We start from the raw sequence: 72,089 nt of genomic DNA on the forward strand, positions 1-72,089 counted from the left end.
ACTGAGGCAGTTATTTGTCCACTTGATAACATCAGAGAAATCTATCATATCCTTGGGATTTGTATCCAAGATATAAAACAGATAGCAACTGCTTACTTCTATGAACATGACCTGAGCATAAACAACACATCCAGAAGGAAATTTAAAAGTACTGCCAACAATTACATGATTTTCATCAAGAAACTGGAGACCACAGGAATACCGGATGTATTTTTCTTGCTGTCACCAATCCATTGAAGACAAGGAATGCAGAAGAGAAATATTAAAATTTAATTAATTAATTATTCAGATTAAATTTTCGATGTAAATAGCTAGCTAAAAAAGAAGGTGCCATCTGAATTGAGATTTGGGCTTCTGATCTACAGTTTAAAATGCCAAGATGACATTCCATTTCCAGCCAAAAATGGAGTATACCTAACAGAGAATGACAAATATATATTTTCTAGTAACCATGAAAAATGTCCTCAAAAAAACTTTAAAGTAAAATAGGTAGGGGAGAGAGAAGTCAGTCCACGTATAGCCCCCAAATAAGATGCCGCAGAAAATAGAGAAAAGGAGTAATAGTTGGGACACCAGAGGTTCACAGGAAACAAATCCAAGGGGCCAGCAATAAAATGAACAATTTCAAATGCCTATACACAAACACTTAACATGTGTGCAATAAACAAGAGATAATAGGGATCCTATCAGAATTCTTAGATATGACTGAGACTTGATTGGATAAATCCCATGACTAGATGATGACTCTGGATGGATAAACCTTATTCACAAGTAAAGACAGAATAAATAAGAGGGATTGTGGAATAACATCATACAGGAGCCTTAAAAGTCTTAGTGAAGTTTTAAGCATTAATAGTTTAAATTTTAATACCCTAAAACTTCAGTAACAATTATGGGATGTCAAACTGTCATATTGAAACAGCAAAAAATTCAGGAACTGGAGAGAAAAGCATGGCAGAGAATGTTTGGGTGAAAGTCAAAGAAGAGATAACAGAAGTGATTTGTTTTTTGATTTTACTAGAGACCACCTGGACAGAAAGAAAAAAGAGATGAGGAATTTGATAAAAACAACACAAACCTGTACAAAAGCATGATTAAGTAGTAATGGGAGGCACAGTTTCTTTTTCTACCAAAGGCAGAGCAGTAATAATTTTTTGACTTAAAGCAGGGATAATTTCAACTTTTAAAAGTTGAAGGATCCAAGAAGGAGAAATTATCTTTTAGATCTGCTTCTCACCAAATGGTTCCTGGAATAGAAATGATGGAGATCTTAGGGAGAAGTGACCTCTTCTTCCTAGAGGTTGTATGAAAGGAGAGGAAATCAGGTCATCATATGGCATAAACCCTCAATTTTGAAAAAGTAGATTTAAAAGAGAACAGAGGAAGATCACAAAGGGAAAAAATGCTTCAGGGGAAGAGACCCAGGAGGTCTGGGGAGATGTTCAAGAATGGAATTCTGAAGGGGGAAAAAAAGGAAAACAATTCAAAGAAGAAAAATGGGATTTATCTGAAAAGACCCTTTGAATGCCCAGGGAGTTCACCAACTGACTTAGATTTTAAAAAGTAATGTGCAGGAGGTGGAAATGAGGCTGAGTAAAAGAAGATGGATATGACTGTGGTATATACAGCCCTTTAAAAAGTGGTGTCAGGCATACTAAAGCTCAGAAGAACTGAGGTTAAGAAGAGAAGCCAAGGAAAACAAACTCTTTTGTTTGTTTGTTGTAGCTACATGAGAGAAACACAGTGGTGTCCTCATACCTGCTCATACTCTAGAAGCAATTGTTAAATTCTCAGAGTGAGCATTTACATCTCAGAAATCATAAAATGCTATGAAACTGGATCTGATTTATTGCTTGTTAATTGTATAGATTTAAGATGCTATAGAAAAGGTTGATTATGTCTAATTCAACTACAAAGTGTGTCCTACACATCTGTGTGTGATTTTGTGTGTGTGTGTGTGTGTGTATTGAATTTTCTGGGGGACCAGTTCTTAAACATTTACCAGTTCATCCCTGGAACAGAGAATTCAAGAAGGAGTAGGACCTGTTCTTGACATAGAAGGGATGAAGAAAGACTGACAACAAAGAGAAAGCAAAGTTGGCTCACTTTTACTTTGTTTTTTGCTTGTTTTGGTCTTTCCACTGGAAATGACACAACCCAAATATTGACTGAGCAGAGAATAGTAAGAAGATCATAACTGGGTATCCGGGTATTGCCCTTGAGGAATGCAAGCTGACTGACTCAGACAAACTACTTCTGTGATCCGCAAATATCAGGAATGTGTGATTGGTGAGCTACTCTATGTCATAAGGCAAGACCATGGAAAACATACCTCAAGACTGGAATGTAAAAATGACCCTATTTTCAAAAAATGGGAAGAGATCTGAGTCTTCAAACTAGAGACCAATAACAAAGATCAACCAACAAGATTGACTTCAATTCCTGGGAATTCTAGGAATCATGATTAAAGGGGTGGTTGGTTGGTGAATTTCTAGAATGGCAAGCTTGGTTTCAGCAAGCAACAGTCTTGCCAAACTAACCTCATTTCCTTTTTTGTACAGGATTATTAAACTAAAAGATGAAGGAAAAGCTAAAGATATAGTTTACCTGGATGTAGCCAAGCTTTTGATAAAATATCTCATACTATTCTTTTGGAGAAGTTAGGGAGATAGAGCTTAAATGATAACACCATAAAATAGATTCAAACCTATAGAATGTATCCAGACTCAAGCAGTAATTGTTAATGCTTCAATATCATTGTGTCAGGAGGTGTCTGGGAGAATGTCCCAAGATTCTGCTCTTGACCCTGTCCTGTTCCATATTTTTATCAGTAGTTTGAATAAAGCCACAAACAGTATATTTATCAGATTTTCAGTTGACTCAAAGCTAAAAGGGATTAAATAAGAGGGTGATATGTTGGATGTAAGAGTTTGGATCCAAAAAGATTTCAAAGGGCTAGACTAGAATGACAAATATTATTACAAGATGAGATATAAGGATAAATGTGAAATTTTCGAATTAAATTTAAAATAAATGCACAAATAAAAGTGCTAGTGAGAAGTAAGACCCCTGAGGATGGGCAATATGTGATCTTTCATCATTAGACCTTACAGTGTGGTTCTTTGCACATAGTAGGTGCTTAATGTTCACTTAATGGAATTAATGGTAATAATTAACAATGTTTCATTTAAGGGGAAAGGAAAGATCTTGGGTTTTATTAAATTGCCCACTCAGTAGGATTCTATGTTATGTTATATGGTAGCCACGAACTAAACTCTAAAGTGATACTAAGTTCCACTAAAGAAGGCAAAGGGTTTAGAACAAGAGAAGTCAGAATCTTGCCCAGTTACTCCCTATCACATTTGAAGTGTTTCCCATCTGAAGAGTCAATTTTCAGAATGGACACTGACAAGCCAGGAAATGTTTAGGAGAGTGATCAGAAAGGTGAGGTGACTAGAAATCCACACCTGTGTACTCTTATTTTTCGAACTTGGAGAAGAGAAGGACAGGATAGCTTTCTTCTGAGAATTAAGGGCTGATTTTGTGACTTGGATTCAGAAGAAAGAAGATAGAGAATGATGTGGGTGAAGAAAGATTTATTTATAGACAAAGTCTAATGGGATGAGTGGTACATAGTGAGCTCCCCATGGGGAACCATGGATGTCCTCAAACCAAGACAGGACAGCCAGTAGTTTCGTTCTATCTTGTAGAAGGAATCCTGGCTCAAGTATATGCTAGACTAGATGCCTATAGATCCTTTAATTTTTATGGGCCTAGGAAAGTCAGAAGAATTCAGCAGGGAGCTGAGTGTGAATGCTACCATTGTGTTTTAGCTCCTCCCTAATTTTTTACTATGTGGCCTGGTTATCTCAGCAAAATTTGTCATAATCCCAGTTTCTCTCTTTTTGAGGAACTGACAAAAAGCCACAAGTTGCCCCTTGACCCCAGGCTTGCATTCATCCTACCAGTCCTTGGAGGAAAATTAAGTTCCTAACTCTTAAAGAACCAATAAAAAATGAGTGGGACCATTCGTCGCCCACTGGAGACAGTTGCAAGTTCCTTGGTTATGAGGGCTGCTGCTTCTTTCCTAAAACAAAATAGCCTCCCTTTGCCTTCCCACATCTTGGAGGTCCCTTGGGCCTCTCGGTATGTGTTCCTTCCCCTTCCCCCAAGGACAGTTTTGGTTCAGAAAGGAATGAGGCTTTGCCTAACTCTCTCTCTCTCTCTCTCTCTCTCTCTCTCTCTCTCTCTCTCTTTCTCTCTCTCTCTCTTTTATTTTTCCTTCCTGCAATGCGTTGACCTTGCTCTCCTTCTGTATCTGGGTCCATTCGTTCATTGCAGGACCAGCTCCTGTCCATTATTAATTGGCGCCTTAATTGAAGCCACCCCAGCAGTTTCCATGAGGTTAGTCCAGAGCTGACTTCTCCAGAGCAGGCTGTCTGGTTTTAATCAAAACCAAATGAAAGTCCACGCTCCCAGCTCGGAGCCGCTCCTTCCTTCAGAGGAAGTCATTTGGAGGAGGCACAAGCAAGCCGGAGGAGAAAGATAGATGAGCCCGTCCCCAAAAGGGGTTCTGGGCACCAACGGGGGGCAGCTGCTGGGGCAGAAATTGGACCAGGCCCTCCCTGAAGCCCCCAGGACAGTCCAGTCATCAGGACTTCATTTGTCAACAAAATCTACCTACACTCAGGATGATGGGATCGCCTCCTTTTCCTCAGATGAAGGGGTGCGATTCAAATGGCCCCCCCACCGAAGGTAAGATCAAGCTGTACTTCCAGATCCTTTTGTCCTACTTGTACAGGCAGCCTTATTTCCTGGGGGGCATTGGTGCCAGAAGGGGTACTACATTTACACAGAAGAGAGGATTTGTTTGGGAATCTGGTTTGAAAGGGCTCATCCTCCTCTCTTCACTTCCAGGATTCCCTGTGGAGTCCCAAAGAGAAAAAGAATGTTGGGAGAGGTGGGAGAATGGGGGTGGGGGCTCTGTTTGGGGCAGTTAGAATGGCCTTACTGTAAGCAGCTTAAGATGGAAAATATTTGGGAAGGCCAGAACTCTAGAGAATGTTTTCTAGTCTTGACAGATTAACACCAGTGCTTTGAGTACAGAGGGAAAATTCTCCAAATGCCCAGCCTGGTCCACTTCTTTTTGGCAAGTCCTTACTGCCTCTCTAGCCTCTATCTTCATTCTTTTTCGCTCTTCCATCTCAGGTCTTGCTCTGCCTGTCTCCCCCTCTCTCCTTTCATCATGCAGTCTTTTCCTTTCTGTCTTCATTCTTTCTCTCTATCCCTTTCTCCCACTCTCTATCATGTAGTCCTCTCTCTCTCTCTCTCTCTCTCTCCCCCTCTCCCCTGGCAGGAAATACTTTCCAGGCAATCTGGGGCCTGCTTGTGGAGGCCCCTCTCACAAAGCATCAGTCTGAATTTAGCAGACACGAGTTCCTGCCGGGGAAAGCAGCTCAGCAGTCTGGGCTTTGGCTCCGGCTCCCTCCGGCTGCCTGAGGAGATTTTATTCAGTTTCAGTTCAAGGCAGAGCCAAGAACCAAGGACTGAAAGCCGGACTTTGGGTGTGGGAGAAACTCCTAGGGATGTCCAGCTTAGAGCTTCAGGGAGCTTCGGTGCTGGTGGTGGCCCGTCCTTCATTATTCCCTCAATGGGTAAGACGCTTTGGGGACATAAATGGCAGCATCTTGTATTGGCCAGTGGTTCCTAGGCTCAGATGTAGAATGGGTATGGTGGCTGATGGGGAACTATAAAGCATAGTTGATGAGCAAAATAGCAGGTTTAAAATAAAAGTCTGTGTGGGGGTTTGATTTACTTTCTCCCTAAAAAGAAAAAGAAAAACAAACAAAACAGGAAGGCATATTCACTCAGTCCGTTCCCCCCACCACTTCTTTATAAACAGATTGTCAATTCACTTTTTCCTCAGATTCAATATCAAAAAACACATAGAGATACAATTTGCACTTGAATGGGATGAGAAGGTTTATTTTTTACTTCCCTTGTCAATAGGGAGGGCAAATTGTAGTCACAGGGATGTTTCTAATATTAGGTCTCCGGTGGATGCACACACACACACACACACACACACACACACACACCCCTATAAAAAATCTGAAGTCAGGAGGTTTCTCCCCAGGCTGCCCCTTTTAGACTCAGGTACAGAGATTCAACTTCAAGGGGAAATCCTAAAAATGTAAATTACATGCATGAAATTTCAGAACTGATTTCCTGTCCTGTCTGGCCACCTTTACAATGGAAGGAGAAGTCAAGATTGGCAAAGAATCCTGAATTCCCTGAATTCACTGTTTAGGTCACATGCAGCAGGAGCATTTCAGAAAATCAGTAAAGTTATATCTATAGACTTCAGGATGCCGCTTTGAGCCTAGGGAGAGCCACCCCCAACCCTGCTTTTGTGTATTCACAAAATAGAGAGTGTGAATGACTGTATTTTGTATGGTTAGGTAAAACTCAGCCTCCAGGAATGAGTGATTTATGTCTGTCCCCATATGTCTGTCCTTGCAATGAGAGATTTCTGTAAACTTGGTCCGAAGCCTGGATAAGACAAATTAGGCTGGCTTATGTCTGAACAAGTGATCTCCTCGATGCCCTGGGGTCTCAATACCTTCCTCCAAACATTCAGTGAGGTCTGTGTTTCCCCATTCTTTCTTCTGCCCTTTTCCTTTTATCTGGCTAGAGTCAGTCTGTACTTCATTTAATCTGACCCAGATTTTTGTCCTTTGCTTCATTTCATAAAGATCTTGAAGGATTTCTCTGTGCTCCTTCCATGTGTTGGTCTTCACATTATATTTCTTACAGCCTTACTTTCACAATAGTATTATTTGATTGCATTAATGCCCATTAAAGGTGCTGGGGCCACTTTGGTTATCTGTTTGTATTTTTAGTTTTGACAACACTTTTCAGGATATGCTCCTTACAGTAGAATGACTGGGCCAAACTGTTCCTTGCCAGATTGCTTTCTGAAATGATTCTTACAGTTTATTTTATGATTGTGCCCACAGCGAATGATTGAATCCCATTTTGAAATGGTGCCACAAGGCTTTTAAAGTGGCATTTCCTTGATAAATAGTGAGGATTATTCAAAATAATTTGAAATTTGATTTGAAAATGGTCTATTTGCCTCCTCTAGCCACATATCCAGTGGAGGCAGGGGGATGTTGTAATGACAGTGGTCTGCATTCTGCTTCTATTATGGAGACCACAATCTATCCTCACAAGTTGCTCTTAAGTCTCTGGTCCATGTTGTTCTATACCGTTTGGTCTGTCAGAAAACACTGTTGAGGTACCTGCTGTGTGTATTAGATCATGTTACCGAGATAAAAATGAAATAGTCCCTTCTTTGGGGTAGGGATAAGAACCCTATAGGCCCATATGATTAAATACAAATTACAGGCAGAATAAGTAAAAACAAGTAATTGGAGTTGAGGGTGAGCTGGAACAGCAAGGGGACAGGGCAAGGTCAGGAAAAGCTTGGTAAAAGAGATGACCCTTGGGTTGAATTGTGATTAACAGAACTAGAGATTCCAAGAGGAAGGGATATAAATTGTGGGGCACCTGTTCCACCATCAGCTAGGGCAGGGGTACCTTTCCATGGACTCCATTACTCCTGAAAAGGAGGGAGTATCCATGGCTAAATGGCTCTCCTCCCAATCCCTGAACAAAACATCCCTTCTCTGGCCAATATTGCCCAATCATGTCTTACACCCCGGGAGAATGAAAAGGCTTTGAAGGCAGAGCACAGTTCACTTTACTTTACCAGTACTCAGAAGAGGCGCTTAATAAATGCTTGTAGAGGGGGGAAAGGACATAGAGGAATCCCACCCAGCATAACAGGAGCCATCAATTGGACCAGCAGCTCCAATTATGATGTTTGATCAGGCAACTCTTTTGGTATAGATTTTTTTTATTTCCATATAAATGTATGGTAATACATGTTACCATACAAATCATAGTGGACATTATAAAACTTGCATAAAAATAGGCTTTTAAAAGGTGAGATAAAGATAAAACAATATTTTATGCTGGTGGTGATAGGGAACCACTGTAGTTTACTGAGGAAGAGAATGATATGGTCAGACTTCTGCTGTGGGAAGAAGCTTCGGAGGCTGAAGGGAAGATGGGCTACTTGTGGGGAGAGACCTGGGGCAGGCAGCCTCCTCCCTCCCAGCATCCATTGTGATCATCCAGGTGTGAGAAGATGAGGGCTTACATCAGACTTGGGGCAGTATCAGAGAAGAAAAGAGGATGTATTAGAGAGATATCTTGACAACAGCCTGGATATGGGGGTGAGTGAGAGTGAGGAATCCAGGAGGAATTTCTAAGTTTGCAAGAAGTCCTGGTTTTGCAAGCCTGAGTGACTGAAAGAATGTGGGAAAGAGTAAGAAATCTAAGTCGTTATTAAGCTCCTATTATATGCCCAACCCTGTGCTGAATTCTTGAGGAGCTCACAGTCTAAAGAAGCAGATAACAGGTAGACAAAGGAAAGAAGACAAGCATTTATTAAGCACTTACTAAGTACCAGGCACTGTGTAAAGACTTTATAAATATTCTCTTATTTGAGCCTCACAAGAATCGTGGGAAGTAGATGCTGTTATTATTCCCATTTTACTGATGAAGAGACTGAGACAGACGGAGATGAAGTGAGTTGACTGGCACCACAGCTAGAAGGCTCTAAGGTTATATTTGAACTTGATTCTTTCTCTTCAGATCCAGCCCTCTTTTTATTAAACATCTATGTATACTTTACAAATAGTATTTTGTTTGATTTACATATGAACAAGATAGACCAAATAAATTGGAGGTGATTTCTGAGGGGGGAAAATTATATCATGGGCTCTGAAATGTAGTTCATAGCCCAGCCATACCTATTCCTCCTGTGACTCATTCTGTCTCATCCAAAATACAAAGGGATGGAGTTCTTCCTCATGAGCACAGCGCCCATCCTCCAAGGGACACCTGCATAAGCCACAAGATGATCTGGTAGACAGAAGGTGGGAATGCTAGAAGGGGAAAGGCAGGTTCCCCAGGACATCGGTAGCTGTTCCTGCTCTTAGGACCTGGTGAGCTTCTAACTACTCTAAGATTCCGACCCTCGGTTCCAGTGGAGCCTGGTTGGAAGGATGCTGAGGTACATAAAGGAAGGAGTGCAGGGAGATAAGGGTAATAAGGGTGATTCTATTGATAATGAGCCCGATGATTGGCTATTAGGGAGAGATCTAGATTCTTCCCACCCTCTGATTTCTTGATCTCACATACACACACGTGTGTACATGCACGCATACACACACAGACCCTTTGGGGTCAAGGGATGGTTCAGCAGATGGTCCTCGTCTCTCCTCCAGAGACCATTTCTCTCTGTCTCTTCACAATCTGTGGGCTGAACAGCAGTAGCCCTCACTATATGATGAGTCCATCTTTTTCCCCAGGCATTCATCTCCCTGACAATGAACTTTACCCCCAGGATAATTCTTCATTCACAATCTGCTGGAACCAGCTCTTAGTCGTTATGCACATCTCCAACCTCTTAGGAGATCCTCAACTTTAGTTTTTCTGAGACATTTTAATTGACTCACATACAACCCTATATCAGTAGAAAAATACTGCTGTTAAAGAGGTTGGGCCCTTCTTTCCAAGGAGAAGTTTAGGGTCTATAAATGATGCTTCCTAAGAGAAATCCCGTCTTTTCTCTTCCTCCTCTCCAACTCTGAGCCCAGCTTACTGGCAATTTTCTGTATCTGTGCAAGGGAATATCTTGATGAGCCAGCTACTAGATGAGTCTGCTCACCTGCTTATCACAATCTCTACAACAGTCATTCTTCATCCACTTTGGTTTTCCTATGTAAATAGGTCAAATTCTTTTGAGTGGTTACAGACCTCATCCAGGAAGCTCTGAAATGTTCCAGGTCTCTAAGCAATCAATCACCATAATGTCGGAAGGTTCTCTCTAGATATTGCAATGGACAGCCTCCAGGAAAGTGATGAACACTTTTGGCAAGCTTATGTGTGTGTTTCAGGGGATTGTTGAACAAACTGTTCTCTGTTGTCACATATATGCCTTTGAGTTACTATTGAATCTAAAATCTAAAATCAGGGAGAAAAAAACAAAACCTACATGTTGGGGTCTTGTGTTCCCGAGACCTTGTAAACAATTGTGGGCCTAAAGGATGTCATTAGAGAAATGTCTTTTCCCTTCCCAAACTTTTGTCACAATGCCCTCAGTTTAGATGGAGGAGACTCTGAAATGATTATTCCCATAAAAATAATTTCCATTACAGAAAGTAGATATATGGACCCTGAGTTAATGGTATATTATTAATAATTTTTATTTTATTTTATTTTTGTAAGGGTCAAGATGGTTTCCAAGCCTTTGGCCTCTTACCCTCTCAAATGCCTTGAGAAACAATTTCTCCACCCTTCTGAAATTTCATCTCCTCCAGCACAGATAAACTTTGTATATGCTTGGATTAATCTAGCTACACTTACCCACTTTATTTCCTGTTCTGTTCTATACCAAAGCTGCTAAAGGTTGCAATCCTATATGGGCTCTTGTAACTGAATGTGGGGGTTGTGAAACTATGATTTATTATCAGTAACTGTTTGATTTGTATACATATTTTATATACTTAAGTACCCGGGGTTGCATAAAAAATCTCTCAGGCAAAAGGGGGTCACAAATGGAAAAATGTTTAAAAAGCACTGTACTATACCACTTCTTCCTAATGAAGTCCATTCAGGACCAGGACCTTCAACACCAGATTCAGTAGCTCCCCTGTCCTTGATGGTAGCAAAAGTCCAAAAAGATTCCAAAAATTCAAGTTCTTAACTGTTTGTTATTATACTCATCCCAGTTTTATCTTTCCATGTCCTCAGGATGAATATACTTAGTTCAGTCAAGCTTTCTGTAAACTTGTTTCTCCCACTGCTGTTTTTGACCATTTTATAAAGTGATACTACTCCTAATCTTTCAGCCTTTCTCCTCCTCCCTCAGACTTTACAAATGGTTTCTATTCTAAAATATCACTCTCCTTGGTAAGTTTAGTAGGTGTTAGCTAGATGAATTTGTTTTGGGGTATTTGGTCTCCTCAGTGCTAAATTGATTTACATAGAAATCATTTTCCCATATAAATGGTTTACTTTTCAACGTAAACGTTTATACTTCCTAAGAAAATAGTGATAATCTGTGTTGATGTCCCACAGTCTCCGTTATTTAGGAAAGAGAAAGTCTTAAGAACTTTTAAAAATAGGTCATATTTGAGTTGCTTTCTTTCATATAATGAGATCTTATTTTTATTATTTTTTAAAATCTGTTACTAGGTCTTACTGTTATTGGCTCTTAGCTCTCAGAAGTCAATGGTGTATACATAGCTGAGTTAGAAATTATATCCATAATTGTAAAGAATCACATCTGATCTCAAAACTCTTCTTGTAAAAACATATGGTACCCAAACCTGAACCCAATCTCCAGGAATAGTCTGATCAGCATAGAGTAAACAGAAGCCATCACCTCTCAATTCCTAGATACCCTGCCGCTTAATGCAGCCCAAGATTGATTTAATTAACTGCTTCAGTTATAGTATTACCCCGTTGATTTGCCATCCACTAATTTTCCCAAATTATTTTCAGACAAATTAGAAATTATGTCTCACTTATCATAGGGAAGCTCATATTTCCAATCCAAATCTAAGATTATATATTATTTGATTAAATTGTCAATCAATTATCAGCATTCATCAAGTATCTATTCTGTGCCAAAGCTCAGGTTCTACTGCTACAGAGTACAGGCTCTGTGCTAAGTGCTAAGAATAAAAAGGAAGGCAAAAATGCTCCCTGACTCAAAGAACTCCTCATATAGTAAGGAGACAGCGTGCAAACAGCTCTGTACAAACAAGTTATATACAGAATAAATTGGAGGTAATTTTAACATTAAGGAGTACTGAGAACGACTTCTGACAGAATGTGGGACTTCAGCTGAAAGGAATAGGAAGTCGGGGAAATAAGGAGGCAGAGGTGAGAAAGGAGAGTGTTTCCAAAATGAAAGACATCCAAAGAAAATCCTCAGCCTCCGGAGTTAGAATGTCAGGAGGCCAGTGGCATTGAATCAAAGAGTACATGTAGGGGAATATGGAGTAAGAAGACTGGAAAAGTAGAAGGGGGTGAAGTTAAGCAAGGCTTGGAACATCAAATTATCTATGCATGTGTTTTGAAAATAAAAAGTTTTAATAATCATAAAAAAGAAAGAAGGAAAGTTTGGAGAAGAGCTTAACAAATCAGATAGGAAATAGTGGGAACTGCAATAAGACCTAATTGAGATGACAATAACATATGTTTATGATGGGCTCAAGGCAGAGACTCATGATTTCCTTCAGCTTGGAGTCATCTGCTTAAAATAAAGGGACAAGAAATTCAAGGACAGAATGGAACGTGATTCCGGAAGCAATAGGGAATCATGGGAATTTGTTGAGTAGAAGAGGGTGACTTGGTTCAAGCTGTACATTGGGAAAATCATTTGGGGGGCTAAACAGAAGATGAACTGGAATGGGAAGAGACTGGAGGCAGGAGATGACTTTTCAGATGTTGTGATCAATTGCTGATTTTAAGACAGAGAGAATCAGAGACAGAAAGAGAGGAGGGAAAAGGAGAGGGGAAGAGGAAAGAGAGAGATTCGGAGACCATTGGTATTTGGGGAAAGGGAACAGTATTAGTTGAACAAAGAGATCAGAAGCCAGATTGCAAAGACATAAAGAATGAAAGAAAAGAAAATGAAAGCATTGGTCGACATGACTTTCTTTCAAGGGTTAAGCCATGAAGAGAAAAAGAAGTATAACTATGAGAACCAGCTAGGATGATAAGAATGAGTATTGTTTGTTTTTGTTTTGCTTTGCTTTGTTTGTTTTATGGGGCAGACATGGGCATGTTTGTAGGCAATGGCCAATCAGCCAGGACACAGGAAGAAACTGAAGAAAAGTGAGGTCATGGGAATTATAGGGGACTCAATCTGCTAGAGGAGATGGGATGGCATAGGATCATTTATGCATGTAGAGGGCTGTACCTTGGCAAGAAGAATCACCTTTTCATGTGAGATAGGGTGGAGAAGAGGAAAATGGCCAAAGGCATGTTAGCAAAATGAAATGTAAAAGAGAGAAGAGGAAACTCTCAGAAAATGGCCTAATTTTTTTTTTCCAGGCCTGGATGAAGCATGAGATCCTCAGCTGAGAGGGTACAGGTAAGGGATTCTGTGAAAGGCTTACAAAAGAAAAGAAATTGGAACACAAGGTTTTGCAAGGGTGAATGCTGAAAATTATCTATGTATATGTTTTGAAAAGAAAAAGTTTTAATAATAATAAAAAAGAAAGGAAGGAAGAAAAATTTGGAGAGGAGATTAACAAATCAGATAGGGAATAGTGCAAGCTGCAATAAGACCTAATTGAGATGACAATAACATATGTTCATGGTGACTTAGGGCAGGGACTCATAATTTCCTTCAGTTTGGAGTCATCTGCATAGGATAAAGGGACAAGAAATTCAAGGACAGAATAGAATTGAACTGGTTCACCAGGGGTCAATATTGGGAAAGGAAGGAGTTGCAGCAGCAGAGGGGGGATGGTCTGGGAAAGAAGTGAGTGCTTGAGGAATTATGGGTCATAGAGGGGAGGAAGAATAAATTAAGGGTCAGAAGGCATTATGAAATCTTGTCAGGAATTAAAGCCAAATTTTCTGACTTCTACTAGTGTCTTTGGAGTTTCATTCTACAGAGTTATCCATCACTCCTGGTCTGATTTCTCCTAAAGATTTTTTTGTTCATGAGTTTCTTTAGTTACCAGAAAGTCAAGGTGTAAAATGAATCTTTTGCCTTGAATTTTATCCTCTTCTTTGCCCCATTCAATTCAACTCGACAATTATTTATTGAATGTCCGCTCATTGGTGGGCATTGTACCAGATACTGGGAATAAAAGACAACAATGAAAACTAGACTTTGTTCTTAGGGAACTTACATTCTGAAGGCAAGGTGGGTAGTACATACAAGATAACTTTAGGAAGGAGAAAACTAACAATCAGGAAAGGCTTCCTGTTGGAGGTAGTGCCAAGATTTGAACCTTGGGGGCTATACTGAGACAGAAAGAAAAGAGTTCCAGGAAGGAAGGTCAGCCTGTGCAAAGTCACAGAGGTAGAAGATGAAATACCATGGTGCAAAGCAAATGTCTCCATTTTGTCCAGAACACAGAAGAGTGAAAGGGAATTATGGAAAATGGTGTTAATTTTCATTAATTTAATAATGAATAAATTATGGGAAATGAAAACAGAGAAGGATTTCAATGACAAGTTGGGAAGTTTGCATTCCTTTAACAAGGCATTGCCAAAAGCAGATGGTTTTGTCCACTGTGGGGATGAAAAGTTGGAAGCAGGGAGACCCATTAACTAATAGGTAGTTGTATTAATCCAAGAGAGGTGGTAACATTCTTCCCTTGAGTGAAAACTGGGAGAATGAACAGGAGATGGATTTGAGAATGCTGGTCAGGTAAATTGGTCAGTACTCAACAAGTGGATTTTGGAAGTGAAAAGCAGGGAAGAATAAAGGCATTTTTGAGTTGTGAAAATTGGGTAACTGAAAGGAAGATGTTGCCCTCAAAAAAAAAAAAAAGGAGAGGGAGAAAGAAGATTAAAGTTAGGGGAAAGGATAATAAGCTCATCTTGGGATATGTTGCATTTGAAATGCCTGAGAGATACCTATAATGTGAGTTTGGGGGTTGGGCAGGTATGTCCAATGGGTTCTTGTTGATTCGGGATTTGAACTTAGAAAAGAGGTGAGGGTTGAATGTATGTATTCCAGAGTCATCTATGTAGAGATGAAAATTGAAGCCTTGGAAGATGAGACATTTAAGGAAAAAAGCTATAGAGATAAAAGGAAAGAGAATCTAAACTGAGTAGATAAGATGGCGGCTGGCATGAAAAGTGCAAAGATGAACAAATATCAGAGTGAAAGAGCAAATGCCAGTAATCCCCCTTGATGGAGCCCCAAACATGATGTTTTCAATAGTTTCTAAGAGAGTGACGGACAGAGACAGAAAGAAGGGGAGAGAGAGAGAGACAGAAAGAGACAGAGAGACAGAAAGAGACAGAGAAGACAGAGACAGAAATATACAGAGAGAGAGACAGACAGACAGACAGACAAAGACAGAGATGAGATGGAGACAGAGAGAGAAAGACAGAGACAGACAGAAAGAGATACACAGAGTTAGAGAGAGAGAGACAGAGAAAGACAAAGACAAAGACAGAAAAAGAGAGAAGAGGGAAGAAAAGGGGAGGGAGCGAGAGACAGAGACACACATATGGAGAGAAAGAGAGAAGAGAAGAGGAGAGGAGAGGAGAGATAGAAAGAGAAAGAGAAAGACAGGGAGAGAGAGACAGAGAGATGAGAGACAGAGAGAGAGATGGAGACAGAGAGAAAGAGATAAAAACAGAGAGAGAGACAGAGACGACAGAGACACAGAGAGATAGAGACCCACAGAGAGAGACAGAGAAAGACAAAGACAGAGACAGAAAGAAAGAGAGAGAGAAGAAAGGGGGAGGGAGAGACAGAGACACATATACGGAGAAAAAGAGAGAAGAGAAGAGAAGAGAAAGAGAAAGAGAAAGAGATAGAGAGGGAGAGGGGGAAAGAGGGAGAAAGGGAGGGAGGGAGAGGGAGGGAAGTATCATGGGAGCCATTGAAATGAGCAGAATCTAAGAGGAGGCGAGCAGGGTGTTGACTGACCCCCAAAAAAAAAAATGTGCAAAGGTCAAGGAGGATGAAGGGCTGAGAAAATAGAAGCATGTTAAGTGATTCTGAGATCACTGGTAAATTTGGCCAAAAAAAAAAATTTGAATGAGGTCAGAAAGCATTTGCAAAGTGAGTGGGAGGTGAAGAAATGGAGGCAATGAATATAGACCACTTATTTCCTAGAATTTTAACTGTAAGGGAGAAAGAATATAAAGCTATAGTTTCCAAGGATGGCAGATTTTTCTTTGCTTGTTTTAAGGTGTGGGATACCTAGGCATGTTGGTAGCCTACAGAACAGGAATCCGATGATAACAATCAAAGATTTAAAATGAGGGCAGTAGCAGTGATAATTAAAGGGTCAGCCTTCCAGAGAAGATAGCAAAGGGATAAAATAAAGGAGAAAAGGAGAGAGATTGGCTTGGACAACGAGAAGGACCATCAGATACTAGAGAAAAAGAGGAGAAATTGGGGAATAAGCAAAATGCTTTTGAGATGAGGTATTCCACAAACTATAAAGTATTAGAGAAGGTCTGCTACTGAGAGGGAATGGAAAAGTTGGTATAGGTGCTCTAAGGAAGGAAGGTAAGGTCTGGACAAATCACAGTGCAGGGAAGAGAAGGATTAGGGTGCCATGATCAAGAGATGAGAATGATGGGTTTTTCTTTAGTGGATCCAGCCCACAAAGGACTGTGACTTCTTCCATGAGACACAAATCCTCCAAGCCATAAGCAGGTAGTGACAATAACCAAAATCTAGAAGTAGGAAAGGAGAAGGAAAGATACAGGAAAGTGTAGAGTTGAACACCTTGGTTATGGTCCAGACTAGAAAGTGAAGAGAACGGGTGATAGAGGAACAGAGCAGGGAACAGAGAAGTGACTAAAGGTCCTGGTCATCCCAAAGAATAAGATAGAGGCAGGGGGGATCTGAAATGATTAGAGGCTGTCATCACAGAGAAATTCCACCTCTAGATCATGGAGTCGTGGTGCTTTTCCCAGTAAGTGGTTGAAGCACAGCAGTGGCCTCAGAAAGCTTAAGGAGGAAGTCAGTATGGTTTAAGGGAAGTTGATGTGTTTGTGAAGTCTGTAGGTATAAAGGTGGGAAGGAGGTGAAATGGCATGGATAGCAAAACAACTGTGTCTAAGCTATTAGATAAAGGAGAAAGGCTGACATGAGGGCCAGCAGATTATTGCATATGACAAATTGACAGGTGACTGCAAGCACAATATAATGGATAACACAGTGGATAACTGAGTCGAATCCACAACATCAAGAAGAGCCTTGAATTGATAAAACTAGAAAAGGAATCACAGCTCCAAATCCAGAAGACATGGGTTGAGTCCCTATACCTAATGCTGACTGCCTGTAAGACTACAGGAACTTCCCCTTTTAGGCCCTTGGTTTTTTCATCTATAAAATCTAATCCACATTATCTATCATATCTTTTGTAATCTTCTCTATCCCTAGTTCAGTCAATAACATTTCCCTGATCCATAAGGAAGGGAAATAAGTTATAACTGATCTAGTTATAAAAGTTATCCTTTCTCTTCATCTAATATTGCTACGGCCTGAAATTTTATATTTAGGTCATGCATCCCTTTTGGAGTTTATTGTGAATTTTGATCTCTACTTAATTTCTGCTGGATTGCTTTTCAGGTTTCCCAACATTTTTTATTGAATAGTGAGTCCATACCCCTGTACATAGCATCCTTGGGTTTAGTGAACATTGTGTCATTACATTTTTTTGAGCCTGGGTCTTTGGTAACCTTTTTTTTTTAATTCTAACAAATACCATCTGACTTTATTGCTTTGCATTTCTATTTTAATCTGTTCTTCTGACATCCCCTTCTTCTATCTTTTTTTCTATCCCTTAAGGAGAATCATGGCAATGTAAAGGTAGAGAGGGATTCTCTAAGGAGAGAATTTTCCACCCAATACTCCTCTTTGAATTGACCTCCTATGGGCTGCCCACAACTATGGCAGAGCTTTGGAAAAGATCAGTAATCACACAAATAGGTTTGGTCTGGCCACCCACACATGAAATTCTGTGGGGAGAAAGAATGTCTGTTGCCCAAATAAGGGCTTGCAACTGGATAGACACCCCATATATAGGGTTGGTCTATTCATATGGGATCTGGCACCAACACAATGAGCCCAGGATTAAAGAGGAGAATGAGAGCAAGCTAGATTACCCTCAGGTAATCACAAACTCTGTTGATGATTCAGAGCTTCTCCCAGAAATAAAGGACCATCTCTTAATGTCAATGTTCTGCCAGTTCTTATACATGGCTGTGAGATAAGGAATCCAATGGTATCCAAAGGACTGAAAATGAACATCACTTAGAAAGAAGAAAGACATGTGGAGTGGATGAGATCACCTTCAACTTAGATATGAGGAGCAACTCCAAAAAGAACAAGAACCAAAGAAATCATCAAGGAAACTGAAAGAAAGGGAAGATGGGTGGATCTCATGGTAAAAAGTTTGACCACTAGAAGGGTTCATTTGCATCCTTGTAATGTCAAGACATAGAGTTGAAGGCTTCTAATGCATTGGGGAGCCCTCTTGACATAAACCTATCAAAAAAAGATATATGAAATTCATCCAAGATGATTAAGTACAGATGGATTTGTGTCATTGGAAGGAATGGTCATGAGTCATAAGATTATAGATTGAGAGCTGAAAGGGGCCGTGAAGACCATATAGTCTCATAAGGAAATTAAGGCCATATAGTCTTTATTTTTTTCTCATAAGGAAACTAAGGCAGAGGAAAGAAAAATGTCTTACCCCCCAGTGACACAACCAAATAAACCAGCATTTAACCCAATCCCTCTGGGTTCACATACCATGATCTCTATTCTACAAAACACTGACTGTCTTCACCCATGCCAGTTCCAGAGTTAAATCAACAACTGCTTCCTATGTGCCAGGCTCTGTGCTAAGGACTGGATAGAGAAAGTTACCTGGTGACTGAATGAAGAGCACTACTCAGTGCTCTCAATCTACCATATAGGTGGTCACCCAGGCAGCCCATGTGTAGTAAATCTTTTCTTCAGGAGCTGGAGAACTTAAGAACACTGGGCCCCAGGGACCCCAATTCTAATTCTCTCTGTCCCTGGCTGAGGCAGCAAAGGTCATCCTATTTTCAGGCTGGTCCTTCCATAGTGACATAGGCAATATTCACCCTAACTCTGTGGTGAGCAGATGCCCCAAAGAGAGTTTGTCACTGAAGGACAGAGGATCTGCTTTGTCATCTGACAGTAAGAGGGAACAAAAACCAGAGAAGTAGCCCTTCCCCTCTCTTCCACTCGAAGGTTGTATTCTGGTCTCTGTCAAAGGATGGATCCCCAAGTACAAAGTGATGTCACTACATTCCATGTAATGTCCCCCATACCTGTGAGTTTATGGGCTGTCTGCACCTTCTCAGCTAGACAGCACCCTGAGGCTCAGAGACATTAAGATAATTACTCAGGCTTCCACAGGTACTAAGTGCTGGCAGGGTGATTTGAAGCCTGACCTCTTCAAACTCCAGTCCCAATGCCATGGTGTCCTTCATCCACCAGAGCTGCAGCAACAGCTCCTAATTTAGGGGTGTAACCTTCCATAGACATATTTATAAACAGCTTCTCACCGGGACCTGAACCCAAGTTCTGTGTGAGAACTTGCCTTTCTAGAGTCCTCCATTCCCACTGCCTGCCCCTGAGGCAGGATAATGGTACAAGGAACCCCACAAATGCCAACTAAATTTAAGCCGGAGCACAGCTGTCAGGAGAAACCTTTTGTTTGGGATAAATTTGGTTGTGTAACTCTAAAGCATGAGCACTGCCATTTATGATTGAAATGGGCAACACTCAATTTTAAAGCCAGAGGACATACCCCTTCCCCTCACAACCTCCCACTCACCCTAGGATGCAATTTCCTTCATATTTGCAAGAGACAAACAGTCAGGTCAGATTTATCCAGCCACATGGAGTTGACCCAGTGCTTTCCTTCCTCCAAATCACTTGGGTGTGGAAAGGAGGGAAGAAGGCACCAGGCTTGGAGGTTGAAGGCTTGTTCAAAGCCTATCCTGAGATCCTAATTAGTTGGATTAGCTATTCTCTTCTCCAAGCCTCATCTGTTGGATGATACTTAACACATGCCTGACACTCAGTAAACTCACAATAAATGCATGGTGACTGACTGACATTTTTTTGGGACCCGTTAGTCCTCAGTGGTCTAAGAAAGTAGAGCAAGGATTATTTTAACTTTGTTTAGGTTGGGTTTATAGAGAGTTGTATGTTTGATAAGTGTTTAAGAAGAGGAAGAATAATCCATCCTGGTTTCCCCCATCTTTGACCCATTCTGAACCCCAGATGCTCTGTCACAATCTGCTGTTATGGGTTCCCTCAGCCAGGCAGCAGGATGGGGTTCAGAAGGAAGCTTCAGGAGAGAAGTGGAAAGACTCCAGCAGCCTGGCCATACCAAGGGAATGAGGCTGAAAGGGTGACCACACTCCACAGAGGATGGGGTACATACAGGAATGTGTGGGAGTCAGCTCAGACCAAAGAGGTGACTTCAATTTTCAGTGTGCACATTTATACCTCAAAAATGCTACAAACTGAGGCTTGGTTTGCTTCTTTATTGATTGTTTAGACTTAAGAAAGTAATGGGGAAAAATGTCAATAGTGTAGCTTAAACTTCAAAATGTATCATGTTTGGGTTTTTCCCCCTTTGAGAGCTGATTATTAAATATTTACCACCAGCCCCCTGTGGTTGGCCCTGAGTGCTCATTCTGATTCTGCTTTTCCTGACTGACTAGAGGGGGCTGGAATGGTCTGGGGAAGTTTTGGCTCAGAGGAGCTTCCACCTCAGCAGACCCCACAGCCTCGCCTCTACTGAAGCTCTGGTGTCTGAACTCATGCCCACACAAAGTGAGACCCACCCCCTCCATCCACTGAAAATGTTAGGATGGTGTGCTCTCACTCAGGAAGGGCTGACACCCCAGTGTCCCAAGGGAACCTCGGCACTGACTTCATTCTGAGTCAGACAAAATGCTGAGGATTGTGGGAAAAGGTGTTTTAAAAGTCATCAAAGAAACCCCAAATGTCTCTGTTTGTTTGGTGCAGCCCAGGGAAGGAGCTTAGCCCTCTAGAAAGGAAGAGCTTTTATACTACTCCCTTCCTCCTTCCCCCTCAGAAGGTCCTTCTGAGTCCAAATGAGGACAGTGGCAGGGCTTCCATGGCTACTCTACTCCCCTTTATTGATGGCCAGACAATGACAGTGATTCCTAATCTGGAAACCCAAATCCAACTCTTATACAAGGGGAGCAGGAATTAGATGTGAGTAGTATTTCTGGTGCAAGAAGTCACAATTAGAGATGTCTTTTAGGGATCTCAGATTCTGCAATGAACTCCTGACAGGGCAGAGCACATTGTGAAGAGTCTGTGCCCTTTGACAATGGGCAATAATAATAATAATAAAGGATTGGACTTACATAATCAAGCAAAGCCTGAGTTCAGGAACAAGACCCTCATGTTACGCCAGAAGAAAAGAGGAGGCCCAAGGACTGGAAGGGAGAAGTGTGCACCCCAGTAGGAACCCCAGGGGGTGCCTGTGAGAGCTGAGGAAGCCAAGGCTAAGGCCAGGCACTGCCCATCAGATCTCAGCATCTGATTATTGGAGTCTCTTAATAGAAGGCCTTTTTAAGGTCTATATTTTCACCTTGACCTGGGCTTCTTAGCAGGACAGAAAGATGTGGGCAGTGCTTCCCAGAAACCAGAGAACTCATCCTGTTAGAGAGCACTTCTGGATGCTCCTGCCTCCTCCTTCCCTGTCTGGCTCATGAGGAAGGTTTTAAGGAGTAGAGGATATGAGCACAGACTCCTTGGGCATCCTTCAGAGAAGAAAACTGAGACTCAGAAAGGAGAACTAATGTGACCATAGTGCACAGACACTGCTGAGTTGTAAGAAGTCTATCTGATATCTCCAATAGATATCAAAGCATCATTAAGCAAGATTTCTGCCTCTCTCATACCCCCATAATTCAGTCACTTCCACTAAGGCTTTAGTGGGCTGGAACATAGAGAGCTACAAAGTCAAGTTTTGGGAGTCTTAGCCTTAAAATCACAGGATGGAGAACTGAAAGGGACCTCGTCAGTCAGCCAATCCAACATCCTTGTAGGACAAATGAGGAAAATGAGGCCCAATGAGAGATGCCCCAATGACTCCCAACTACATTTTCCACTCTGATATTTCCCAGCTCTGTCATGATCCCTTCCAGAAGTCCTGTGATTGAGGATCCTCTACCCTTCGAATCTCATTTCCATATCTGTATAATGGACATAATAATACTAATTTTGAGAAAAACGTTATCATCATATTACTAGGTTGTGATCAAAAGGGTCCCTTATCAATTTTTATAGAAAAGGAAATTGTTCCAGCTAACTCATGGTGCCAAGGTTGATCAAGTATATCATAACTATGCAGAATCCATGCTGCATCTTGGGTAGTCCTGTTAAGGGTCAGAGAGATGAAAACAAAAGGTTCCTATCTCCTTGCCCATCGTCCACACTCTAAAAATGAATTTGGCCTCTGAGAGACTAGAATTTATTGATATAAGAAAGTATTGATCTTTTAAATAAATGTATTGATTTTATGTTGCTATCATCTCTGTTTATGTTATTCTTTATCAATTTTATTTTACAAATTTTTTTTCTAATACAATTAGACAAAACAAAACAAAATATTGGCTGTGTATCACATCATCTCATTCCACATCTATAGTCTATCACCAGTGGCTGTCCCAAACCTCGTGGCTCTCCCACCTCCTAGTCAAGTTGAGCATCTCTCCTCCTCCTTTACTGAGAAAATAGAGGGTGTATTATACAATTGATTGTACAACATGGGAGCACCCAGCATGGCGTGACCTCATCAGAGAAGGTGCTGTGTTCTAGGAGCAAGGCGGAATTGAATTAGCCCAGAAGAAATAAAAGATGTGTAAAGTTAGAGAAGTCACCCACATATTTACAGGGACTGTTTGTCTCCAACCTGTGTCAGAGTATTCCGAGAACTTGTTGGTTTGATTGGCTAAAGTCAGATACACTGTAATTAGACTCTTAACATAGTAAGAGTCATCTTGGTCCTCTTTGAGAGTGAAAGACAACAACCAAGTTAACCAGAGTGTTTACCCAAATTCCCTCTTCTCCCCTTTTCTGTAGTACTTTAACAGCACCTCCTCCTCTCTTCTCACTCTTTATTTCTGCCTAGGAAGATGGGAGCTTTCCCCTCACCAATACCCATCTCCCCACAGGTGCCCCTGAGCCTGCTTCTCTAGACTTCTCCAGCAGATCATCACCACAATTAGCCCCTTTCACTCTCTAATTATCAGTCTCTCCTTATCTACTCATTTCTTCTCTATTTCCTATAAACATTCTTGTCTCCATTCTTAAATAAGTCTCCATAGCTCTTCCCATCTCTCCAAAATATTGATCTTTCCTTTCTTTGTCCATCAAACTCCTAGAGGAAAATTAAAAAAAAAACTCTTACACATTTTTTTCTCCATCTCCTCTTATTTTTTTTTAACTCTTGGAACCTGACTTCTGTCCTTAAAATGCAGCTGACTGTTCGCTCAAGTTATCTCACAATGAGAGTCTTCATTACCAATTATTTTTCCCTTCATTCTAATACTCCCCCCACACTGATGATCACTCTCTCCTCAGGAATATTTTCTTGCCTCTTGATTTTCATGATACTGCTCTCTCTGTCCAACCACTATGACCATGACTTCTCAGTGTCCTTTATTGAATGAATGTCTATTATATCCCCTGGCTGGGCTGGCTGTGAGTGGATATATTCCAAGATACAATTTTTTCTCCCCTCTCCTTTTTCTTCTCTGTCTTTGTCTCTCTCTGTCTGTCTGTCTCTGTGTATGTGTGTCTGTCTGTCTGTCTCTCTCTCTTTGTCTCTCTCTGACTCTCTCTTTGTCTCTCTCTCTCTCTCTCTCTCTCTCTCTCCATGAAGTCAGCTCTATGGTACCATCCCAATCTGCTCCAAAGAGGAAGGTTCTACTGCTTTGGAATTTCCTGCTTCCCTGAGACTAATTGGACACATTAGAGACTGGGGAGACCAATTAAAAAGGCAAGATCTACAAGCTGTCACAGTGTGTGTGTGAAAGCTATGGAAAACATTTAGCAAAAATATAGAAACAAGATCTGTGATTTCATTTAAATTGGAAACTCCCACATGAGTAGATTTCTTTTACCAATGCAGAACGGCATCTTTGTTGGGAATTGCGCAGAACACAGAGAGCTTAAGTTAATTTCCTTTTTTTTTTTTTTTTTTTTGGCAAGGCAATTGGGGTTAAGTGACTTGTCCAGAGTCACACAACTGGCAAGTGTTAAGTGTCTGAGGCTGGATTTGAACACAAGTACTTCTGATTTGAGAGCCAGTGCTCTGTCCACTGTGCCATCTAGCTGCCCCTTAAGTGACTTTCTGAAGGTTATATGTATCAGAGATGGGATTTGAACTCAAGACTTTTAAGCTTTTTATCTGTTGAAACACACTGCCTTTCATTTGGAATGTTGTGGAGTTGTTGTTGTTTAAAGACCTCTCTAAGTTAACATTGACAGCCTTGTTTAATTGCTCCCAAACTTTGAGATGTGCATCTGACCCTAAGTCTTCTGTCCTTCTTACAGATGTGGAAATGATGAGAACTTCTCTGCTCCTCTTCTGATGCTTTTGATGACTTAATCCCATCTCCTCAGGTGCCCCTTGGATTAGAAAAATCCAGGGTCCCCTGTTGGACTGCAAGGACATGTCTGTGGCCGTCAGGAAGCGGAGCTGGGAAGAGCACGTCACTCAGCGGATGGGATTGCTCCTTCATCCGGATGCTCCGATCCCAACATGCCACCATGGACTGGTAGCTGATAGCTTGCATACAAGCATGGAAAAAGAAGGGGCTCTGCCTGGGGGCCACCACCAAAGGTGGGCATCCCTGCCAGATTGCTGCCAGGCCTCCGAGCTGTCCAGCTGCCCTGAGAAGCTCCTAGGAAATGTTTCAAGGGAACTGGATGGAAATGACACTTGTGACGGGGAAGAAGGCCTCCTTTCCCTGGAAGCCAGCACAGAAACTCTGGTCCATGTATCTGATGAAGAGAGTAATCCAGAGATGAATTTGAGTGCTGTGAACCACTGGCCAAGCAGAGATAAAGAAACAGCAGGTCAATGGAGGCTGAATGGAACAGGTACTTTTGTAAAGACGCCACCAGGTCCTGAGGAAGATCAGGAGTTGCCTGTCTCTTTGGGGGCCTTGGAGATAGCCAGTGAACCTAATCATGAGTCTAGTCTTACGGAGGAGAGTAAAAAGAATTGGGACCCTAACAGGGACAACCAAGAGCTTGGCAGTGATCTCAGGATAAGTCAAGTCAGAGAGGCACCCAAAGCAGATTTCTCAGAATCTCTGAGTGCAAATGAAATTCTGCCTGAGAAACAGTTGCTCCATTCTGCTGTGATTGCTCAGCAACGGAGGAAATGTGCTGACACCATCAAAGATAGGAATGAGAGGCGTACTGGTGAGTCCCTACAGGATGGGTTCTCTGCCTCTCACTGTGCCGAGAAGACACAACTACAATCAGAAGATTCTGAAAGCTGCTTTGGGGAGTCTCCCTGTTGTCTCCACTCTCTGGATAAAAGTGACATCACACACTTGCACAGTGACCCTCAAAACAAACATCCCTCTGATGCTGGCTCCAGAGAGGGTGTGCCCTCGGAACATGAAACGCTTCCCATGACCACTGGGGAATTGTGTGGTGGGCAAGTCACTCTTCGAGAAAAAAAGGTAAGACCCATGCATGGACAAAGTTATTGTGTAATCATAGGCCTTGAAAATTTTCAAGTGAGCCAGCTTATTACTCAGCTTGAATGTAAATGACACCAGAAGAATTATCCTGGTTTCTTAGACAGTTGTTTGCTTGGTTGATTTGCAAGCTTCAGGGTTTTCTATATGTTGGTGCATTGAACATTCTATCATCCTTGTTTTAAAATAATATTTTGATGCATGTTTGGTAAAGATCCTGTATTTATTACTGTGGCATTACAGAGTTGAAACAGACCATAGAATATATCTAAAAATAATAGTATTAACTAGCATTTATGTAGCACTATGTGCCAAGCAAGTATTTCCTCATTTCATCCTCACAACTGGAAGATAAATGTATTAATACCCCTACTTTACAAAAGGGGAAATGGAGGCAAGCAGGAGTTAAGTAACTGTTCCACGGTTTCACAGCTAGTAAGTGCTTGAGGCAAGATTGGAACCCCAGGGTCTTCCTGACTGTAGATCTAGCACTCTATGCACTATGACACCACCTAGACTGGTATCTCACCCAATCCAGGCTCACTCAATATTTCCTTTTAAAACACCTCCAACAAGGGACCACTGAGCTTTTGTGTGGGGGCTTCTGAGGAACAAGATCTCACTACCTTCCCCTCTTAAGGCAGCCTATTCTACTTTAAGGCAGCTCAAAATGATAGAGAACTTTTCCTGAAATCAAGAAAAATTGGCCTCTTTGTGACTTTCTCCCACTGCTTTTGATTGTCTGGTGATAAACTGAACACATTTAATCCCTCAACCTTGTGGCAGCCCTTCCAGTAATTAGAAACAGTTAGCCTATATCCCCCATAGCTTCTCTTTTCCAGGTGTAAGTTTCCTAGTTCCTCCAACTAATCCCCATGTAGCCCATGACTTTGAGGTGGTTCACCTCAAGCTGGATGCTCTCCAGCTCATCGATGGACTTCCAAAAATCTGGTGGCCAGAGCTGACTGCCATATCCCTGGTGGATCTTTACCAGAATAGAACCCTGAAGATTTCCCAGTTCAATTCAACATTTATTAATTGACTTGTATTGTGACACTGTATCATGCACTTCAATTCAAACAGAAAAATTGAAATGATCCTTGTTTTCAAAGAGTTTACATTCTGCAAACGCAATTATATATTCCATTCTTTTTTATTGTACCTTAACGTTAAATTAAGTGGATTGGTGGCCAAATGGCACCACTGATCCACATGAAAACCTCCAAATCTTTTTTCAACTGCTATCTGATCACCCCTACCCCTCTTCAAATGGTAAGATTGATTTTTTTTTAATCTGAGTGTAAGATGTCACCTTTACTCCTATCAAATGTCATCAGATGTTCTTACCTACCTAGATCTAATCATAGCATATATGTATGCTATTGCTCCCCAATGTGGAAGTTCTGAAATTTTAATAACCATGCCACCTGGGACCTTCAGTTAAGTAAATGATAAAAAATGTTAAGGATAACAAGACCAAGAACAAATCCCTAGACATTTCCCCAGAAACTTCCTTCCAATTTTGCCACTATCTATTAATGATTATTTTTTGGTTCTGACAGTCAGTCAAGTTCATTATATCTAGATAGATCATTTTCTACCATCCTCTTCCTCCTCCTCTCTATCTGGTCCTTGTGGCAAGCATCTTATTCACAAAGGCAGCGCAACAAAATGGAGAGAAAAAAACCCTTTGAATTTAAAGTCAGAATACCTCATTCTGAATTCTAGGCTCTGACACTGTGTCTTTTTGAAATCCCCTTGTTAACTGGGATCTTATTTGCAAAATATTAGAGGGTTCAACGAAATGACTTCTAAGGTCTCCTGTAGCCTACATTTCTTCTAAATTACTTGGTCCAAAATTTTAAAGGAATTAAATCTCCACTGGGCACTTTTAATATTGATGGCATTAATATTTAACTTATCCATGAAATATCCCTAATCCCCTTGTCTTCAGAAAGAAACAGGGACCATTCTTCATTTTAGTATTTCTTTTACCATTATGCTTTGTTCCCCTCTCCATTCATAGTTAAGTACATTGAGTCATCAGGACGTGATATCAGGTATTACTTTATAAAAGTACAGCAACTTTCACATTAACCTAACAACCATTAGAACATAAGCTCCTTGAAGGCAGATACTAGCTTTCTTTTAGTTTCTATTTGTATTCTTGGTGCTTACCACAGAGCATGACACACAGCAATAACCTAATGGATGCTTAATGTAAATCGAAGCAAATCTTTTCATACTTTCTCTTTTGGTGCTTTTTGAACTTTGTGCCTGAGTGTTGGATCAGAATTCAGACAATTTTTCCTGAACACCCACTAAGTTTCTTCTTCCTCTAGGCTCATTCTTCACAGACATGACCTTCTCCAGTTATTTCCTGTCTCAGGAATCTTAAGAAGTGCTTCCATTTCTGAAGTACTTTGGCCTCCTCACACTGAGTCTATGAGATTGATAGCACAAGGATGTTTGTTCAGAAGGAAACTGGATCCTCAAGAAGAAAATAACTTGCCACATAGTTATCAGGTCAAGACTGAGACCTGAAATCAGTTTTTCCAGTTTCACGACTAATGTTCTTCCTCCAGTCCAAGCTGCCTTCATAGTTTCTTCTTTTAATTTTCTCTGATGCCCATTGCTGTTATAGAAATATGGAAGGGTGATCTTTTTGCCAAGAGCAAGATCTCCTTCCTGGTTTCTCTCTCCCCAAAGGTCAGCTGGGTAGCTTAGGAGAGAGATCTGGACTTGTATTTGGGAAATAACTGAATTCAAAGTCTGCCTCAGTCCTTTAGAAGCTGTGTGACCTGGGAAAGTCACTTAACTTATCTTACCTTCAGTTTTCTTCCTTGCAACATGAGAAAACTACTTTTTGAGGTGATCTGGAATGCCCAATGAAGTAATGTATGAAAACTACATAAAAATAAAAGTGCCATGTAATGTTGGTGCTCACAGTATTGTTCTTGTCAGGTAGTCAGGTTTTTCTAAGCTAGGGTTACTAATAACTTTAATAGACTATGTGTGTCAGGATCAAAGTTGTCATAGCCTAATATTTGCCATATGCCATCTTCCCCTTGTGTGCCCTGCTTCTGAACAAAAAACCTGATCGGGATCCCTGTAGCTACATTTTTCAGAAGACTTTTGGTGTTCCATTGTTTCAGGAGAAGTACAGAAATACCACCTGCATTCATTTCTCTGGGACCCTCTGAACCCCAAGGCAGGAAAGAGACCCTCCCAACTTCCAAGAAAAGTTCTTGGGATCATGAGAATGGGATGTTCCCCATATGAAAATGAGTAGTCCTACTGAGAATACAATGAATGAATTCTTTCTGCAAGGACTAAAGCAGTAGAGACACTTCTTTTTTGCCCTGTGGAAAGAAATCATGCCTTCTGCATAGGCAGGACCTTCTCCAGTTATTTCCTGTCTCTTATTTAGATGTTGGATTGCTAAGGATTCTGTTGTGTCAAAGATATTGACTGTGGTTTGGAGGTGGATTCATTTGAAAATAACCTGAAAAGGGATAACTCAATTGTAGGTGACAAAAAAGAAGGTATAGGAGGCCATGGTCCTTCAAAACACATCCCCTAGTCCTTGGTGTCATATTTTATTGTGTCAAACTAGGCTGTGTCCACTGAAATGGAGCCCGGATGGAGAGGAGAGTAGAAAACACACCACAATTACTGGTGGAAGGAAATTGAGAATGTTTCCTATAAAAGAAAAGAAAATAAGCAGGCAGCCATGATAGTTGTCTCCAAGCATTTCCTCTGCCTAGGCCTAGAAAGCAGAATTAGCAATGGTGAGGAGAGGGAATCGAGTTCTGCTGGAGAAGATAGGAGAGGATGAAACTAATGGCATACAGAGACCAGGAAAAAAACTACCTTTTTGTCTGAGACGACATAAAGGAGGAGAGAGTATCAAAGTGGTATCAAAGCATTTTGAGATGAAGGGAATAGAGAAGAAATTCATGAAGAATAGCCTCAGTTTTCACTATAAACTTAGAAGCCAGGTACCTGACTGAGAGATTGAAGGGAGAGAAGGAAAAGAAGGAGAAAGTAGAGGCAGATGAAAAGAAGGATGAAGAGGAGGAGGAAGAATGGGAGGCTTAAAAAGGAAAAGAAGGTTTGAGATTGTTTCTGCTGGGAATGAATAAGAGAATTAGCAAAGAATCCCAGATTCTGTCTCCCTTGGTAGCCATTTTGTAGTTCAAAGTGAATCTTGTTCACTTTTCTTAGAATATGACAATTGTGTGGAGACTGACTATCTCATAGAAGTTTGCTACTTTCGTTTAATTCTCCAGTGAGTTCAATCAAATCAACTGCCAAATATTAAACATTTTCTGTGCTAAGCACTGGAGATATAAAGGAGGAGGAGGAGGGCTTCAGAAGGAATTTCTGATCTTAAAGAGCTCACATTCTAATAAGGGAAACAATGTGCAAATAATCATGTACAAGCAAGTTGTAGGCAGGATACATACAGAGGAAAGGCACTAGCATTAAAGAGAATAAAAAGGGAGTTGGGTGGGGAACAAGTTTTTATTTAGTATTTACTAAATACTAGGCACCATGCTAAGTGCCTTACAAATATTATCTCTTTTGATCCTAATAACTATCCTGGGAGGTATGAGCCCATTTTACAGTTGAGGAAGCTGAGGCAGATAGAGACTAAAATTTTCCCAGAGTCACATAGTTAGTAAGTGTCTGAAGCCAGAATTTAATTCATCTTTCTGGCCCAGTGTTCTGGTCATTGTGACACCTAACTTCCTCTGGCTCGTGAAAAGCTTCTTGTAGAAAGTGAGAATTTAGCTGAAACATGAAGGAAGCGAAGGGAGTCAATAGTCATAATGTTCCAAGCATGGGAACAGCCATTGAAAATACTCAAGAGTTGGAGATGGAGTGCCATGTTAAGAAAAGCCAAGAGGAAGCTTGTTGCTGGATCATAGAATGCCTGGTGGAAATTGGGAGATGTAAAATGTGAGAGTATAGACATAGGGAAGGGGCCAGGGTATGAATAGCTTTGAATTCCAAACAGATTTTATATTTTCTCCTGGAAATTTTAGGAGTCATTGGAACTCACTGAATGGGAATGGAATTGGAGATAAGGGGAAAAGAATATATGATGTGATCATTTTGATAGTTGAATGAGGAATGGACATACTTAACCCATAGACCCACCATAGAGATATTGGAATAACCTAGGTGTGAGGTGATAAGGGTCTATAACAGAGTGGTGGCGATATTGGAGATGAGAAGGTGACATATTCAAGGGATATTAAGATAGAATTGGCAGGAATTGAAAATTATTAAATATTGGGGGAAGGGGAATGAAAGAGAGTGAAAAATGGATAAACATCTAGGTTACAAGTCTGAGTAACAGGGGGATAGGAGTGTCCTTGACAGTAAAAGGGAAATGAATTAAGTTCTGGAAATGCTGAATTAAAAGTGTCTGTAGGATATCTAGCTTGAGATGTCCAATAAGCAGTTAGAGACATGAAATTGGAAGTCATCTGCTTAGAGATTAATCATTGAAACTGTGGGATCTCATGAAATAACAAAAATAGTAGAAAATCAAGAAGATCATCCAGGACAGAATCTTGGTAGATACATAGATTTAGGGGGTATAACCTAGATGAAGATTTTGCAAAGGAAGCTGAGAAGGAATGGTCTGATAAGTAGAAAGAGAACCATGAGTGAACAAATGGCATGAGAATCTAGAGAGGAGAGAGTACCCAGAAGAGAATGTTCAACAATATCAAAGGCTGCACATAGGTCAAGGAGGATAAGGATTGAGAAAAGGCCATTATATTAATTAAATGATATTGGAAACTTTAGAGAGGACAAATTCAGTTGAATGGTGAGTTTGGAAGTCAAATTGCAGAGTTAAGAAAAGAAAGAAAAGATGGTAAATGAAGGCACCTACTACAGACAGTCTGCTCAAAGAGTTTAGCTACAAAAAGAAGACTAGGTATGGAATGACAGTTAGCAAGGATAGAAGGATCAAGTGAAGATTATTTGAATATGAGGGAGATATTTCAGTGTTTGTAAGCAGTAGGGAAGGAGTCAAATGATAGGGAGAGATTAAGAATGAGTTCGAAAGTGGGGTTGATAGGACAGTCTGTAGAAGATGGGATGAAATGGGATTATTTCTGCAGATTTAGGGGTTCATCTAGGCAAAGAAAAGTTCACCTATTGATGTGAAACAGACTTGAAGCAGGAGACAGTGACAGACGGCCTCTTGGTAATATAATATGAAGAGAAAAGGAAAAGATAGAGGTCTCTGTGGATGGTCTCAATTTTTTTCCCAGTAAAATTATGAAGATCCTCAAATGAGAAGATAGAGGAAGGAGGAACCATGGGAGATTTGAGGAAGGATAAAAAGGTTTAGAAGAGTTGCTAAGGAGAGTGGGATAACAAATAAAGGAGATATAAGTAGATTGCTTTGGAGCAGTGAGGGTTCAGTTGAGGTTATGTAATATAAATTTGTCAATGGTGGATGAAGAATGGGATGTGAATAAAGACAATTCAGTGTTCAGAATCACAATAAAAGGGAAGTTATGATGGAATGAGATCAGATATATTATCATTGTCAATAAGAGTTCAGCCTTGAAGTGGAGTAGCCCCAGGATATCAGGCAACTGTGTGTGTGACTTAAAAGCAGGGAAAGGGGAAGAATTTGAAAGATGTCTGGATAGGAGTAAGATTATTGCTGTGAAAAGCTAATTGTACAATATTTCAGAGTCTGATTCTTTTTGTACAGCAAAATAACGTTTTGGTCATGTATACTTATTGTGTATCTAGTTTATATTTTAATGTATTTAACATCTACTGATCATCCTGCCATCTAGGGGAGGGGGTGGGGGGGTAAGAGGTGAAAAATTGGAACAAGAGGTTTGGCAATTGTTAATGCTGTAAAGTTACCCATGCATATATCCTGTAAATAAAAGGCGATTAAATAAAAACCAAATAAATAAATAAATAAAAAGATTATTGCTGTGAAATTGTAGATGATCAGAGAAAGTATCTATAGCATAGTGAAGAGGCTTCTCAGGGAGGCCAAGGTGCTCCCCTTCTACTCAGATGGTCACAGACAAGGTAACAGTGAAAATCTGATTCTAAAGACCATTGCAAATCTTTATCTGATGCAGAAAAGGTCTGCTGAAAGAAGATCCCAAGAGCTTGGGTTCTTCTCCTTTGGACAGTCTGAGCTATGATTCCTCATCTCAAACCATTTTTTCTATAATAATTTTCTATAATATTTTTCACATCACTGGCTAAATTCTTTAAGTCCCACATCCAGTCTAATAACCTTGTCATTGTTTAGTGAGGTCTCCTTTTTGTAAAACTCCTATGACATCTATGACATATCCTTCTATTGTAAAGGGGAAAAAAAAGAATGGAGGGAAGGATAGAGGATGGAAACCCACCTGATGATCTCTTATTGAATGCTCCTAATTATAGATTCATTTCATTAATGACTGGAGCACACAAAATACACACACACATAACATACACACACACACACACAAGCAAAAACGGATGAATATTATAGTGTTTATGTATATGTGAATGCATGTATAATCTCAGACAAGCACTTCGGATGGATAGTGAGTCATGAGGAAGAATAAGGAAAAATTCATGGAAGGAAGGAAAGATGGATTTTTTAAAAACCCACCATTTATTAAGTGCTTACTATGTGCAGGCAGCACATAGTGCTGAGCACAGAAGCTAATATATAATAAATACAAGCAAAAAGATTGACAGGTGCTGCTTTCAAGGAGCTTCCATCCTAAAAGGAGCAAATATTCTTTTGTGTTGGAAGACAACATAAAACAAGGAACTAAAAAGCAGGAGATGAGGAAAAGGGAGAAAGAGGGTATAGAATGGGGAGAATGGGAGGTTGAAGTACAGAAAGTCAGGAACAAAGTCTAGAGGGAAATGAAGGCAAGCTGGCCTGGGCCCCTCCATAAAACAGGCTCCAAGAGGAACTCATCAGAAGGAAAAGTGGGAATAGGTCTTGCAGCAGAATATCCCATAAGAAATATTCCATGTGAGGAAAGTCATAGGGGTAGTAGAATGTTCCTATGAGGAAGTGTTCTGTGTTAAGATGCTAACTGAGGTCAATAAAGGGAGTTTCCTGACCTGGAGTTCTCTATGCCAAAGAAATCCCAGGCCCAATCCCTATCCAAACATGCAACAGGGAGCCTCTCACTTCAATTATCTGGTAGAGATAAAGCTATCCTTTAACCCAGTGATTATACTGAGTATTACACTTCTGGCATCAGATCTGAATCCCAAAGTTGAGCAAGTTGAACCCCAATTGCTCCAGTGTTTTCAATCATTCCTTGGGAGAGTTAAAAAATAAATCATACTGATGAGGGAGGGGAAAGAAAAGTTGACTCTGGCCAAACAAGAGAATTGTTTTCTTCCAGGACAATTTCTTGGAGCAGAGAAATCTTTTGTCATCTGTGTAGGCTTTTAAGACTCTACATCTTCACTGTTCCAGGAGGGAAGTCGAAGGTGATTTTCCCTGCCAAAGTTCCCACTGTCCTTCATTTTCAGACAAGTTTCTGTTAGCCCTCTGCCTTAGTCAACCCTGATGTCATGGAAGCAGAAGAAGGCTGGCTCCATGGGGAGCTGGGCCTTCAGCTCTCCAGGGAACATGCTTAGAGGAAATCCTTTGTTTGAAATAATCACTGTAGTGTTTGCCTTCGCTGGGTCAGGAAACAGCCTCATGGGAACTAGAGGTCCCTTCCATACATTGTCAGGGAAGACAGATGTGCTTCCCACTCCTCCAGCTGTGATCAGTGGATTGTTATATTAAAAGGTTTGATTGGATTCCTGTTGGAGAGAAAGTCACTTTGCACATTGAGGAAGACATGATGGTGACTGTGGGGTCCAATCCCAGAATATTTATGGTGGGCTGTGCCAAACATAAGCCAGAATACTACATAAGCCACCATAGGACGAAACCTGGGAAAAATAACAAAACAACACCCCCCAAAAAATAATAATAATGTAGCCAGCTGGCTAGCTCTCAAAGCTTACTAAGTCATATTGACCTGGCAGAGACATTTAGATAGCTCATGCCTGATGACTTCATTTTGCAGCTGGGAAAGAAGAGGCCCCAAAAGGGGAAGGGACTTGACCAGGATCCCACCTCACATCAGGGATGGAGCCAGGATTTGGACGAGGTCTTCTGACTCTGAGTTCATTACTTTCTACCATGTTTGTACTTAGCACAGTATTTGGTATATAATAGGCACATAATAAATGTTTCTTCTTTCCCCCTTCTAATGAAAAGATAAGCTGTCAAAACCTTTCCCCCCAAGAAATAGATTTATCCTTTTTGATAAATTTCTTTTAGGAGTCCAGGATCAGTTTTATTTTAATTAAGATAATTTCCCTTTTCCTTGATTTCCCTTGAGGGCCCTTGAGGGCCCAGAATCTTAGAGTTACCTACTATGTGGATGCATTTAGGACATTCCATTATTTGCAATATCAAGCATTTATAGAGCTTTATAGAAAGCTAAAGCTAAAAATAGTCATAGGCATTGATTCTGAGAACTGGGAAGGTATTTAGAAACCTTTGAGTGGAATTGGGAGAACACTCTATGCAAGAAGTGTGACATTTGTGAGAAAAAGCTGCAAAGAGGGAGATTCAGACATAATGTCAGGGTAATTTCCTAGCAATCACACATAGAATGGAGACACCAAGGTCCCCATTAGTAATACTCCTCAAGCAGAAGCCACAAGACCATTTGTTGAGGATGGTGTGAAGGTGATTCCCCTGCAGAGAAAAGTTGTAGTAGATTCCCTGTGAGGTCTCCTCCCACTCTGAGATCCTATTCATCTCTATGCCCTGAGTCTTAAGCTAATTTAGAGAACATCCTAAATAATTTAAATGACTTTGGCACTTTCAAATTTACAAGGTATTTTACATCAGGGCTCACGATCCCTTTTTGCCTGAGAAATTGTTACATGATTCTAGATATATAGGTATATAGAATAGGTGTACAAATCAAACCTTTATTGATAAGTCCTCTTTCACGATCCCCTTATGGGGATTCTTATACATTATACAATCCCCATTATATAAATGAGGAAAGTGAGTTAGTAGATTTATGGCATGCCTATAGTCACATGATAAAAACAATAAATGTCTTTGTAAAGTTTTGGACCCAGGTCTTCTTAAGTCCAAGTACGATACTTGATCAACTCAGCCACCCAAAAGACTCTATCCCCTTTTGTTTTTATATAAACCGTAGCATCCCCCTCCTCAACATGGTACAAGACAGAACTTCCCTGTTTGTGCCTAATCCCAATTTTCTGCCTCTGTCATTGTGCTTTGGCGTGTGTCCTTGCTAAAATGGGAACAAAGATGGAGTTTGTCCCCCTGGGAGGGAAGGGCTAGTTCTAAGTACACCATTGTTTTCCATATTCCTAGAAATGAAGGAAAAGAGGGCAATAGCATTTAAGGAGGAAATAAAGAGGGGAGAGAGAAAAACAGAAAGAGAGAGGGAGAGACAGAGACGGAGACAGAGAGAGAAATGGATAGATAGGAAGATAGATACATTCATATATATATAAATACATAGATAGATAGATAGATAGATAGATATTTAGATACTTGTTTACATAGATACAGTGATACTTGGATACATCAATATGTCTATGTGTAGCTACTTTTTAAAGATACATAAATTGTATATCACACTGTATTTTATACTACTGTGGAAAGAATGAATGTTATTTAGATAGTTAGGTGGTACAGCAAACAGAGCACTCAATTTGGCATATAGGAAGACTTGAGTCCAACTCTTGCCTCAGACTGTTGCTAGCCATGTGAGCCTGGGCAAATCCTTTAATCTCTCTGCGCCTCCTTTTTTTTTCATCTGTTAAATGGAGATAATAATCACACCTCCCTGCTAAGGTTATTAGGAGAGTCAAATGAGAGAACGTGCCAAATGCTTTGCAAACATTAAAGCATTCTACAAATGTGCGCTGCTTTTTACACACATGCTAGATTAATTGGCTTTTAGCGCTGCAAGTAAATTAGTCATCAGCATTCATCAAGAGCCTACTGTGTGCCAGGTTCTGTTCACTCACCTAATTTAGAAGGTGAGGAAACAGACCCATAAATAGCAAGTGCCTTGGCAAAAGTCATGTGCTAGAAAATAGGTCTCCAGACCCCAAAATCAATGCTCTTTCTATTATTCCAAGAGTCATCACATCAGGAGCTCTGCTGAGGACAGATGAGTTTTCTGCATGCCCACGTCTGTTTTGCATCTGGATTCTGGATCCTGAGTTGATGTCTCTGCCCAGCTCTTATCTAGGCTCTCTCTTCTAGCTCTACTATAGACCAGAGAATAGATATTCTCTTTCCAAAACTTCCTCATACTACCCTACCCAGGTCCTACCTGGGCTTGGTCTTCAGATTAGAGGACGGGAATAGATACCCTTTGATCTTGCTGCCTCCCCAACTCTCTACATCTTCTGTCTAGACTGCCTTTATTAGCCTTCTGTATACAGAATATGGGAAGAAGTTCCCAAAAACCACATACATCTCACCCTCAGTTTGATGAGAATAACCTGGGCATCAGCATCTGAATACATCCTCTTAAAATCCTGAGAAGAAGGAGATTCTCCTTAGAACATCTACGTCTGGGTAAGTCTGGAAGTTAGAAATGAAGTTTGAACTACTGTCTTCTTTGAATGGTCATCTTGCCTTTCCTCCCCTGGATCCAATTTGTTCCCACCCAATTCTGAGCAATATTTTTCATCTTCTCATCCTTTCCTGTATATTTTAGCAGTGGTCTCTTCCTCTGTGTCTTGAACAGGTCAACATGTTGTGAAGGCTGACATCCTCGAGAATCCACCCAAATAAGGTCTCTATCACATAACTCACAATAGAACAACGTGATCTTGTTTAAAATCAATTTTGTCAATTGTTTAAGTCAATGTCACTAAAAAAGGCATTTATTGAGCACCTTCTGTTCATAAGCCCCAAACATAGTGATGGGATAAAAGATTATAGTCTTGACTTTATGATCACTGGAGGCCTTGATATAGGTGCAAATAAATGTGATAAAACCCAATTTGTGTTGGGTAAAAAGAGAAAATCTCAAAGGAAAAGATCATGACAGTGGGTATTGTCAGGTGGGGGAAACAGAGAAGGTTGTGTGAAAGGACCTGAGCCTTGTAAGGATTCCAGAAGCAGGTGATAAAGGATTCTAGACTTGAGAGAAGATTAGTTTCCCCTTCCCTGTATTTCCTGTCTTCTGACATCTCTTGTGCTGTCTGAATGGAGAAACTTACTAGTGTTTGTCTTTCTTCCTCTTGATCATGCTTTTATCTGGTACTGTCTTAAATCTGTGTTGGAGCTTCTCTTGTGAAAGCTGAAAGGCCCCTCCCAAAGATCTTGCAGTAAACCTCCTGTCCAGAAAGGGCAACAAAGAGTCTCTTACAAATGTGTCTTGTGGACTGATGGCATTTCTCAATAATCTAGAAAGTTTAAATGACATCAAGAAGCACGACTGAGACCATAATAGGGGGAAAAGGCCTCCCCATAGTGCAAAAATGTTTGTAACAGCTCTTTTTGTGGTGGCAAGGAATTGGAAACTGACTGCATGCCCATCAGTTGGGGAATGGCTGAATAAATTATAGTATATGAATGTTATGGAATATTATTGTTCTATAAAGGATGATGAGCAGGATGATGGAGAGACTTATATGAACTGATACTGAGTGAAGCCGGCAGAGCCAGGAGAACATTATACATAGCAACAGCAATATTGCCTGATGATCAACTATGATAGACTTAGCTCTTCTCAATAATACAGTGATCCAAGACAATTTCAATAAATTTTCGATGGAAAATGCCATCTACATACAGAAAAAGAACTATGGAAACTAAATGAGGATCTAAGCATATTACTTTCACTATATTTTTGGGAGGGTGGGAGCAGAAGCTTTCTTTCTCTTAGTTTTTCCCTTTTGTTCTGATTTTTCTTTCCCAATATAACTCATATGGAAATTTGTTTTAAAAAAAATGAATGCACACATATAACCTGTATCAGATTACTTGCTAGCTTGGGGTGTGGGGGGAGGTAAGAGAGGGAGAGATAAAAATAAATTTGAAACTCAAAATCTTACAAAAATGAATGTTGAAAACTAACTTTCATGTAACTGAAAATACATACTATTAAATATATTATTTTAAAAAAGGAAAAATAATGAAAAAAAGAAGTATGGGCTAACCCTGACCTATGGAAAAAAAAAAAAACTGTTCCCTCTAGCATCTGATCTATGCAATATCTGTCCACAAGCACTTCAACAAGAGTTGTCAAGTAGGATTGAATCTTTAATTTTATTTGGAATCCTGAGAACAAGGTCATGATAATACTGGCCATGTTTTTCTGGAAGGTCGTCTTGAATTGGTGTGGTTAAAAAATTGATATGGTCCTCTCCTAGTGGCAAACCTTCCAGTGATAAACCTGTGTGACTTCAACTAGGCCAGTCTTTGGACAATAGATACATACAGACCTGTATTCAAAATCTTTCTGGCTTAGAAGCACCCAACGATATTGAGTTATACTGATATAAATGAATGAATGTACAAATGAATGAATGATCATTTGTAGGTCCTTACTATGCACTAACTGGTAGAGGTACAAACAGAAAAGCTCCTTTTATCAAGAAGTTTGCCTTCTAATAGGGTATATGTTCAGTATCAAGTCTGACAAAAGAGTCCCAGTTGTCCTTAAGGCAGGATCTTTAAGAAGCTGGGGTCAGCTCAACCCCATACTGAGATACTTGAGGAGGATGGGAGTAACATATGAATGTTAAATGAATGATAAACAGTTTAGAGGAAGGAGAGTTTTTCTGGATGTGGGGGGAGGGGGAGGGGTGTAGACCTACAGGACTGAAAATTGAAAAATTCTAGTATTTTTTTTTACAGTGTAAAAAAAATTTTTTTTAAGTCAAGAGGACCTGAATTCAAATCCAGCCTTAGACACTTAATACTTCCTAGCTGTGTGACTCTGGGCAAGTCACTTAACTCCGATTGTCTCAGAAAAAAAGTGTTTATAGGGTAATCACTGATGGGAGCAAAGTTCTATGGGGAGGGAGCAGGAACCATGCTATCATATTTGACCACTATTAGGTCCTAGGCCAAGTCCCATGTGATCATTATTTGGGTTCGGATTGATTCATATTGAATGTAAATAGCAGTCATTTCTACTTTGGCCAGAAATCCTGAGGGTTTTTCCCTACAAGATTCATTTATTTATTAATTTAGATTTTTTTGGAGTGGGTGAAAGAGGAGATTCTTTGCCTCAGTTTCTAGCCTTAATCACTGAATGGATACAGCCTCAGTCAAACTGAAGACCTTAACTTAAAAAGACCAAGGTCTCCCACTGCATCCCAGGACCACGTCCAGTCATCCTTATCTATAGCTAGCCACTGGACGCAGATGGCTCTGAAGGGTAAATTGAGGCAGGTGACCTTGCCCAGCCCTTCCTCACTCAAATCCAGTTCTCTCAAATGTCATAGCATCACTTCCCTCATGCCATGGCCCTCTTCAAGAACGAAGGACGAAACAACAATAACAAAATCTAATTTAGCAAATGTAACAAAACGAAGAAGAAAACTATACTTTTTGCCTACTTGACAGCACTTCCCCACCATCTTTGAACTTTTCTTGTTAAAGGCATGCACCAAAATTCCTGACAGTCTTACTTCTGTGTCCTTTGGAATGTGTGGCTTCTCTTGCTCACAGGAAGTCATGTTATTTTTCAAAATATTATTTTTCTTTCTTTCATTGGTAGCAAAGGGTCACCATTAAGACTATGGGAAAGGATAGCGGGCTTGGCTCTGAGGTTTCTGCAGGGATGGGAGGTCCCCAGAGTTGGTGTTGAACATAGAAGGTTGTGTAAGCGGGGTCATGGGTGATGAGTCAGCCTCTCTTCGGCAGCATAACTGTGGAATCCAATTAAGCAAAGCACTCATTTTTATTTCATAAGAAAGTAGTTTGAGAGAGACCTGGGAAGAATCAGTCATCTCACAGCTGTGAGAGAAGGAGGCAGGGCCATATTTAGGGAGCTGGCCCCCTGAAAAGCTGGGATGAGCTCAGAAGCTTGGGATTGTTTGTGAGAGACCACCTTCATTCTGCTTTGGGAGCCTTCCAGATATAGGGTCAACACCCCCAGCTTCCTGTCTCAGAAAGAAAAACCCAGAGAGGAGAACAGAGCCCGAGTGAGACAGAGCAAGCCAATAAACAAGACAGTTTCCCAGGACTCAGAAATCCTCCCGAGACCCAGAGCGAGAGAAAAGTCAGCTTTCAATGACTCTCTTAAGATGGACTCAGGTCAGCTCTCATCGAACAGCCAGCAGGGGGTTCTGTTGTTGTTGTTGTTGTTTTGTTTTGCTTTTTGCCTGAAATACCAGGCTCACAAAAAAGACACGCACACATACACACACACACACACACACACACACACACATACACACACACACACACACACACACACATACATATACACATACATACCTTTCAAAATTCAGGAAAAAAACTTCCTTGGAGATAAACAGATCCCTCAGTACTCCATGTATGCTGCTTTCCCTCTTTCTTTCTTTTTTTTTTCTTTCTCCCATCATTGTTTTCTCTCTTTATCTCTCCCTCCCCTTTGTCCATTTGTCCTTCCCTTCCTCCTTTCTACCTTTCTTTCTTTTTCTTCCTCTCAACATTTCTCCCTCCCTTCATCTCTTTCTTACTCTTATCCATTTCTCTCTCCCTCTGTCTCTTCTTTCTTCCTTTCTTTTTTCTTACTCCCATCACTGGTCTCTCCCTTCATCTCTTTCTTCCTCTTGTCCATTTCTCTCCCTCCCTCTTTCCTTCCTTTCTTTTTTCTTCCTTCCATCATTGCTCCCTCCTCTCATCCCTCCCTCCCCTTAACCATCCCTTCCTTTTTCTTATCCATTTTTGCTCCCTTTCTCCCTCTCTGCCTCCTTTTCTTTATCCCTCTGTCACTTCTTTTCTCTCTTCCTTTCCTCTTTCCTTTCTTCCCTCTCTTCTTTACTTCCATTCACCCACTGTTTACACCCACTTTGAACAAAGAAAGGACAAACAAAAACTTCTAGTAATGTGTTATCTAGAACGGGCGCAGACAGACAAGAGATTGGATTGACTGAGTGCAGGGTGGTAGATGGGTCAAACACTCATCTTATCCTCCAGGGAGCTTCTAGTCTATAAAGGGAGTAGAAAGTAGAGAGTGGATAGGAACAAGTACTTTCCAAGCTAGTCAAAGGACAAATATCAATCACAGGAGAGAAAACTGGCTCAGGGAGGCTCAGGCAATCTGAGAAAATATCTTGTTGGTCAATATCTAGTTTCCGCCATACTATTTTCCAATTTCTCCAGCAATTATTGCCAAATAGTGAGTTCTTATCCCAGAAGCTGAAGTCTTTGGGCTTATCAAACACTAGATTACCATAGTCATTAACTATCATACCTTGTGAACCTATTCCACTGATCCACTATTCTGTTTCTTAGCCAGTACCATTTTTTTTTCTGATGACCACTGCTTCATAATATAATTTTAGGTCTGGTACAGCTGGTGACCGTCCTTTGCATTTTTTTCATTAATTTCCTTGAAATTCTTGACCTTTTGTTCTTCCAGATTAATTTTGTTATTATTGTTTCTAGGTCTATAAAGTAATACTTGGCAGTTTATTTGGTATGGCATTGAATAAGTAGATTAATTTAAATAGAATTGTCATTTTTATTATATTAGTTTGGTCTACCAATGAGCACTCGATATTCTTCTGATTGTTTAGATCTAACTTTATTGATGTGAAAAGTATTTTGTCTGGAAAGACTTCTTGAATAAGGATCATCTGCTACATGCATGCTCTCAAGGACTTTACTAAAGTTTTTGACAAAATTACTGAGTAGTCCACAAGCATGCCCAGGATCCCTGAGGCACTCCAGTGTAACTCTCCCATTAAGGTGAGTGCTACTATTCTATCCTCTAAGCCAGTATGACTTGGGCTAACTGGAGCACATGTACCACATCATGGTAATCCATACACATTCAGGTTAACTGACAGGTCTCAAGCCTATTGCTAAGTTAGGAGGATGTCTATAGTAAGCATATGAAAACTTCCCCCAGCAGAATGGGTAAATGAGAATAATTTGTTCCAAACGCAATGAAACAGATGAAACAGATGCTGTGAAGTGCTGAGATCTTGATCAGACAGAGAAGACACCAAGGTCATCCACTGCAACCTGGGCCATGGTCAGACATCTTGACAGTTGTCCTGCCATCGGACTTTGGTGACTGTAAGAGAAAGTGAGGCTGATGACTTTGTGCAACTCTGCTTAACATAAATCCAATTCACACAAGAGTCATGCCATCACCCCTTGATGTCATTGGTCCTCTTCAAAAACAAAGGATGAACAACAACAACAGTGATCTAGATGCAAGATTCCCCTCTGACACATCCTATCTTGCAGAAAAGGTGCTAATCTCTCTCAGTAAATGCAATTGACTCATCAGAAAATTCTGTATACAAATGAAATTATAGCTTTGGTCCTTTAGCCCTGTTTTTCAGGAAGAAACCTCCTATGTTTAGAGCTGAAAACCCTTGCTCAGTCTTTACTTTACAGTGGCCATTTGGAAATAGAACCTGTGCAACCACGTCCTGCTAATTCATTGTTTCCCCAAATACTTCTGATCTTTCTGTGCTTCCATTCCTCATCTGTCCCAAGGGATTCTTTTTCATCACTTGAATTGCAGTGGAATATTATTCTTTTGGGTCCTTGACATTCAGTCAAGGATATTTATTTATTCATGAGCTTTTAAAAAAATCATTCTTCTTTAACAATCATCCTTAGTGTCAACTAGTTGGTAAAATGAATACAGTGCTTGGCCTGAAGTCAGAAAGAGCTGAGTTCAAATCCAGCCTCAGACTCTAACTAGCTGTGTGATTCTGGGCAAGTAATTTAGCCTTCATCTGCCTCAGTTTCCTCAACTGTGAAATGGAGATATTAACAACATCAACCTCTCAGGGTTATTGCGAGATGATATTTGGAAGGTGCTCTCAGCATGATAGATTATAAATGTTTGTTCCAGTCCTATCCACTTCTTCCAGGGAACTTTATTTTATCAAACAAATTTTACCACTAAGATTAAAAAGAAAAGATTAGAAATTGGACAAGTACACTGGACCCTTTGTAAGCCTTGGTCCAAAGCCAGTTAGTCCCTGATGTAAGCATGACAGCAAGGTGACTTCAATTACTGAAATGGGAAACTATCAACCAAAGATTACTGTGGTTTCCTTTGCTTAAGAAAAGATTATCAAAAAGGAAAAGCTGAACCCCTCATGCCTAGAGGTGACATATGTGAGAGCTGAGGCTCTGAGGAAATCAAAGAGGAGAGCTGTCTGCCAATTCTTGGCTAAGGGTCATTGGCCATTTTCAAAGAGTGCTGTAGGACTTCAGTTGAAAAAGGCACTGTAACACTTCACTGAAAAAAAAGCCTTGTACCACCTAGTGGCTAATGATGCTGAAAGACTTCAGATAGAGCAGGCTCACCAGTCCTATCAAATATGAATAGCTATAGACAGCTAATAGACAGCTAATATCATCTTAGACTACTTAAATAAAAGCATGAGATCCAAGATGAAGGAGGTGATAATCCCAACATCTGTTCAGAAACTGAGCAACCTGCTTAACTCAGCTCAGCAGCTGAGTCACCTAACCAACTGAAATGTTAGTCCCTACAAGGAGCATGTCCAGATAAGTCACCTGTCTGTTGGAAATAGAAAGCCTCATGTGGTGCACCAATCCAGCTGAGGAGTGGGATGATACTTCATCTAGGCCATTTTCTGTAGTAACTTTGATGATGGCTATCTGGAGAAAGAAATGTATACAAACTCTCTGGTTCCAAAACTCTGCTTTGCCTTGGCCATGAGTGTTCCTTACATGTACTTCATCACCATTGTAATTTTAGCTCATGCCCACTTGAACCCCAATCCCAACAGAGGCTGTTTGTATTCAAAGAAGAATGTATGCTGGTGTCGGTAGAAATGCTTGATAATTGACGTCTATGTCATTTAAATAAATGTCTTTGCCAAAGAATTGAGTCTATTTATACAAGAGCTAGTTCTTAACATCTCCACTATTTTGTATTTTTGAGATTGATTTTTAAAGCCCATATCTAAACACTACATATTTCTTAATAAATTTAATATCATCAGGTTGGGTCAAATATTCTTGCCATTCAAGATCTTATGGGATTCTATGTAGGAGTAAAAATTGAGAGCAATAAGGAACCTACAATGCCTCATCTCTGACCACTACATTTTATAGACCAGGAAACTGAGGTTAAACATGATGAAGTGGCTTTAATGTCACACAGCCAGCAGCCAAGACTAACCAAACTCAGATCTTCCTGACTCCAGATTCGGGGGTCTATCCCCTGCACTACCTAATATGCCATTTTGTATATTAATGATGTGTTAGCAATTCCTCCCAATTTTGGGGAGGAATTCAATAACCAATTATCCAATTTTTTTATTCAACTTATAGACTAAAAAACTGAAAAGGTACAAGAGCAAAGACAAATCCCTGAGATACTTCACTAGACCATCATCCAAATGGACCATTAATAATTCTCCTTTGGATTCATCCCTTCTACTAATTTGGAATCCATGTAGTTGTACTTTTTGTTAGGCCTCATTTCTAATTTTTTCCCATAAGAATAGCAGAATAAACACTGACAAGAGCTTGGATAAAATCTAAGTAAATAGATTCTCCACATCTACTGGTCTAATAACCACGTCCACAACTAGAGTTAGCTTCCCCTGACCTGTTCTTGGTGAAACTGTGTAATCATAGCTTCCCTTTTCCACATAGTCACTAACTCTCACTTCCATGATAATTCCTAGAATTTACCAAGGCCTTGGAGACAGCCTCACTGGCCTAGAATTTACAGGGTCCCTTCTCTTCCCAAGGTTGGGGTTGATAACCTGAGAATGGGATGCAATCGGATTTGTTTTTGTTTTGTTTTGTGGTGGTTGAACCACAGGACTATATGACGCTTCCCTATTTAGACAATAATGTCTAGGTTGTGTCAGTCTGAAGCTAGGGATAGGTCAGGGACGCTAATTTTGTGCCCTATCATTACTGTGGCATCTGGGGCATTATTAGCATGTGGTCCATTCCCTTTAGCTTCCATTGGGGGCAAGTTGCACTCTTCACCAGGGCTGGCCTTTGCTATCCCTTGTTTGCCCCAGCCCCTCAAAGCCCACTGGGCTTAAGGTTCTAGTCCAGGCCTGGTTTGTGACTGCCCCATTCTTTGCACTTCCTCTGATCGTCCCCTCTCATGGAGATCCAAGTGGAATTCTCAGGTCCAAGAGGTAACAACAGAAGAGAGTCTGGGATTTCATAGTGTTGCTGATAGCAAATGGGAGAGCAGGCCCTTTAGGAAGGGCATCCCAGGTTTCTTTTCTTAAACCAGATTTTAGAAATATCATGGATTTTGCATGAAATCTTACAACTGCTTGTCTTCTGTAGTATTGAAAATATGGGGGTTCTGTTTTTCCCTCAGAAAAGAAAAAAATGATGGGAACTTGGACCCCAGTGGAAAATTGAATACCCAGAGTGAGAGTGGAAGTCATTCTACTTTCCTCTACCCTGAACAGATTAATAAGTCTACATGTGTGTGAATGTGTGTATATGTATATATACCTATAAAAACTATTATATATGTACATATATATACCATATATAAATTATATATGTAAACTACATGTATATATATAAACTATATACATGTGTATGTATATATTATATATGTAAGCTATATATGTATATATATATATAAAATTTTAATATTTGCAAAGTGGGAGCAGCTGGGTGGTGCAGTGGATAGAGCACCAGCCCTGAACTCAGGAAGACCTAAGTTCAAATCTGGTCTCAGACACTTAACACTTCCTGGGTGTGTGACCCTGGGCAAGTCACTTAACCCCAATTGCCTCAGCAAAAAAAAAGAGAGAGAGAGAGAGAGAGAGAGAGAGAGAGAGAAAGAAAGATTTGCAAAGTAGTTTCCAAAGTAGTTTCTGTGTGTGTGTGTATACAAATGAAACTAAGATTTGCAAAGCAGTTTCCATATGTTATCTCATTTGATCTTTGCAATGATCCTGGGAGATAAGTGCTATTATTCTCCCTGTTTTACAAATAAGGAAACTAAACTGGGACATAGAGAGTTGAAGAGCCCTACCATCTGGATCTAGATGCACAAATGTGTGCTCACATATCTGGAAAAGGTCTAAGGTAGAATTTGAATTCAAGTCTGCCCAACTCCAAATCTCTATCCACTGAAGCCCTCACATGCATGAATCTTGGGAATAGGAAGAACATTGGCAAACTGAAGAACGTTCAGGGAAGGGCAGCCAGAATGACACAGAATGAAAAGTGGCCTCGAGGCTGGAGGCTGCTTGCAAGAAGGAGAAGGCTAAGGGACAAGCCCCATGGTGCTGTAATATCTAACCAGAGTCTCTGGTGGAGGAGCCACCTAGACTTTCCCCCCTTACCTTAGCATGGCCCAGGAGCTGGTGGGTAGAAGCCAGGCCACAAGAAAGGAGAAGGAGGGCCGAGGTCATCCCAGATTCCTGGGGAGAGCCCTCAGGTGAGCCCCTGCCCAGTGCCTCAATCTCCACAGGAAGCCAGAAGTGCCTGAGGCCTGTTGGTGCATCCCTCAGAGTTGGGGAATCCTGAACTTTCCTTTTCTTTGTTTATAAATGTACATTTTGGTTTCTGAGCTTTTAACCAGTAAAATGTTGGCCACCCTTGTCTCTTATTTGACTGTTCTTCCCGTCGGGAGGCCTGAGCTATTTCTGGCTTTGGTATCCTTGTCAAAACCATGCTCTGGGAGGCCTGGGCTTACTTACACTTATAAATAAATGCAAGGGTAATTGATTCCATCTCTGCTTCTGCCCACTGGTGCCCTTCCTCCTGGGAAATGCCCTTTCCTGGCAACAAAAAGCTTTCTGACTCAGCAGCAGATATGGAAGCACAAAATCCCCACAGCACCAACCCAAGAAGTCCCTTCCAAGGGCCGCTCCCCTGGCAAACCAGGCTGTCCCTGCACCCCTGGTCCTATCTCAGGCCATAGCCCCTCCACAGGTCATCCACCTGGATAAGGGACCCCAGAGGCCACAGGGGAGGAGTCTCTGGCTCTCTTTTTAATTAAAAAAAATCTTTTTTGTGAAGTTAGAAATCATCAATAGACATCTCAGTATATTAAAAAGCCCAAAAAAGTGATTTATATGAGAAATTGTGGATTTATACTCAGTTTGTTTTAAAATTTCTTTGATCATATGCATATATGATTTATATATATATATATTCTATACACACATAAACATGACTTAGAAACACAGAAGTTCAAGTAAGTAAAGACTCCCACAAAATATAAATCATCCTCCCTGGAGAAAGAGGGGAAAAGAGAAGGAAATAGTGTTTCTCTGGTCTCTAGCTCTGCTTGCCTCCATCAGCAGCCTTGCTTTCACCAGGGACATGGTTCCAGCACGATTTCTTCTCCTGGCCCCAGAGCAGAATGCTTTGTAACTGTTCTATTGAGACAACTGGACTTGTGCTGGTCCTTCCATGGCTCAGTATAGCCCTTCCTCCTTCTTTGCACTGGCCCAGCTCCTTCATCTAAAAGCTCCTTTGCGCAGGGGGGAAGTGGGTGCAGGCAAATGGGTTTTAGACATTGGCTTGGCAGCTCATGAGTTCTCTGTCCCTTTCAGGCTGCATCTCATTTCCTGCCTTTTTCCATATATGAACTTCTGAAACTTTTTTGCATTTCTGTTTTGTAATTGGGAGATCCACTAATCAAATAACTCTGCTCACCTCTGGGTTATGTTTGAGTTTGTTTTTTCACAAGGGCCTCAGAGGCTTCTCTTTGTTGACATCCATCCTCTCATGAAGAATTATGCTCAGGTTTGCAGGATGCGTTCTTGGCAGTTGCTGCCTGTACTCTTTTGATTTCAGATTAGGCTGATCTATTCTGTTTTCCAGTTATCTCATGGAATAATTCTGGATTGTTTCAACTGAGTTTCCTTTATGGTCAATGCACTTTCTCTTAGAGATGGAAGCAAGGAGTTTGGGGTTGATTTTGTTGGATTTCCTTTTTCCTCTGGTGGTGATCTGTGAAGTCCGCTGATAAATCCTTCATCCTGAATATTTGTAGCCCAGCTTTGGGGGATTTGGATACCCAGAATTCCTAGGATTTACCTAAAACATTCAATGCTATATATTTTGGGAATCAGCTCCCTGAAGCAAAGATTTACTATTCAAAATTTCTATGAAATTTTCTTATAACATATCCTACCATCTGATAATAATATAGTTATATATTTTGAAAAATTATGTTATGTTCTTCTAGAAGACTTGGGATCCTTAAGGCATCTTTGTGCATTATGTCTTTGAGATTAATCAGTTTGGTTTAGAGAGAATTGTGTATTTTCGATTTGTTTTTTTTAATTGTTTTATGTTTCTCTTCTTTTTAAAAAAAAATTTTTTCCCAATTAACCCATATCTACCTCTTTCCTTCTCACCTCACCCTCATAATACACTTGTGTTTCTCTTCTGCCAAATTGTCTCCTGCTTCAATATGTTTTGTGTTCCCAGTCTTCATTTCACAGGGCCTTTACTTATTTGGAGAGATTCTTCGTCAGACATTCAGTCTTTGCTCTCTGTGAATTTGTGTGTTAAAATTCTGTGCTGAAATTTTTCACTTATGACATACATTTCTGAAATCATCTTTTAAATTTTGATGTTTTGAAGCATTTTGAAGCTTCTTCTGGGGATTCATTAGTTCACTGGATAATTTAGAGGGGAGAGATGTCAGGATGGTACAGTCTGTGACCCTGCCCTGAGTAACCTCTGGAAAAAGAGGACAAGTTTGAGCTGATATATTTCCCTTGTGCTTACCCCTTGTCTGCTTCCCTCCTTAGATTCCTTTCCATGTTCTTTCTACAGTTAAGCAGAATTACTGTCTGTCCATTTCTCATGGATTGAGGAGAGTTTCAGGCTGAGTCATAGTTATATGGGAGGTGGACAGAGATGCCCAAGCTCTAGACTTTGGATCACGAAGCTCTCAAATTGCTCATTTTCACTGTGCCTAACATTAACACTGTGCCTCACAGAAAAAGCTGGAGATTGAAAGAAAGTGGGAGTTTTGCATCTTCGATTTCTCCTCTCTGTTTTTTATGAACTTTTCCTTTGGAAGTATTATTTTATCATTCTCTTCTAGATCTAACATACTCTGAATCTCATGGGCATTTTCTTAGATTGAGGTTAGGGAGTTGCTGAAAACAACTACTCAGACATAGTAGCAGTTTCATAATTAAAAAAGAAAAATAGATTATTAGTGACAGTAAATAGCCTTCAGGTTCTAGATTGGACATGATGCTCCTCAAGGACCATTTGAGCTTTTGTTTGGATTCTTTTTCACAGCTCCCCCAAGGATCAGGCAGTAACATCAGAGCTGGCTCAGTGTATGAGTGAAATTGTCATCCACCTCAGGGAGAACTCCTCACATGAGGGAAGGAATATAGCAAATGTAGGATGGCAAGGGATCAGAGAAAGTGACTGAGGCTGGCAAAGGTAAATGTGCTGCTTTGTTGTTCTGTCCATGGTTAGTCTGAATGGGCATAAAGTGGGATTGTCTGTTCCAGAGAGAACAAACTAAGTAGAGTCACTACTGTAAGGAGGCAAAGGTGAACCCGGTGGTTCCTGAGACTTAACGAGAGGGTCTTCATGCTTAGAAATTTATTTGAAAGAGTTAAGATCAATATTCATTATTAATCCATGGGGAATGAAATTAGATAAGGGAGAGTGGGTGGGAGGACAATTTTCACTGAGGAAATATACTCATGTCAAGGAGTCCAGGCACTTTGGGGAAGAGATATGGGAGAGATTGGTTACCTAAGAGAGCCTCATTGGAGGCAAAGGTAGGAGTGATACTGTTCTACGGCCACCTAGACCACAGGCTCTTTACCTTTTTATGTATCTTGGACTCTTAGATAGTCAGGCTGATGAAGAACATGAACTATTTCTCAAAACTGTTTTTAGATTGCTTAAAGTAAGACACATAGGCTTACAAAGGGAAGCTAGTTAAACTGAAATGCAGTGATCGAGGTATCTTAAAAACCAAGAATTATCTCAACAAAATTAAAACAAACAAACAAACAAAAAAGCCAAGTTCATGTGCCTCAAGTTAAGACCCAGACAGAACAAGGGCCAAGGCAAGGGATTTAAAAACAGATTGTCAGCCCAAACTAGAAGCAGGAGTTTATAGAGATGGTAGACTCCCATTTACAAACAGGCAGCTGCCATGGTCTGCCCTCTGACCAAAACAAATCCAACTCCTGGAGAGTCTAAGTCTTCTTCATCCCAATTTCACCCACTGAAAGGCAGAGGAAGCATCAAAGGGAGCTGCTGTCCCAGACGTGCTGACTAGCACAGAGGTCTTGTAGAATGCGGGGTGGAGGGTGACCAACACTTGAGCAATCAGTAACTAGAGAGCAGGGTTTGCTACTCACCCTGGATTTGGCAAACTCAATTCCAGAATCAGGAAAGGGATGGGTCAGATCCAGTAGTATAACACTAGGGAAGGGGAGCCAGTCCATGTGATATGTATGTGTAAGTATAGAGATAGCTTGATGGCTCAGTGGATAGAGCTCAGGGCATGGAGTCAGGAAGATCTGAGTTCAAATCCAGCCCCAGACATTAGTTGTGTGATCTTAAGGAAGTAAGTCATTTAGCCCCTGTTTGCTTTAATCTAGAGAAGAAGGAAACTCGAGTATCTTTGCCAAGAAAGCCTATATAGCTTTGTAAAGAATCTAATATGACTGAACAACTGAAAAACAAATGTGTATATACATATATGTATATATGTGTACACAAATATAGATAGATAGATATACATAGGGGTATATGTGTGTATGCATTTTTGTGCATAATTTATACCTATATGTATTTGCTGTTCAATCATTTCAGTCATGTCTGACTCTTTGTGACTCTATTTGGGGTTTTCTTGGCAAAGACACTGGACTGGTTTGTCATTTCCTTCTTCAGTTCATTTTATAGATAAGAAAACTGAGGCAAACTGGCTTAAGTGCAGGATCCCATAGCTAGTAAATGTCTGAGGCCAGATTTGAACTCAAGAAAATAAGTCTTCCTGACTTCAGCACCAGCGCTCTCTCCATTGTACCACCTAGCTGTCTAATGCATGTGTATTACTGTATTATTGTCTGACATATGTGTATATTTATATTCATGTATTTAGATGTATTTGTGTATGTGTGTGCAGACGTGAATGCATGTTATATGTGTCTGCATATATATTTATGTATGAGTATGTGTATATATTGTAAATCTGCATCTATATATGTATTGTATGTGTAGGTTATATATTTATGTAGGTGTGTACTCGATGCATACATGTACATATCATTGTTATGTGTACATGCGTGTATATATCTGTAGTGTGTATTTTTTTTCCTTTAGAAGGCTGAAAATAAACTTGGTCAAGACAGTCTTGAGAGAAAGTTGTTTTCATATTTCATCCCCATTAGACAGTGAGCTCCTTGAGGGCTTTTACCTTTCTCAGTATTCCCAAAGCTTATGTAGCACCTAGTACCTGACACACAGTAGGTACTTAATAAATGCTGTTGATGTGCCTGTGGAGAAAGGGGCAACCATCCACACCTAATGCCAACCAACTTCCACCACAGGGCCAGGTGGCCAACTTAGCTAGCACAGGCCCTAAAGGAGTGGCAGAAGGCGTTCCCTATTGCTGCCCACTTCAGAAGGCTTCCCGTCAGCAGTGCTGTCCCTCCAGTGGATACACTCCAGCTGCGTGCTTTCTGAAATTTGGCTTGGGGAATTAGTGGTCTGACTACTCAGGCTTGAATCTTATGCTGCTTTATAACCTCTGGTGGCCACATCCTACTGTCAATTCATTTTGAGCTTGTGACCCACTAACTCCCACAGTCCTATTCAGACAAGGTATTCTCATGCTACATACTTCCACCATCTTGCACTAAGATTCTAGGTTTTGAAATCCAAGAGTAAGATGTTACATTTATCACTCATCTTAAATCATATACTATTTGGACCAATATTCTAACCTGTCAGGCATAAAACAAGCATTTAAGTGCCAACTCTGCACTAGGCAATGTGCTAATTTCTCAGGATGCAAAGAAAGGCAAAAAACCCAATTCCTACACCTAGTCTAGTGGGGAAATAATATGCAAACAACTGGGTTTGTACAAGATATATAGATGGAGCAAAGGAGTGAGGGGACAGTCTTAGAGGGAAGTCAGAAGTGGAATTAAAAGTTAAATTTGTCTAGCTCTTATTTCAGGAACCAAGACTTTTGTGGTTATGATTGATGTTGGATAGTATAAAGATGTTTCTTTACATTCCCTTTCTTTCATCTGCATCACTTCATACATGTTCTCAGATTCGGTGGGTTTATTCACATACATTATTATTTGTGGAATTATCAACTCTGGATTTTCGTCAAAGCCCATATTTTCTCCCTGTGGCTGTCAGTGAATGTCCCCTGTGAATGTGCAGACATTGCCCTGTACTTGGCACATCCTACTGAGTCCCTAGGAAGAGGCAGAAGGGATCTCAGGAGCCTCCAGTTCCACCATGCCTCAATCAGCATCCCCTTCTCCGACATTCCCAATGAGTGCCTTTGCAGTGTCTGTTTGCAAGCCTCTGGTGAATGGGATGCTCCTCCACATCTCCTGAGAGAAACCATTGCAGTTCCAAACTCTTTTATTTGTCAGGGGTTTCTTCCTTCCACCGAGTCCAAATCTTCCTCCCTACAATTCAAGCCCACTCACACTGAGGACCCTCTGGGATCAAGCAGCATTCATGACATCCCACTTCCTCACTGGTTAAGCCCTTGCTTATCCAAGCTATTAACTGATTCTCTCACATCCCTTCATCTCTTCTGTAGGATAACCATCCCTGATTTTCTTTTGTGGGTTTTCCAAGAAAAGTAACTTTTTTCTAAATATCTAGAGGCAGCAAAGCTGAACTTGGAATCCAGACCTAAGTTAAACCCCATCTCTGAACCGTTCTTCCTGTTTCACTTCCCAGTGCTTGAGATGAGGCTTTAAAGCTATCCCCATGAGCTGAATCACAGGCCCTTAACATTCAGGACCTCAGCTCAGGGAGCCAGGTGGGCTGTGTGTGAGTTGTGAATGAACTGCAGATAATCCAGATGGAAGTCACCAGAATTTAGGGGGAGATCAAGAAAGGCTTCCAGGAGAAGGTGGGGTTTTAGTTGTGAAAAAATCAAAAACAGGGAGTTCATTAATTGGAGCAGAGAAAGGAAGGCATTTCAGGCCTGGGAGACAGCCTGAGAGAATGTCTGAAGATAAGTGGAAGGATTTGTGGGAGGAACATCCAGGAGGCTGCTGTCACTGAACTGAAGCTTACCTGTAATGGACTGAGGTGCAAGAGAACTGCAAAAGGAGGAGAGGGGTGGTTAGGAAGGCTTTAAAAAGCAAATGGAAAGGGCGGCTAGGTAGCACAGTAAATAGAGCACCAGTCCTAGAGTCAGGAGAACTTGAGTTCAGAAATTACTTTAAACACTTCATATATACTAGCTGTGTAACCTTAGACTAGTCACTTAATCCTAATTGCCTCTCCAAAAACAAACAAACAGAGGATTTGACACTTGATCCCACGACAGAGAGGAGGAGAAACTATTGTCCCCCCTCAGGAAATATCATCTCAGATTCAGTAAAAAAAAAAAAAAAGTTTTTCTGTTCCTCAGGAAGGGAGAGAAGATCGAGGGAGAGGACGACTTGACTCCATGGCACTGCTCATCATGAAACTGGACCAGTTGGATCGAGACATTGAGAATGCCCTCAGTACCAGTCCCTCTCCTGCCAACCCCCAAGTGCACCAGCAGAAAACTATTCCCGTGAGTCTGCTTTGCTTCCCTGCTTCCCTTTGGACAGACCTCTGAAGCACCAGCCTTCCTCATTCTTGATGCAGGGAACATCTCTCAAATGTCACACTTTTTAGTCATTATTTATCCACTTGAGTCATGCTACATGAATCCAACAGCAAAGCTGTCTCAACTGGTGGAGTAGAACTGGGGTTTGTTTGTCTGTTTGTGGGAAGAGGGAAACTAATTGCCCAAGTCTAAGAGGGGTGATCAAGTCCATGGTAGCGCTATGACTTAGAGAAGTCCAGACTGTAAACCCTAAGGGACCACTTCATCCTGCCAAAACACACAATAGCAAGACAGGGATGTGAGATTAGTCCATATTCTAATCCAGTAATATATCTGGCAAAGTTTCTTCCAACTACCCCTGTTTTATATAAAAGTGACCCCAGTGATTTTCCAGGATGAGTGAAAAGTCATTATTTCTTCCCACCTTCCACCTATACTCAGGGTATACAAAACACAATCATCTCCCTTCCCGAGTTAGCTAACTCCCAGTACTGAGTTGAGGGCAAGCATTTATACAGAGTTTTAAGGTTTGCAAAGTGATGTATCATATATGTGTATGTATAAATATATAAAATATAATCTCATCCTATCTTCCCTGTTAGGCAAATGTTATTATTTTTCATACTTTACAGATGAGAAAAATGAGACTGAAACTAAGTGACTTGCCAAGAGTCACACAGCTAGCATGTGTCTGAGTCCAAATTTCAAGTCACTTAGCCAGTCATTAAATATTTATTAAGTACCTACTGTATGCCAGGCCACTGTGCTAAGTGCTAAGAATACAAAGAAAAGCAAAAGGGAGCTCGGAGTCTAATGAGGAAGACAAGATTTATAATTTATGCAGAGATGACACGGACAGAATCTTCCTGACTTGGTACAAGCCAAGTGCTCTCTTCATTAAGTTACCTAGCTAATAAATGCCTTTTCATTTCATTCCATCCTTCATTCTTTCATTCTTGGTTTTGTCAGTGATCTCTGCCAACAATTCCTAAATAGGAACTCTGGAAACAGTTTGATAATGACCTGAACATGAACAAGCATTTATAGACTAACCTTCACAGAGTACCCAGAGGCTCCCCAGGGCTGTGGGGAGGTGGGGTCAGAGATGGCTAGGGAGGGACTGGGACCTGGGTTTTGGAAGGGGGACCCGGATTATTGAAGCCACAAATCCTATAAGGTACATATATACATGTGAGTGCATGTGTGTGCAACTGTATTTGGGTCTGAATGTGTAATTCCTTCTGGATGGGGAACTCCTGGTATACAAATTCCATCTACAAATTCAGGTTAGTCGGTCAGCTCTTGAACCATCTCTGGCAGTAGCTTTGGACACAACCAGAAACTCTCAAAGCCAACACTTCATGTCAACACTCACTAACTCCAGGGCTGACCTGCTCTTGCTTTGGCCCATAGCCTCTCCAAAGCAACACAGAAGCTCCTGTGTATTGGGTCAATACCTGACTACCTTTGGATAGGATAGAAGAATTCTGTTCCCCTAACTTCCTGGCCCAGAGAAAGCAGTCATAATGAAGAAGCCATTCCCTGAACCTGAGAGAAAACTCTACCCAAGAGTCTCCACCCCCGTTGCCAAGAGCCAGCAAGTAAATGGCCTTGTTTGGGGGCCAGAAACCTCTGACCCAACAAATACTATTCTCAGGGTCATGGCTCTTTGTTCACCGGCAGATTTCTTTCATGTCTATCCTCAAAGTCAGGGCTGCACTTATGTCACAATAGGGACTTTACACTTGAGACCTTTGCTAGGGCATCCGAAGGCATGTTACTAATAATGGATCATCCTTCAGTAAAAGACCGGTAGGGCAAGATGTGGAAGGGCTAATTCTGCAAAGCACTCTCCTTCCTAGACATGTTCTGGCCACTAATGAATGGTCCATGGTCAATATTTGTATGCCCAAAGCTTAGCACATTGTAGGCACTTACATGTTTTTTAACTATTGATTGCTTAATATTTCACAGGATCAGGAGTCAAAAGATGAGGGTGGAGAGAATGACAGGCCAATAAATCAGAACCAGGTGGATTTACCACCAAACCTGGAGGCAGTTGCCCTGGGAGCTGGTCCAGCCTCTGTGTCCCCAGCCAGCTCTGCAACCAAACCAAAAGTATCGGTGAGTTACAAAGGATAGAAATTATAATTTTCTGCCTTGTCTTTAAAACATGTGATTATCAATGAACACTAGAACTGACTTGTATGATCAAAATACCTTAGAACATGCACTCAAAATGCATAGCAAAGCCCAAGTATCCCAGGGATGCCCCTCCAAAGTCATCATAAGGCCTGATATCCACTTGGGGTTGGTTGATGTATGTCATTGACAGGAAGAGAAATAATACCTTGCTTTCCCTTCAGGAGAAGGGCTTTGTCAATCTAAGGATAAATGTCAACTGAATTTCCCAATCAACCATTCACAGATTTGGGTCATTGGGAAGGATGGTGAAAAGATGGAAATCACTAGATTTTTGTCTCATAGTCAGAGGACATTTTTCAGTCACAATGGTGCTTTCTCCTCCTTAGAGCATATCTGCTTTCTAATTAGGAGCAAATGCAATATGGAAGTCCTAAGATGTTTCATCTCAAGGAGTCACAGTTCAATGGGCAAAATCCTCAGTTAAAAACCAGGCCTGATGGGCTGTACAAAACATTGGTTTTTAATAACTTTTAGATGGTGAAATGATGACACTACCTAGGAACATGACCTACCCCATTAAAAGCCTACGCTCTCCATCCCAAAACAAATTTTCTAGCTAAGATGAGTATTTTAAGGGAAATAATAATAATTCTTTTAGAACTCTTACCTCTATTGAAATGGACTATACAAAAAAAGAATTTGAGAAAAGTGAATTAAAAAATAAGCACACCTGAAATCCACAAAATCCAAAAGTTTATCATTGACTTCACAGACAAAAGATACATCCCTCTTCTTACTAGCCATTTTTTCTATCCAAAATATGGACTTCTTGGTCATACCCTAAATTATTCTCACTTCTACATCTTATGATGGCTTTGTTTTCTATAGTCATGGCAAGAATTCCTTCCTACTATGTTAATCTTTGATATACACCTTTGATATAGCCCGTGAAATGATTGTTCTTTGGGTTAGATTTTCCCTTGATTTCCTTTGATTTCATACAAATTTTCCCATGTTTCTCTGAATTCTTCATAGTCATTTTTTCTTAGAGCAACTAGATGGCACAGTGGATAGAGGACTGACCCTGAAATCAGAAGGGTCTAAGTTCAAATCCAGCCTCAGATACTTACTAATTATGTGATCTTGAGCAAGTCATTTAAACTGTTTGCCTCAGTTTCTCATCTGAAAAAATGAATTAAAGGAAAAAAGAGCTGGAAAAGTAAATGGTGTATCACTCCAGTACCCTTGCCAAGAAAACTCTCAGTGGAATCTTGGAGAGCTAGACATGACTGAAATGATGAAACAATAAATACTATCCTCCCTTAAATTCCTGTTGAGTTTAATGCACTTCTACATAAAACTCTGTGAGCATGTGAACAAGCATAAGGAGGGGGGCTATTCTGATGAAATAAATCATTTAGGATAGTTTTTATTGGAATTCTTGATCATTATTTGTTCTGATGCAAACTCTAGGGCTTGCTGGAATAGATATAAAGGAGCTGAGAAGTTTGCATTCCATTCCAGCATCTATCTTAGCGAAAAGTCACTCTCTGTTTTTCAACAGTGTCCTCCTCATCTGTCTTCTCTACCTAAGCAATACTATTAATGCCCACTATTGAAGAATTCATCTTCTCAAACCTCCCTTCACTTTGTCTGGATCATTGCTATTTACATGATTTTTTTGGGGGGACAGGGTGTTGTTTATACTTTTATGTCTATTTTTTATTTATGATTATTATTCATACAGCATTATCAGAACACATTAAATAATATACAATGTATAATATAAATATTTATGTTCCTATATTATTATCTATATTACTATTTTATATTATATTATACTATATCATTATATTATACCTGTTATTTATATGTAAATAATATGATATTATTTATGCCTTTTCCTCATTCCTATGTGTGCCTTTTAGCTGTAATCAGAAAGTCCTTGATCCCTGATATTTTGTTGGTGTAGGACTTTTGCTGCCCACTGATGGTCCAATGGGGGAACCATCCTGGCATTCTGGTTGTCATGTTCCTTCCCCCTGTCCATTGATCCCTTAAGGAAAACTGTTGATTCCACAGCTCACTATTATTTGGTATACCCAGGGGTTCCTCTCTCCCAATTTATATGCCCCCTAACATGAGAACACCACAGATCCTAAGAGTTCCTTCAGATTTGGGCTTCTACTGGCTAATATTCATGATTAATCGCTACCTCTTATTGTAACTCTACAAATCAAGTACTTTCCCCCACTCCCTCAAAAGAATTTCAGATCATAAATGTTTTGCTAACCTGGTTTTAAATGGTGATTAGTACTTGTGACCTTCCTTTCATATTGTCCCCTAATTTTCATGTTGAATATCTCTAATGAATAATCATAATAATAATAATAATTGCTAATATTAGAGCATATTGAAGATTACAAAGTATTTCATATATTATTCAAATAAGCTTCAAAACAACCTTATAAGGGAGATATTATTATTATCCCCATTTTATAGAGATGTCCAGAGAAGAGACTGACTTTTGCCTTTCATTGAATTCCTAGTGTTTCTCACAGTACCTGGCACATAATAGGTGCTTAATAAATGTTTAGAAGACAAACTAATTAAGTTACTTTGCCCAAGATCACATACCTTGCAAATATCTGAGTTGGAATTCACCTTCAGGTCCTCCTGATTCCCAGTCCAGCACCCCATTCCCTTTACTCAATCTAGTTGTTCAGTTTAGTGTGGTCTCAGAAATTACCTGAAAGGTTACCCAGAACCGTGACAAGTGAAATAATTTGCTCCAGATCACACAGCCAGAATGTGTCAAGAGATAGGATATGAATCTAGACCCTCCTGACTTGATGACCACCTTTCTATTCACTGTCTATATAATGCCTGTCTATACCATGTTTAGGGAACATGACATTTTCTTATGATAGGCAAATAATTCTCTGCGTGTCTATACCACTCTGCTGATTTGAGGATATGTCCAGCTTCTTTTCTTAGCTGTTATTGACAGTACTTTGTCATTTGATCTGTCAAATGACTTCTCTTCAGATCTTTTTATCCATACTATTTGCTCTCCTATTAAAGGGTTTCCCTTGCTGACTTCTTTATTCTTTCTTTTTCTTTATCTAAAAGACCATTGTCTTCAGAGGTCCTTTAGTCATCACCCATATTTTCTTTCTTCTTATTTGTTGTTGTTTCTTATTAATTAATCAAAGTCTGGTTATTTAAGAGCCCATAGGAATCTCAGCAAGTTAAGGAGAAAAAATTGTGATAGGAAGGGAAAAAAATTGCACCAATCACAAGAGCAAAATTCAAAGAAAATATAGGCAGAATTTCATGGCCTAAAATGCTTCAGAGGAATACAGTTCAAGAGGAAATTAAAGAGCTCAAAAACAAAATTCTGAAATCACACAGAGAAAGGTTGTTTAGATTTGTTGTTTTATTTTTGTTTTTAAATAAGGACATAATAAGGAACTGTTTGAAAAGATTGATGTGGCTACACAGGGACTTCTCCTGCCAGCTTAAATCAAGCTTGGGCAGGTAGTAGAGAATAGAAAATGAATTCAAAACAAACTGAAGGAGTGAGAAAAAATACAGACAAAAAGAGTATTTTTGTTTTATCTACATTATAATGAAAGTGGGGATGATACCAATAACTGGCATTTATATAGCCCTGAAAACAGCTTCTAGATTTGACATCTAGTTTATAGTTTCCCCCAGTGATTTAAGACTCGGGAATTTTCACAGAATGAGAGAACAAAGAGATGCCCTATAGATGGAGAAGAGATGAAGAAAGTAAGAGAAGGAAAGAGAACATAATGAAGTGAGGAATATACTGCAGCAGGAATAACAAGCTAAAAGGATGGAAGGTCAAAGATAAAATAGACTTCTGATTATCAGCCTTCCCTTCCTCATTGGATGGAGGGACCCCTAAACTGACTGCAGGCTCAGAAATAGATGTGTCTGGAAGAAGCAGAGAACATGAGGAAAGGCTAGCAGAAGAGCCAATGGGATTTTGCAGGGGGACTGATGTAAAAAGAATAGACTAAGGGTACAATCTGCCTCCAGTTCAGAATTAATTGTTTGACTTTAAGGTCCCAAAGGGAAGTCAAAAAACAAAAAAGTGGTAGGAGAGTCGGAGTTTGGCAAAGTTCAGGGTTCTCTCTTTTCAAGGTGAGATGATATTTTAATTGTTTTATTGTGCATCCTTTCATCAGTTCCACAGCCTAGTGGGGGCGGGGGGAGCCCTATACTGAATGTTAGTTCTGAAACTGCTATTTGTTAACTATTTGACCATAGACCGGTTAATGGCTTTTTTTTTTTCCTAAGTTTATCCATCTGGAGCCATGTTGAACTAATTAATCACCAAAGGCCCTTTTTGTTCTAATAGTCTATGAATGTCTGGGTTTTACAGAATTCAGATTGATTTGGGAAGAATATGACTTTCATGGGTCAGCAGGCAACCCTCAGATTGACCACTGATCATCCATGGACTATATAAGGCTCTGTATATCCCAAACCTCAAAAGTCAGCTTCTGATTGCTTCATCAACTTCTGTCCTTGGGGCAGATGGAAGAGAAGGGCAATTGGATTTTGTGTTTATTAAAAGGCTTACAGACCAACTAAGAGCAAGAAAGAGGGACCTTCTATAACTGAGTATCTCAAGTTTCCCAATGGGGGTGCTCACTCTTCTCCATATACATTCAGATTATAGTTAATGTAAATGCATAATAATATCTAGATGGGGGCTGTGGGAAAAACATGTGGGTGGGTGTTTATATGTAAAAAAATGGAGTAGGGAGTTTAATTTTTTCCATTAAAAAGTGAGTTGTTTTTTTAACTAAAATGCTCACTCAGTGAGACATGCCATACATTCCGGGCTCTCCACTTTGGGCAGTTATATGCTATTAAATATGAGGCTGGAAATGAGACATGTCTGGAAACCCAGAAAGAAAACATAGTCTCTCCATTGCTACTGCCGTGGTCCACAATGAAGGGGTTGTGGATTTCACTGGGGAAGAGTCCAGAGCCCAGCGTCACGAGTCTGGCATGTGTCCTGGCCAGTCAGTCCCACCCAGGTATGCACAAGCCTTGGCCCCAGTGTGTGAGGGCCGGTCGTGCCAGAGGTAGCCTCCACCTCGGTTTCATATGGTCTTCAACCCTTCCTTCTGTATGCTCACCTCTTTTAGTTGTCCTGATACCACCCTCTGCTGGTTCTCCAGCTATCTAGTGGACCTATCCTTCTCTGGTTCATCAACCATATTATGTTCCCCTGATCGTGGGTGTCCCCCTCTGCTCTTGCCCAGGCCCTCTTCTCTTATATCTGCTCTCTTAATGACATCTTAAGTTCCCTTGAGTGTAATGATTATCACTATGCAGAAGATTCCCATATCTCACACCCAAATCTCTCACTAGGTCCAATATAATCACCTGCCTATTGGGCAGGATATCTAATAGATATCTCAAACTTATCATGTCCAAAACAAAACTCAACATCTTCCCCCCATCCATTCCCTCTTCCCAGTGTGTTAAATTTCATCTAAGGGCACCATTGTGCTCCCAGTCACCCAGGCCCCCACACTCAGAATCCTCCTTCCCCCTTGCTGCACCCTCACTGCATCAATGGCCAGGTCTGGTTGTTTCTTCCTCCCTCTCATTTGTCTTCTGTTCTCTACCCTAGTTCAGGTCCTCATCAACTCTCACCAAATCACTCCCCTTATCTCCTCAATGAACTTTGCACCTGACATAATTTCTCTCTCCTCAATTTTGCCCTCGTACTTGGAGGCTTTAACACGCATGTTGCTTCTCTTGCAAATACTCTAGCCACTCAGTTCCTCAACCTACTCACTTCCCATGATATACTCCCCCACCCCACCTAAGCTTCACATAAAGATGATCATACCCTTGATCTTTCCATCACCCTCAAATGCATCATCTCCATGTACAATACTTTTGAAATCCTCTTATTTGACCATAATCTATTAATTTTTCATCTCTCCCTCTTCTTTCCCTAGAAGACCTACTTTTTGTCCACATGTAACTTCCAAACTCTTGACCCCTCAATCCTCTCCCAGGATACCTCCTTTGTACTAATTGACTCTCCCCATCTTTACCTCTTAGTGAATGAATTCAATTCTATATTTTCCTCTTCTCTTGAATCCTGTGTCTCCCTATTGTATCACTAATTATTTCCAGCCAAGCCTCACTCAGCCTTGGATCACTGTCACTATTCATTGCCTTTGCTCCTACATGCGTGTTGCTGAACAAAAGTGGAGAAAATCATACAATTGTTCTGAGTCCACTAAATATTTATGTCACAGAACTTCAACTGGATCCTCACTGCAGATAGGCAATTCTATTATACATTCCCTATCAGCTCACATTTCTACTCTCCACAGAGGTTCTTCTAAACTTTCTCATCCTTCCTCAAGTCTCCCATGGCTCTCCCTCACCCTACCCTCTCAGCTGAGAACCTCCCCTTACATTTTATGGGGGAAAAAATGAGGTCAATTATAATCTCCCTTCTCCCTATCTATTATTATTCAAGATAGCCTCTCTCCTTTTTCACCTCTGTCTCACATAATAAGGTGTTCTTATGCCTTACATGGTAACTTCCCTCTACCTGCTTAAGCCTTCCCATTCCATCCTGTTTCTTTCCACAGATTGCTCCCTCTTTATCCCCACACTCTCACTTATTTTCAATTTCTCCCTCATTATTGGCTCATTTCCCACTGCCTGCAAATATACTCAGATACCAGAATAGATACCAAATTTGGGTAAAACATTATCTTTTCCCTGCTAAAAGGTGGATTTCAATGGCTCAGACAAACTATGATCTCCTCAGTGGGGACATCCCCTTCACTGGTGCAGATTACCACCCAGATCTTATATATCTCATGTGCATCAGGCATCCCCCCACATCTTCTCTAGGGGTCCTCCTAGGGTGCCTCAAATTTTAACAGTGGCACAAAGAATTGAGTCCTGGACTCAGAGATAAGAAGATCCAAATTCTAATCCAACCTCAGACAATGACTAGCTGTGTGATTGTAAGGAAATCACCTTACCTCTCTCTGCTTCAATTTCCTCACCCATAAACTTGGGATCGTAACAGCACCTATCTTCCAGGGTTTTTGTGAAGATCCGTCCATATAAAGCACTTCACAGTCTCTATCAAAATGCTAATCATTAGGATTCTCACTCATATTTAAGTATGTCAGATAATGCCCTTTGCCCATCATTTATCCTTTGGTCTCATCCATCTCCTTTCCTGATGCTCATCTCCTAAACAATGCCTTTTATGCTTCTTGCCTTCAAGTCACCAAGCACTTTCCTCTGAGTCACCTTTCCTGAGCTCAGTCTCACTGCTGCCCTCCCCCCATGTCCACCTTTGTCTTGAAATCACCTGAGATGAAGGTAAGCTGATTGAGTTAGGAGGATGGGTATCTCATTCATCACAAGTTTTCTCTGCCTTGGATTTCTTTGCCACAGACATCAGTGCAAAATGCACACTTATCTTTGTAGAAGCCTTTTAGATTCTGCTCATCGTGGTGACTGATCTGAGATAGCAAAGGGCCACCAGAAGGATGCTTCCTATTGACTTTGGACACCAGATAAAACCAATTCCGAGCAGAGAGGATGGAGTAGGGGGAAGTCTCTCTACAGAGAACCTATGAGTCATCCTTCCATTCAGATGCAACTTCCTGCAGTCTACTGGTTTCATGAATAGCAAAACAATGTCAATATTGGTATAGCCTAATGGAGAGGGATGGGTCTTGAAGCTAGGAAGACTTGGTGTCAAGTCCCACCTCTAACACAGAGTGACTCTATGACCTGAGGCAAAGTACTTCACCTCTCAGTTCCCAGACTATTTTCAAAGATGCTAATTTTCAGAAAAAGTGCCAAGCTGAATTAGCAATCTTCTCTCACCTGGGAGTTTCCCATGCCAATGAAATCACAGTTTCAGTCTTTGTCCCTCTCAATTCCTTTACTAGAGGCTCAACTCCTTGACCGTTGGCCAAGACTGTCACAGAGAAGCTGTCAAAATTTGAATTGATGTTCAAGTCCGCAAGGTCCCACAATGAAGTATCACTATATCATGGAGGACACCCCAGATTTTTGAAGCTTCTTCCAGCTCCAGACCAACTCTGCAAAGACCAGAGAGATTGGCAAAGCTTGTAGGACAGTCCTGAAGATTAGGTCTATTTCCTGAAGAGCCAGCCAAGTTCTCAATTAGCCTGGTCATGGGATGGGAAGTCCAAGCCATGATTAATCATGTAACAAAGAGTCCACCATTGATTTCCAGTCCTATGTGATCTTCTTTTCCTGCAGAGACAGGAATCAGAACTCAAAGAGAAGATATAGGTTACTGAGTCCTATGTGCTTTCCTTTTCCTGCAGGGACAGGACTCAGAGCTCAAAGAGAACATATAGATTACTGAGTAATTGTATTAGACCATCTATAAACCTGAATTTTAAGAGATGGAAATTGAAGTCTAAATCAGATTCATATTTATGGAGCCTTGAAAGGCTTCCAAGGCATTTTGGCTCACTATAATCCTGTGAAGTGAGCAATATTAATATTCTCATCTTCATTTTAGAGCTGGGAAAACTGAGATTTATGGAGGGCACTAAGTGCCAGAGCCAGGACTATAACTCTCCCCATTCTCCTTCACCTTTGCCTCAGTCTAATGGGGGCCTTGACATGACAGACAATCCTGGCATCCCTTTGTACCCAGTTTCCACTCATCCAACTAAAACCAACCATGAAGCACATGATATAGTTTTCTCTGTACTGAAATCTGTATTTGCCTCCAGATGTCAGAGACCCAAGGAAGGTCCATTTTGCAATATACAAGAATTGAGAAATAAGCTGGCCTGAAGGATTCTGCATATTCTGCAATATTTTTGAAGAACTCAGTCACTGGAGACGTGCAGAGAGGCAGGGTCACCCCACACTGGATCAAATTCAATTCCACAGGCATGTCTGAATGGCCCCAGAATATCCAGGCCCAGACTTCTCAGGAAACATGGAAAATAAGCATTCTAGGAAGAAAGGCTCCTCAAGGGGACCTGATTTCACTGGCTCTAAGAAAAAGCTTGAAGGTGAAGGAGTGAGCCATAGTATTCCAAGCTGGGACTCAAGGTCCCAGAGGCAGGGCCTTACAACTGTGGAAACAACCACATTTGGCTTCTAGAAAGCAGTTGCTTTAAATTTGGAGAAAATTTTGTAAGGAAAGTCTTTGTCTTTCATTGCTACATAGTGGATAAGGGTTTGAAAATTAGAATTTAAGGCCTGAGTTCAAATCCTGATATAGCTCCATATCTACCCACTCCCTCGAGTTCCCTCTCAGGGCTTCAGTTCCCTTTTCTATTTAATAAGGAGATTGGACTGAGATCCCTTCCCCACTCTGACATCCTGATCTCTCAACTTTCCCCTTTCAACACTTGCCAGGTGTCTTCACTTTGCATATCTAAAGAGTAGGGCAGGTCCAACCTGACTTTGTGAAGCAGACCTGCTCCAGCATTCAAGGTTTTGTCATCAAACAGCATGGAAACCCTCCTTTCCTTGTCTTGGGATCTCCTGGATCATAGGTTTTTCTTCTTCCATTTTCCTTCTTCTCCTTGCTGTTATACTTTTGCCCAATTCCTTTTCCTCTAATTTTGACCTTTCATGGGTCTAAGAGCTAAAGCTGGAAGGGACCCACCTTCAGGGTCTTCAAATCTAGCCCTCATTTTATAGTTGAGCTACTGCAATTCTGCTTTGCTCATAGAGCATAGCCCCTTTTTTCATGCAGATACCTCATGCTCAGCAATCCTGCACCAATATCCGGCATGTTTCATAATCAATCCCAAAGTTCTTCAGAGAGACTCAGAAAATGTCCTTGTATTGTTTCTTCTGACCTCCATGTGAGTCCTTGCCTTGTATGAGCTCCCCATAAAATAACCTTTTAGGTAAACAGACATTTGACATTCCATGTGGCTAGACCTTAGGACTAGTGTTCTCTACAGTAAAATTTAAATGCTTGGCAGTCCAGGATCTTAGTGTCCAGTACCTTATTTTGCCAGGTGATCTTCAGAATTGTTCTCAGACAAGTCAAATGGAAGGGACTCTGCCCTGTCTCCTTCTAATCACTGGCCAGGTTTCCTCCTCTTGTCAATGGTTATTTTCTCCAATGAAGAAAATTCTCTTGTTGACATGGATTATAGTCAACTTCCCTCAATAGACCCCTGAATTCATAAGAATGCTTCTAAACCTGGCCATGCTCACATCAAGATTGATGCTCCATTACTCAGGAAAGAAAGTTCAATGTAGAAAAGGCAGCGGCAGGGAGGCTTTTTATTCTGGCTATCCCATGAAAGGAGATGCTATGGAAGGGAAGGGTCAAACCATCCCTTATTCCTCAGCACCAATTTTGGAGTGACACAGTGCCACTTGGAGTGTCAAAGGGAAAGCCAGCTAAAAACTCTTTCTCATTTTAATTGACATAAGAATTCTCTTGTCACTGTCATAGGGAGAGAGGAGAACTAAAGGATTACTCAGGGCTTTCTGCATCTTATCCATGGGGCAAGAATTTTTTGCACATGTCCAGAAGCATCCAGAAATTATAGCATTCTCCAAAGATGCAGGAAACAGATACTCTCATCCCTGGAGACCCCAGAATTTCACTTAAGGTCATTTCAACTTCCACTACAATACATTTGAAGATATCCATAATGTTTCCATAGGCAAAGCTCCAGTGAATGAACTTTAAGTTGGGGCTAAACTTCAGGAAACATGCTCCATGTAAACTTTTCAAGACCCATTCAGTTGAGTGGAGAGGGGATAGAGAAAAGCATTGAGAGGAAGATGAAGAAACTGAGAATCTAAGACAAAACCACTGGACACAGGAAATAAGACTCTTACTGGGGCGGAAACTTATTTGAGGTGAAGAATCCAAGAGGAGGATGGCATGTTTTTCTATAAGTCAAATGCCTTAAGATTCACTAGAGATTGAGCATTGAAAGAATTTTTGGTATCTCAAGCCCATCCTGAAGGATTTATAGAGACAAGATGTATTACAAAACCAAGTTTGTCATCCCTGATCTTGACAGATCTCAGATTATTTGACTGACTCTCTGAGGCTTCCTTTCCCTTTGGAACTTCCCTGAGCTCAGGTAGTCTTGGTTGGGCTTCTTAGCTCTTGTACACAGTCACCTCCTCCAACCATAGGATGAGCCAGACCAACAGAACAGGATTCCATTGTCATATGATAGCAGGATGATTTAAGACACATTTGTCCTGACTTAGAATTTCTGAAAGTATCACCCAGGGATGCCTTAGGGGCACTTCGGGAACACAAAATAGAGTGCAATCAATTGATGGGTTATGTAATTATAATGAGTGGGACAGTCTGTGTCATTGTTTTCATGTATAAGGTAAAGAAAATTACATGGTCTTCCCTAAAGAAACTTGGCCCTGCTTCTTCCCAACCTTTTAGCCTAGATTTTTCTTCTCTTTCATATTCAGACCCCTAGAAAAAACTGCTTGCATTGGGAATCCAGACCTCTTCCTCTTTCAATTTATTCTAAACCTTCTACACAGTGGCTTCCTCATTCAATTGAAACTGTTGTGTTCAAATTTCCCAGTAGTTTTTGTGCTGCCCAAGCTGATGTCCTCTCAGTTCTGATGCTTCTCAACCTTGCAGCAGTATGTGCCCCTATTCATAACCTTTTCTTTCTGAATACTCTCCCCTGTCTCAGTTTACATGGCTCCATTCTTTCTCCTTTTCTCCTCATTCTGTCTCTGACTCTTCTGTCTGTCTTGGACTCCTATTTGCCTCATCTAGTGCCTCCCTCATAGGGCCATTGAGCAAAAAGTGCTTTGTAACCCTTGTTGTAATTAGTTTTAAAGGGAAAACAGGCCATTGACAGCTATGGCAGTTTGGAGCCACTGAAGGATATCTACATCAAGGATTCTGAATTTGGAGTCTGTGAACTTCGTAAGAAAGCACCTTTAGATAACTGTATAGCAATGACTTTGGTTTCCACTATAATTCGACATATTTTGCTTTATGCCCTCAAAGTCACAATTCTGAGAAAGGACTTGCCCAGAATGACTGCCCCAGGATCCCAGAACACCCACAAATGGGGGAAGGAATCCTAACCTTCATGGTTTTAGGAGCCTAACTTAGGAAACTCAGGAAGCTCAACTAGGATTTACCCAGGATCACACGGGTAGGAAGTCTTTGAGTCAGCAAATAAACTCATTTCTTCCTCATTCTACTCCTTTTCATACTGGATCCCCTAAGTGCCTAGCCCTAAATGACTTATCCCAAGAAGGATTTGAACACAGGACCTCTGACTCCAGAGCACTGGCACTGTAGTACCACATAGTCCTCTGAATAGTAATAGCAGCATAGTTGAAAAAGTCCTAAGTGAAATTCTATAGGCAGGAAGTCCCCAAGTGCAGAGAGAACTGCTTGAAGAGATCACTGGCATGATAACTACCCCTGGGACATTTCTCTGCAGCAAGGCATGTCTGCATCCAAAGGTGGATGTGAGCTGACTGTCCCATTCTTTCATTTCTGTATCTCCTCTTGTCTTGAAAACCCAGAAGAACAAAAATCTATGGTTATTGCAGGATACACGTAAAATACCCAACTCCTTGTGAGAAGGAGGGACCACATCAGCATCCTAGACTTAGAGCTGGAACCAGGCCTGGGACACTAAAGACACCCAAGCTGCCCCAACCTGTGCTCTGTTCATAGTTTCTATGATGAGGCCCCCTGCACCTCAGGATAGGGTGAATATCAAATATGTTCCAAGCCTGCCTTGGTGTCCTCAGGGACAATGACAAGGATGAGGGTGATGAAATTAAAGATGGTGACAGCAATAGGAAACAATTATCAGATTGAGAACAAACCATCAGGAAGGATATTTGTAATTTTCCAGAAAGTGCCCTCTCTTTCAGAGAAACTGGGTTTGGCAGGGTTACCTGCGCAGATGTTTATATTCAGTGGCAGGCAGTCGGATGCTAATGCACCCACTACTTTGTCCAGGTGCAAGGACTGGGGCCATCTCTAGAACACTTACCTCAGTGTGCTCATGCCAGCTTGAGGAAGATGGCACATCTCCCACCCACCATGGTCCACCACTTCACAGGGTACACATAACATACCCAACTCCTTGTGGGAAGGGGGGACCACATCAGCATCTTAGACCCATAGCTGGAAGAGACCACAATCATCAAGGCCAATTTCCTCATTTTATAGATGAGGAAGTGGATGGATGGATGGAGAAGAGAAGGCTTGCCCCCGGATCACCCAGCTAGTAAGATATCAGAAATAGGCTATGGACCCATTCTCTCCCATCTGTGTGACTTCCCATTCTTCCTCACTATACTTCTGCTGCAATCATATCTTAGAACTCCCCTCAGGACCAAGGGCTACCTCACCCTGCACCGTCCCTCCTCCATATCTCTTCTTCCATTAGCAAGCTCTTCCCAGGCCACCATTTTGGAAAAAAAAATAAAACTTCCTTCCTCTCCCAGCTGAGCTTCTGACTTTGAAGATTTGCACACTTTTCCTTCTACCCTATTTTCAGTTACCTTGCACTTAGTATGGTGCCTGGCATACAGTCAGCCCTTAAGAAATGCTTGCCACCAACCCACCAATCCAGGTCTTCTTGACCTGAGTCCAGCACTGTCCACTATCTCGCACTGTCTCTGAGGTAAGACAACTGTTATCAAAGGACTCTCCATAATGCATTTCCCAGGGGAAAGGAATCCTAGAGATGAAAAGAACTGGAGTGGTGATTCATTGAAGGGGAATTGGCCTGAACTGTTGGTCAAAATTTCATAATCCTTCCTAAACCACAAGCTTAGAGCCAATGGCTGACAGCCAGAAAGGGGGAGTCAGAGGTCCCAGCCCAATTGCTTTGGGCTATCCCCATCTTACTTTAATCTCTTTGGGTTATCAGTGGGTTTGCTGGGAAGCAGCCCCGGATGTGAGGGTTTCCAAAACCCAAAGAGTCTCAGCATCACTGAGCATTTCAGGCTATTCCATTCCGAATATATTTACTCATGATAGCAAAACAAGACCTTGAGAACCATAGCCTGAGGGATCATGTCCCTTCTGAGACAACCTTGACACGAGCCCATAATCAGCTATTGCTTTGGTGTGCCTCAGCTCTAAGGATCTGGATACCTAAAGGAGACACCTAGGATGGAAGCCCCTCAAAGTCTGACTCCCGGATCTTTGCACACTTGGTTAGCAGTAATCCTAAAAGAAGCTTATCTTCAGAATTGAGAAGCTGAATTTCCAGATTGAGCTTCTTTTAGATAAACTAAAGCAAAAAGCAACCATTATTTCTCTATAACAAATCACCCAGATACTCAAAAAACGTGAGTGTTTCAAAGGGCGGTCAGATGCAATGTGAGGAGCTTACAACAAATCTACAGGTTTAAAAAAAAAAAATTCTGAATCTTTTTTCTTAGTATGTAACAATATCTTATAGATGCTTTAGGTTACAAAGTAGTACACAACCATCACCACTCATCCTCTACATATCGGACCCAGATGGATCTGAAGGAGAGAGTGAGGTTCCCTTCAAATCCCACTCACTTGCATGTCACGACATCACCGCCCTGATGTCTTGGTCCTCTTCAAGAAGGAAGGACAAACAACTTTGATTCATTGATCCCACCCTCTTCCCAATTGAATACAAGTATCTGTAGGGCAGAGACTGTTTCTATAAAAGTATCTTTTGTTTTAACAAAGTGGGAGCTACACACCTCACAGAAGTGGTAGGACCCAAAAGAGCATACAAATGTCTAAAGTCGGTTCAGACAGACACCTGAATTCTGCCACATATTGGCTATATCTCAGAACCTCAAATTCCCAGAATTCCCAGAGAGCATACCAGTGAGCCTTAGGAAAGGGAGTTGCCTCTTCTGGGAGTTCCCTCTGACAGTGCTTATCCCTCTATTTCACTACCACCTTCATTTTCTATTCTACCCTTCACAAAGAATCATTGCTTATCATCAAAAAAACTGAGCCTTCACATCCCTTCCTGGGCTTCTCGCACTGTTTTGTCCCTCAGTGACACTTGCCAAGTATTGTAAATGAATAAACAAATGAACAAATAAATGAATGAAAAGTGAGTGGATGAATGAGTGAATGAAAAGATTGTACCTGGAGGCCACTGCTACCACAATTCTGCTGAGTTCCCCTCCCTCCTCTGAGATTTAGTTTTCTGTGAATCTCCTGAAAGGTCCTGCTCTGTCTCTTAACACATATTCATTTGTTCTTTCTGTGCT

At 40.8% G+C, this 72,089-nt stretch overlaps 1 protein-coding gene across 1 annotated transcript; it reads left to right on the forward strand.

Moving 5' to 3' along the window:
- Nucleotides 1-4,255: 4,255 nt before the first annotated feature.
- On the forward strand, nt 4,256-57,832 carry LOC116419820 (rho GTPase-activating protein 7-like). Its single transcript, XM_031942001.1, has 4 exons — nt 4,256-4,755; nt 24,446-25,587; nt 54,465-54,614; nt 56,625-57,832. Exons 2-4 carry the CDS (start codon nt 24,565-24,567, stop codon nt 56,790-56,792), a joined length of 1,341 nt encoding a protein of 446 aa, XP_031797861.1. The 5' UTR covers nt 4,256-4,755; nt 24,446-24,564; the 3' UTR covers nt 56,793-57,832.
- Nucleotides 57,833-72,089: the final 14,257 nt, after the last annotated feature.

Source organism: Sarcophilus harrisii, chromosome 6, assembly GCF_902635505.1.
Source record: "Sarcophilus harrisii chromosome 6, mSarHar1.11, whole genome shotgun sequence".
Taxonomy (NCBI): domain Eukaryota; kingdom Metazoa; phylum Chordata; class Mammalia; order Dasyuromorphia; family Dasyuridae; genus Sarcophilus; species Sarcophilus harrisii.

Excerpts from the sequence above, each read along its gene's own strand:
- LOC116419820 (XM_031942001.1), top strand. The coding sequence starts at position 24,565 with ATGTCTGTGGCCGTCAGGAAGCGGAGCTGGGAAGAGCACGTCACTCAG. Across the intron at positions 25,588-54,464 it reads TCACTCTTCGAGAAAAAAAG|GAAGGGAGAGAAGATCGAGG; the intron begins GTAAGACCCATG and ends TCTGTTCCTCAG. Across the intron at positions 54,615-56,624 it reads ACCAGCAGAAAACTATTCCC|GATCAGGAGTCAAAAGATGA; the intron begins GTGAGTCTGCTT and ends AATATTTCACAG.